Here is a 72089-nt window from a genome sequence, read left to right as displayed (position 1 = left end):
GCCACGCTGTACAATCTCTTCAGTACAATTTTACATAAATTGTGATTCCAGAATCTTTATTGCTAATCCTGGAGCCAGAAAGAGCTCAGACGGTCTTTTAAATTTTGTGATGAATTTGGCAAGGTTCTTAGCTAGTTAAAAAAGACAACCTTCTAGTTGTGATCTGAGCAGATTTCATATGGAACTCATGAAAAACAATAAACATATCCACAGTTTAAAGACACTCTCAGACAGAATATTCAAGCCATTCTAAAGTTCTGCTGCCATAAAATTCTTAAGCTTTCTGAAAGGACACTTCTGGTCTTTTATCTGTCCATGCAGAACCTTTGTCGGGACTTAAATAACAGTATTTTTTGCCAAATGAATATAAAATAGGCTGAAACCTGCAATGCACTTATCCTCCTCTTACTTAAAATGACACTTGTTATGTCAGGAGGCTACAGAATGCTTGTAATATTCATGTAATTATCTCTGTGGTATTAGCGGCAGTCCAGAGAAAAAGACAGAAAATGGTAAAATGCTCCTCTTCAGAATATTGGCAGTGTCTGTACAAATCTGGTCATCCAGATTATAGTCTAGTAGAGCTAATGCAGTTTACCCAAATATTTCCAAAATAGCTAGTAAGGCTCTGTTAAGACCTCCCCAGGCTTGTCTCTCTTCCAACCTTCCAACCAGTTCTAACTTTCAAGCTCAAGCTATTTTTAAAAGACTCTCAGTGGAATGTGATTTTCTTTTCATTACTTGGAAGGCCTCATTTACACGGCTTCCGTGCTACGGAATTGATAATTCTCCATGTTGATGAAGTGCAGAAGTACTTCTTACTGAGGAGATAATATTCTGTTGATAGATTTATGGTAACTGAAGAAAACCATACATTGTCCACTGCAAAGCCACCCACACAACTCCAGACACTTAATCCTTTCTTTAGAACAACAACAAAGGAAAGCCAGGTGACTTGATGTTTTTCTTGAGCAGCTCATCTACTTCTTAACCTTCCTAAGGTGAAATCCACCCTGGTAGAATGGGCTATACACAGGCCTATACGCTACTTAGTCCTGCTTAAGTCCCACTTGTGTTTGGGAACATAAGTGACTCTTAGTTGTTGCACGGGCCTTGTGCAGCCCATCAGAAATAAGCAATGATTAAGAATTATAGATGAAGATCTCTGCCCTAATTCAGGCAGAAATTCCCAGAGTAGACACTGAGGATTTTTTTCCCTTCCTGAAATTCATGGCTCCACGTTATGCCTGACCCAAGTATACCACATTATTTCAGGCTTTGGCCAAGCTCTTTCTTCTTTTCCTTCCTCACTTCCACATGGCTTACAAATCGTCCTCACTCTATATAAATGCAGCAGGGCAGTCACTGCTAGTAAAATTCATTTGACTAATTTCAACCTTGAAAGCTGCAAACCTACTTTGCAATTAATAAAATTGAAATTTTCTCACAGCTGATCTGAGTTGACCACATTGCTTAGCAGCACAGACTGAATAGCCAAGGTACAATATATCACCAGCAAATTTGCACACTGGTTTACCCACCACTTCACAGATCAAGTTTGGTGTGCTCCAGTAAAGGTATCAATTAGTTTATTTTGATCAGATTTAAGAAAGTGAAAATGACATAGGTGTTTTTCTGGGCTCGACCTAAGCATAAACAAAAATATTTCTGTCAAATAAAATAAATTTTAAGGACCACACCAAAATATATCACAGGGATAATGTCCAATGGAAACCCAGAGCACAAATACCCACTAGAGAAAGAAAAGAACCCTGAAAAAAATGCATTTGTTGAACACTTACTAGTTGAGCCCTGCTCCAGGAGTCAGGGCCAACTGCTTTTGGCACAATAGGCTAAAGCTAAAATCCGTGCTGTATTTAGTTACTACTGTTTTGTTTGTGGTTGTTTGGGGTTTTTTTACACATAAAAGAAATCATGTTACTCCTTTACCAACTTGCATATTTATAGTGAAATAGATTGAAGTATAGACTCATAGAGAAGCAGAGATGAAGACCGATACAATTTTTGTTTGTTTGCATTTCACTTGTTTTTCAAAACTTGCCTGGATTGTTTTGATGCTGCCTTGTACAACAGAGTGAGTTTAAGTTTTCCCAAGTAATTCTTAAGTTTTAGTGTAAAAGAGAAAGACAATGTCATTGCAGTAACCAAGACAGGAGAGGAAAAAAAATTATGCAAAATCTTGTCTCTGTATAGCTCAAGCTCTATAGAAGAACTTTTCAGTGGAGAATAATATTTCTTTTTTTGTAAATTTCATGTCAGCTAGAATGTTGAACTTTATTCCAGGAGTGACTAACTCAGTCTTTAAAGTTTATGTAAGCTTTTTTTTTTTGTTCTAAGGAAGGACTTGGAAACTCGCATGACTCTTGTCAGCTTCATGTTACAGCTAAACCAGAAGGGCACTACTATTGTCTCTGTAGTTTTCCGTATTTTTACTTTCATTCCCTGTAAGTATCAAACAGTTATATTGGCTTGGTGTGAGGCATGCAATCTTTTAAGTCAGCAGGAGTAACAATGGACAGTACTCTCATCTGGGCACTTCTGACTCCCTGACCCAAAAAGCCAGGTGCCCAGGAGGTAGCTCTCAGCATGAAACCAGAGCAAGATTTGAGTTCAGCGCCAGTGGGGTCTTCAGAGAAACACCACCTCTGTTTGGAAGTTTAAAGGCAGACAAAAAGGTGGTAGAAGGACAGAGAGATCTGCCACTTCAGGGAGGGACACATGGCTCCGCTGGTTTCAAGGAGAGCAGACAGGACCTGATGATTTTCATCTATCCTGTGGACTGAAATCTCATCGGTAGTTGCAAGGCATGGGGCATGCTTCTGAAGCACATCGGCTGCTTTATTTTCATCCAAAAAGCACCACATTCACACACTCCAGGGTGACTCTGCAGCAAGAACCACAACATACATAGAGGGAGTGATCAGGAGATTCCCATCAAAAGCACACTTCTGATCTCACCTAAAACACTAACACAGGTCAGTCTGAGTTCATTTCCTAGTGTTTTGACTTACACCTTGGAAAATTCAGCAGGTGCAGTTCCAGCAGCACTACATGCAGAAGGAAATAAAGTCAACTTCTTTAACAATTGCCCCTCTCTCCTTCACTCACTGAGGCTGTACAGGGAAGGTTAACAGAGGAACTAGGCATTATTCTACTCTTCCCTCTGTCAGAAAGTTGTGTAATAGAGAGAAAAATCTGTGTTATAAAATGGGCTGAGGATTAGTTCCAGCAGTAAACAGTTTCTCAAGGGATTTTCAGGAATTGATATGGTTATAAAACTATGTTCTCTACCAAGTTAACTTGTTCCTTAGCAAGTTCACCTATCTGACCAGATAGTTCCTTCAGTTCACCTTCACCACCCTCCTACTTTCAGCGGTCTCTGCCTTTGCTTTATCTAATGTCTTTTTTCCTTTCTTAACCACCACTGCTCTAGCTCACATTTGATATACTATCAAAGATACAACTTCAGCCAATACAAGAAAAAGTAACAGGTGGATAAAAACCGGAATAATAAAAAAATAAATAAATTCTGAAACAAGTGGTTTGTAAAGCATCATATGTCTTACGCATTTCTCCCCTTTCTTGAGTCTGCTTGTTTCCATTGCATGATCTTTCAAGAGAAGATTGTCTCTTGCCCTCTGCTTACAGAATGAGCCCTAATGATCACTGGAACCTCCAAGGAATACTGCATTGCAATCAACAAGCAAAACAATAATGGACAAAAAGAGAAGAATGTGTCTATCAGACAAAAGGATCTAGTTCTTCTATCACTATTGCATAAATGTAATCAGATTTGACCAAAATTTTTCATTTGAGTTTTCATTGCCAAGGAAGCTTTGGTAGATCATTTTGACCCAGACAAAACAATTACAGAATTGTCTGAACTATAAATATTCCTGTTTCTTTCATCAAACTTGGCTTGCATTTCTTTTTCTTCTACTTAAGCAATACTATTTCATTCTGAAAGGTTCAAAGGGGGTGAATTAAAAAATCAGTAAATAAAACAAATACAAAATAGATACATAACAGAACCCCACTATGGTTTATCTAACCCTCACTAGTCGTGAGAAAAGAGTTCTGGGGTCTCACAAGGGTTATGCCCTTTGGGTAGATTTTCAAAGATTATGAAGATTGAGACTATAGCCTTGACGTGAATTAATGGATAGCGTTGTGCAATCTGCTCGCAGTATGATGTGTTTGGAAGCTTATGAAGCAACTTGGGAGGTTAATGAGTACAAGTGCATACTACAGATTCTCCACATAATTTTAATCCCCTTGAGACAAGAAGATGATGCAAAAAAGCTCTTAGCGTGTCCTCATAAATGGTAGTAGAGAATTTTAAAGGAGGAGAACATACTGCTCCAGGGGCCCCCAGCAACCTAGACATGCCATTCTTCTCTACCCAGTACTGAAGTGTGGTTAAGTTACAAGAGGTATCTGCAGAGGGTAGCCATTTCTTCCCTTTCCAGCAAGTTTGTTAAAGCACTTATGCAGTGCTTGCTCCAGCTGTCAGATCCTCAGGGCATCTTTTTGCAAAAACTCTCAATCTAGACATCTATCCAAATCTTACTGTTCTTGGAAGCAAGTCTGGTTTCATGATCAAGCTCTCCAAGAGCTGACCTCTGTTCTAGTGCAGAAGAGAATACCTCAGGTTGAACACTCTGGAATCAGCAGGGTAATCTTTTTCTTTTTATAACCAAATGAGACCTAGGCTAAACAGTATGCTAAATCAGACCGAGGAACACTGGAAAACAGAAACATTTTCCTGTCTGCATAGTAGAGAAATTTCAGTACAGCTGAAACTGTGTTTGTGACCTCAAAAGTCACAAAAAATCTTTTGTTTGTACCACATCTGTTGCTGGTGTATTTTTAGATGCCTTTTCAGAATCTCGATTAACCCATGGAGAATGCTGAGTAAACTATACTAATTTCAACACTTACAGATCTCAGATATAGTCCAGTCTGAAAAAAAGCTGGATGAAATTCATCAGAACTAGAGATAGGTAATCTCTGAAATAAATATCCAAGCTGACAAATATAAGATGGAGACAACCAACTGAAGGAAGTGATGTGGGACTAACAGTTGGTAACCAGCTGAATCTGTCAGCACTGTTATACAGCTGCAAAGAAACCTCAAGCAAACCATGACTGCATATTAAAATAAGAGTCTGGCCTTCAAAATAAATGAAGTTGTTCTGCTTTCCACTGCACTGTGTAGACATTGCTTAACAGTGCTACGTAATTGTTAGGGCTCTGTATTTCAAGCAAGATGTGAACTAACTGGAGGCAGTTGAAAACTGATTAACTGCCTGGAAAACAGGAGTTAAAAGGAAAGATTAAACAAACAGATTGGCAGAAAACAGAAGAAGACGTAACGGTCCTAAATGGCTTGTACAAAGAGTTTATTAAAAAAAAGTCTTTTTCCCAACATCCACAGTGGATTGGAGAAGCAGAAACAGAAAAAGCTGTTATTTGTATAGCAAAGTATTGGATTCAGTAGTTTGAATGGGGACGTTAGGAAATAAGCATCACTGAACATTTTTAAGAACATATTAGGTAAATATCTACCAGACCTGATACAAACACAGTTAGTCCTGCCTTGAATGTGACAACATTTATTTTTCTACCTAAACACAGACTAGAAATGACAATTGAATTTTTTTTCCATTCACTCGATTATGATTAATGTGCCTATACAATAATAAGCAAATCTATATAATGTTTCTTTCTAATTGTAAATCCTTCTGTCCCTTTGTTTCTTTTACAATGTCCTAACTTTAATCCATATTGCCTTCATTTAAATAATATAAAATTACACTAATTGTTTATGAAATTTTGTAAAATAATATGGGCACTTCTATGTGTACATGTCATGTAAAGTTCATGAATGTGTGAAATACCTGAAAATTCATCTACTGATGTGAAAAAGAAAACCACGTGTGGTCATGCATCTATAACTTTTGCAAGCATGAGTAGTTGATTCCACTTTCCATTTAAACTGGTTCTGTTTGAAAAAATAAAAATTAGTGCCCTTTGCATTAGTGACTTTGGGCATCTAGTAAAAGATTTAAAACATTTCCTAATTACTCTTGTCCACTTATTTCTAAATACTATCAAAAAACTACACATAGCAGGTATTCAATGACACTTTTCCCTAACAGGTTTGTCCATTGTCTGATTCTTCAGTCCCTACAAGCCCAATCCCACCCCTATCTTCAGAGCTCTTTGGTTACATGATCTGAGGCCATGCTATTGTGCGGTTTTGGCTGGGATAGAGTTAAAACTCTGTCTTCATAGCAGCTAGTATGGGGCTGTGTTTTGGATTTCTGCTGGAAACAATGTTGATAAAGCAGGGATGTTTTAGTCAAGGCCTTTTCTGCTCCTCACACCCCCCCACCAGCGAGTAGGCTGGGGGTGCACAAGAAGTTGGGAGGGGACACAGCTGGGACAGCTGACCCCAACTGACCAAAGGGATATTCCATACCATATGGTGTCATGCTCAGCATATAAAGCTGGGGGAAGAAGAAGGAAGGGGGGACGTATGTAGTAATGGCATTTGTCTTCCCAAGTAACCGTTACGCGTGATGGAGCCCTGGTTTCCTGGAGATGGCTGAAGACCTGCCGGCCCATGGGAAGTGGTGAATGAACTCCTTGCTTTGCTCTGCTTTCCTGCGCGTCTTTTGCTTTACCTATTAAATTGCCTTTACCTCAGCCCATGAGTTTTCTCACTTTTACTCTTCCGATTGTCTCCCCTCTCCCACCTGGGGGGAGTAAGCGAGTGGTTGTGTGGTGCTTAGTTGCCAGTTGGGGTTAAACCACAACAACCAGTAAGAGCCGAGATGAGTGACGTGAAAATGGAAAACCAATTTTTTATGACTTTTTAAACAAAACACTGCTGTTTCTCCATGACAGAACTTCTTGGAAGAAAAAGATGAAGCCTCCACCAGACCGGCCTGCATCATTATCATAACTTGTCTGAAAAAGCCAAAGGTCATTTCTAGTGGGATGCCAGCAAAGCTGAAGCTTCATTTCAACACAGTCTGTCCCAGTTAATTCCCTAGTGAAGAAGCTGCAGAAATTCATGCAGTGGGATGACTGCTGTCCTGCTGGAAGGCAAAGCTTGGTATTGAAAGAGCACAGGGGGAAAAGCAGCTCTAGAGAACCAATACAACTTCTGGCTCTAATTCCTATGCGGGTTTATGCATCTGATTTTCTGATTTCTGATAAAGCGATCATGAACACATTTTTAACTGATCTCTAATGTTTGCAAAAACCTTACACACAGTCTTTGCAGCTCTGAACCACCTGGTTTGGCTGGCAGAACTGCTTTTGTTTCACTAAAAGACCACTTTATAACCTGGTATGAACCACAAAAATATCTAAAATATTACAGAAGAGTCAGCAATGCCAAGACTTCTAGACCAAAGAAGTTCAGAATAACAGTGGTGTGCATCTGAATAATAACAATTTGTAAGGGCCCTGTACAGCCTCCTGCGCTCCCTCCTTCCCTCCCTACCACGGGTTCAGCTGCAGGCAGTCAGGGCTGTTGCTCACAGCAGGAGCTGTGGCAAGAAAAGAGCTGGAAAACACCCTGGCCAGGGCTGGACCCCCTTTCCTTGGGGGCTGCCTCAGCCAAGGCTCCTGCCCTCAGCCTCGCTGGGTCTTCCTGCAGCCATGTCTGACCCCAATACCCCTCACCAGGCCCAAATCCTGACTCCCACCCACAGGCCCACATCCCAGCCTCGTCTTGGCCTGTCCTCATCCCCAGAGAGGTGCCCAGGGCTGGGGCTGCCACGGTGCCCTCGTCTGCGTGCTCTTGGCTGGGGGTGGGACGGGCCCTGGCTGCTGGGCCCTGCCCCAACAGAGCCCCATGGGGAGCCCCCAGCCCCCAGGGAGCCCCACATCTGTGAGCCCTGGCACTGAGCACAGCACCCAGGCCCTGCTCTCCTGCACGGCTCCCTGCACCACACAGGTGTGGGAGCGTGGGGTAAGACACTGCGCTGGGCAAAAGCTGGCAGGTGCGAGAGGGGCAGCGGCACTCTGCGGGGGGCCTGGGGTGCCGGGGAAAAGGCTGGAGTGCCAGAAAAATCCTAGAGGTGCTCAGAACAGCCGAACAGGGAGGTTTCTCAGGGGAGTCTTTTGTCAGTGTACAAGGATACTGGTACAAGATGGGTAGGTGTTGCCTGGAGGATGTTATTACAGGCAAGGGGATCATAAATAGCGGCGACAGTGAAGTGACTGCAGACTGACCATCTGAATCCTCCATACTAAATTTCAGCGCTTCTTTTTCCTGTCTAAATCCAGAGGCTTCTTCAATTCACCACACACAAAAATACCTACAAGCAATGCGAGTTTAATAAAGAAAAGGCACAGGGCAATTGTAGGTAATGTCTAGGTTTGCTGGTGATTGAAGGGAGAACCAGGCAGTCCCTTTCAGTAATTTGTTCCTTTTTACTGATGTCTCTGTTAAGTGACATGTAAATCTTGTTTGCTTAACTTTACAGTACCCCTTAAAATCACCACACTGTCAGAAAGAGAGAAGTCAAAGATTTGGACCACAAGCATTAGGATTGCAAGACAACCATGAGTTTTGTGGTATGAGACTTAGCTTTCAAACAGTCTCACTCTTCTGAATAAACCTAGCTCAACAGATTTTGAGGAGAGTAGCTTTAAAGAACACGTCCCTTTCATCAAGTTGCATAACAGCTTAGCTACCAGTAAAAATGAAAATAATATACTGCACACACTGGCATCGTTTATGGGATTTAGGACACTGAAAGTAAACCCATTATCAGAGTCCTACATCAGTAAAGATTTGTTGTGTATTAAAAAAAAAACCCAAAACAACCAATATCAACATACATCCAGAAAGAACAATCACCTTAAAGCATTCTTATCAGTAAATTTGCCTCATTATTTGTTTTACAAGCTTCAGGACCAGGATTTCTGAAGCTCTTTTTTAGTCTACTTTTAAAGGGAGAATATGGCCCATCCTTCCTGCAGGGCTCCCCAACTTTTCAAGACCTCATCACCTTACGCTTGTACATAATGGACATGTTTAAATGTGGCAATAGGTGGTCTAATGAAATATTACCACACCATTTCTTCAAGGACTCCTTTGGCTTCTTGTGGCAGTTATCCTTCTCAAAATCACAGTGTTTACTTTGGACTGCTTTGCTGGAATTGCTCCTTGGTGCCTGACTGATTCGATAAAAAGAAGGACAGACCACCAGTGCTCCTTGGCCCCGTTCAATAACAGAAATATTGCTCTGAGGGTTGGCAGGGTGGGCTCGCTCAAGGCACTGCTCCACGTTTCCTCTGAGGAGCAGCTCTTTGATGACATGTAGCCTGCTCAGAGGAGTCCTGTTGACATCACCAGAACTGGCTTCCCTTGCACACCAGTGGTAGGAGATGCAATTCAAGGAGACATGAGAGGCGCGAGAGGACAGGGTAAGGAATGGTATTCCGCAAGTCACAGATCAAATGCCTTGTTTCTCCGCCAGAGTCAGAAATGGATTTCTTCGAAGCCGAGCTAGGGAATTGAGGCTGTCGGCTCGAGAGCAGCTGAGATTCCAGCTGAGCTGCTATTGTTTGTTTAGTGACAACAATTGTTCTCAGCTAGGACCTTCAGAAAACACTATGGTTTTGGACAGGCAGGATGATGATGCTGCTGCTGGTGCGAAGTACCGAGTATCCTCTTCTCCCCACTCTGACTGCAGTGGAAGCTGAGAGCTCTCAGCACTTTGTTGGCAGTGATCATCATCTCATGATTAGGCCCGTGGACAATTAAGGCTTTTAGATATTCCCACACAGAAGTGATGAAGAGTTGCAAACATGAGGTTCTGATTCTCACTACTATTACGAAGTGTGACTGCTGAAACATTTATTTCCACTTCAAGTATTTGTCCATATGTGTACTCCACTATTGGCATGCATATATAGTATGGGGTTGAAATTTGAAATCTTTGGCCAGCAGTATCTGCTGGGGACATTCCTGCTTCTTGCATGTCCACCTGCTGCGATGCCAAAAGTGTAAAGGGCAGTTCAGGTATAATAGCACAGTTTCTTCTCAGCATTCATGTTCTCCCAGTATAATCATTTGTACTATAGTCAATGTATGCAGTAGTGTTAGCATAACAGTGCTAATTAGGTAGCTGTTCCCTGAAAGTTCTTTAATCAGATTTAGTTTGTAGTCATAAAGCAAATGATCTTCCTTCTTTGTAATAAGCTGTTCCACACTGAGCTTGCTGGATTGAAACACTGCCCATCTTATAAGACAGAATTACTCCTTACTTAAAGAAAGTACTTCTTTAGAAAGAAGGACCTCAGAAACTGCAAGAAGTATCTAAAGATGCTGTTTTCTTTTTTTTTATTATTTTCTTACACCCTTCCCTATTCAGTACAACTAACCCCATCTGAAACCCCACGGTTAAGACCAGAAGTTCCTCCAGAGGTCTGTGTTCTCAGGATTCATCCTCGCTCCTCCTGGTTCAGCAAGCTCCGCTTACCCTGATCATTTTTATCCTGAACAGAATATCACTCTCAAAGGGTGCATTTTTAGGACAGCAGTAACTGAAGATGCAATCTAGATGAAACAGATCTCTTTAATCACATTTGTTAAAGAAATCTAGTTGGTTTATTCAATCTTATACCAAAGGGACTCACAAACAAAAGCATGGACTTCAGGAAATGAAAGAGACAGTCAGCATATGTTGCCATGTCCTTACCTAATTACCCCTGTGGAGACTGGAATAACTTCTAACATTGCTTACAGAGCCCAGTGGCTTTGATAAGTTCAGTAATAGAAAGGGCATCAACACTGTGTACATTTGCATCATGAACCTATGTCCATGCTGGTCCGGAATGGAATTCACAGCACTGAGTAGGATCACAGTGGTAAAGGACATCCAGGTTTTGAAAGATACAGTCACTCCTGCTCTCAAATGGGCTGACCATTCCTCCAGTGCAGCTGCAACAGGGGACAACCTGATACAGACAAGTGGAAAAGCAACCAACTGTCCAAATAGAAAGCAGGTGGCACAAAATTTGGGCCGCACTGTACAGAAAAACACCTGTACATCAGAGGTGATCACAAACTAAACTTTTTAAAAAATAGAAACTTCATACCGGATGTTTATAAACTGGAGCATGGTTTTGCAAGACACAGGATGCAATCCTTCTGCTCTGCTCATAATCAGATTTGAGTCCCAGAATGTAAAAAATACAGTACACTTGAAAACAGTCCAGTGGAAAACAAGAAGAGTATTTTGGGCCCTATAATGTGTTACTCATGAGAAACGATTGATATTGGCTTGCCTGGGAGGAAGGGATTTAGAAAAAATATAGGTCTTCAAATATGTAAAATGTCGCCACAGAGTTTGGCAGTGTTTTCTATGTTCACTGTGGATAGGACAAGAAGTAATAGGCTCAAAGAACAGCTAGAAAAAATTTATGAATTAGAGAAATTCTTCTGTCTGTAACTGTAGTTAAGTAGAATATCGGGCAGTTGTGAAATCCCTATCCTGAAGAACAGACCAAGAAAATCATCTGTCAGGAGTGGGTTAGGTAGAGGTTGCCCTGCCTTGTGGAGGAAGCATGGATCTGGACCATGGATCTTTCCTATTCTATGGCACTGATATGATGTAGTATAAAAAGGACTGACGTCTATGCTTTAGAGAGATCTTTACATAAAAAATATTTGTTAAAAAAACCCACCATCCATTGTTTCATCTTCAGTTTTTATTCTACTATTCTAAATATCAATTTAAGCCAATCTTTCTTTGATCTTCTATTTCTCACAATTTACAACTCAAGATTTTTGTCCTTACATGTATAAACCTGTTCTGTCTAATTCCCCTCACCTTCCACCTTGCTCAGAGGCACTTTTTCTCCATGTGGTATGACCCCTATCACTTACCACACTGCCACCAGCACAGTCTTTTCCCTGCTTGACTTTTGTGCTTTCTGTGTGTTCCTCAACATCTGAGATCTCATCTTCAAAACCCTCCACCATGCTTCTGTCTTCTCCAGTATTAAATCTATTCTGCAAAATCAACTTATTTCATTATCCCGTCAGTGGCTAGCTTTCACAAACCATACCTCTGAATCACCTTTCCTTATAGTAGGAAAAATCCCAGACAATGTATTCGGAATCACAAAACATGAGTGGTACATCTGAGCAGTCCTTGAATAGTAGAGTCTTCAAATCTGGGGCATTATTTCAGTCCCAACTACATTTACAGTAAAAGATCAGACAGATGTATATAAAATAAGAAATTAGGAAATACGTTCAGCTTCTTCGTGCTTACTTCCTTATATAGAATGAGATGAATGAAGGGAAGAGTTATTGTGTGCTTTAGCAATTCATGTACCTGTGAGAAGGCAAGAAATTCAGTGAGGTCATTCAGAGTAAGTGCTAATCTGGGATAATAAAGCCTCTTATCCAATGAAATTATCTAAGGTTGAATGTGTTTGAATACTGGAATAGATACAGACACAGAGTTAAACAGGATAGTTTCCTTAGTTCTGAATTAAAATGCTTTGTTAACCAATGAACCAAAGTTTAGTTAATCAATATAGCTGAAGGTTCTGGGAAATATGCAAAAAACAGTTAATAATTGTGCAATTCTGTACATTTTTGGCTAGTTGGTAGGGGGGTATGTTTTCTTCAGGATGTCAAGAAGGAAGATATAATACCATGGTTTTCTAAGGGGCTATAAAGAGCAAAAATGGGATGAAAGACCGTATAAAGGTCTGCCAGGGAACTACCAGGCTGTTCAACTATTTCAAACCAGTTTCTATTGAAATGTAAACAATAGCAGATCCCCAAGTGGTAGGACTTTTTTTTTCCTAAATCTTTTCCAACCTTTTTCCCTCAATGCATAATTGTTACTTCTATCCGTATCACCGTAGGCAGCAATGTTTGTGTCTAATAACATGGAGGAAGATGATTAGTCTAAAAGATCTCACGTACTAGTGGACAAATTGAACTCATTCATCTTGCCTTTTCAAATCCTGCCTAAGACTTCACATCAGATGCTGATGAGAAAGAACAAAAAGTGACATTTGGGAAAACTGTGCTTTGTTCTCAGTTCCTCACCGACCTTCTGTGGAAATTTGGGGAAAACCCCTTACCTGTCTATTACAGCATTTTCCACCTGCCCTTCCCTCATGATTTCCACATGCGCTTGCACACGTTTATCTTTAGTCTTTCATCTTGACCATTTAACAGATTTTCCAGGACAACAAACTGCGTCTTAAACTGTGCTTGTGCAGTGCCTAGCAAGCAACCCTTGAAGTTTGGCTAGGGTTTTCAATACTAACATATAATAAAGAAATTACAACAGCGACTTGTTTTTGTTTGTTTTAAATTCCTGTGAATAGGCCACTCGTATGAGGGCTCTCCCAGTATCGCCAGTGACACAAGTAACTCCATGGACATTGGAACTAGTGACTGGCTTCCAATACATTTATGTCTTTTAGATGATTTTTCACTGGATTACATGAATGTCGCCTCATAAGTTTTACCCTTATTAGACATCAAAGAGGAAGATATTGGAGATCCTCTAATTATGAGAAAAGATTTCAGTCTTTCTGTGACTTACTGGTAAAAAGAGAACCCACATGGAAGAGAAATCTTAATCAATCCTATCTGTGCAAAAATCATATGTCTGTCAAATTCAGCTCTGTCAAGTCAATTAAAACTGTCCAATGAGCTTAAAAGTTCTGTTAGTGATTTACTATCAAATGATAGATGGACAGCATGATCATGCCAGCTTAATTTCTTTGAGAAACCAGGATTAGTAAAAAGCCTACTTCAGTTCCTAGTTAATTTTTCACTGTAAAGTTGGTCTAGTAGGTACAAATCATGTTCTGTATCCTTAATGGTTTACTTATTTTGGCTGGTTTTTTTTTTTTTTCTATTTTATATTTTTCTTATTTAGACTACAGTCAAGGGAAATATTTTTCAGTCAGAGGAATAAAGAGGTGGAAGCCCTTGAAAATAAGCATCATCACGGTGCTCTGCAGTCATCTGATTTTCTGACGGAGAGCAGGTGTCTTGGGACCAGTCAGGCAGTTCTGGTAATGGTTAAACCCAGTGCCAGCTCTAGACATCGGCTGATCTAAATAGGACTACACTGACTTCCTGAGTCTGTCTAATAGAGCAGTCAGGACTCTGTCTTCCCTCAGGATCTATGTAATTTGATATCCTGCATGTGGTACTAAATATAGGTTAAATATAAGATAACTGTACAGCCTCACACATATCACTGTTGCTTTTTTTTAAAGTCAGATTTAAGTTCACCACTGAAATCCCAACCTACTTACAGATTTTCTTGCTCAGTCTAATTTGCCGTTGAAGCTCTGCCATTAATGACGAAGCACTGAATCCGATGCTTCTAGCAGGCTATGTAAGAGCTCTAATTTTCCATCATCTTTTATGGAGTCACAGACTGGCTGAGGTGGGAAGGAACCTCTGGAAATTGTCTAGCCCAATACCCCTGCTCCAAGCAGGGCCAGCTGGAGCAGTTGCTCAGAACTGATTTTTGGTTTAGTGCTGATCCCAGCAAAGGTCTATATATCACAGCAGTGTTCCTAAATTTTTTAGGAGATGATTTATATCTATTCCAATATTGTTAATATCTCTAGAATTAGCAATGTCAAGTGAATGCAGCTGCTACGATCCAGATTCACAGCCATCTGGGTCCTTCTGTCTGGCCAGATTCTTCTTGTTTAAGCTCAGAAATAGGTCATTAATGGGTCATTCTATTTGAAGGCCTCAGTGCAGAGGTGTGAGTAAAGCAAAGGTGAACTTGGATGAAGTCAGTTGAGTGAACACAGGTAATGAATCCTTCTGAACCAGCATAGTAAGAAACAAAAACTTGCTCTATTTGCCTGGGTAAAATTAAGTCCACCTTGAAAAACCTTTATGGAATGATTTTTCTATACCCCACTAAGAGTGCATAAGAGAAATGTTCTCACTACAAGACCACACTAGAAAAATATAGAACATCTATAACGTTATAGTCACTTGTGAGTGGAGCACAACAGGAGAGATGCTTTCCTTCTGCATCCTAAAGAATTGTTTTCTAAGTGCACATCTCTTTTGGCTTGGATTTGAGATTTATTTGTCCTATTTCATACACCTACATTAGAATAACAACTTTGTTCTAGGAAAGCCTGTTTTTCTTCACTAACTGAAAAGGAAGTATAAAGAGTTAGGCCAGGTATAGATATCTACATCTCAGATGGTTAAATCCCATTTCTGGTTCGGGGTTTTTTTTTCCATTTATTTACCAGAATATCATCTGTCTCACACACCTGGAAACAGAACATTTCTTACAGCCATAGCTGCAAATGGGGCATTGTGATACACAGACCAAATGGCCACTCCTTTATGACCAGTATTTCTTTGGGAAATATGATTTAACAGTTGCCCTCAGCTCACCATTAACAATCTCAAATAATTTCTGTCTCCATCTTTAAGAAGCCTCGGTATTTCTTATGTATGGACATGGATCAGTGGCCTTCATTCTCTTCTGAAAGGATTAAGAAAACAAAAAAAAGGAAAAATCTCCCAAATAAAAAGTATGTAAGTGAAAAATGCCACCTCTGTAAGCTCACTTGGAGGAGCACAACTTCTGTATTTTATGCTTACATCTAATTCTTCAGCCTGCCTTTGCACAGGTGAAGAAAGAATTTGGCTCTCTGGTTTTATAATCTATTTAATAAAAAAAAAAATACACAGCAATGAAGAAAGACTAGCAGCTGCCTTCTGATGCATGCAGCACAGCAGTTCCCCAGGGGATCCTGCTAGGCATCTTAGGTGGTTCAGATACTGGCTGATGATCTCTGCAGACTAGATCCTACATTTCTGCAAGTACTGATTATGCTTTGAGCAGAGTATTTTTCTCCCCCTGCCCACCTCTTTTGTGTGGTTTGTCAGTCCCTATAAAATTTTGTGCAATTTTATTGCTGCTGCTTTCCCCACACTCATTCCTCTAAGCCACATCTGGTATGTTACATGTCTCCATCTGAGAGATTTCTGCTGGCTTTCCAATAGCTTCAGTTAAGTGCTATTGGCATAGGCACTTTAAAAAAGCGAAGGCCCCTTTGCAGCACAAATTATCGCAATATGTCTCCATCCGCTACTGAGCCAATACGTTTAGTACAGATATTTTTGCCCATGACTATTTTGAATCAGCAGCTATGTTTTTGTTAACAGGAAATGTGCAAGAGGTTCATTTTTCATTGTGATTTGCATGCAAACCCCTGTGCATATGAGCACTTACTTTGGATATGTCAATATGCAGGTTTGTCTACATGCAAGTGTACTTAGAAATGGATATAGGCACAAATGCTTTGTGACTGACCCAAGGTGAGAAAATTAATATCCTTGACCCAGTAATCAACAGAAAACCTATATTAATAGACTTTATTAACAGAGTTTCCCAAGGTTTTGTGCCTCACAGTTGAACCACACAAATTCAGATGCCCTCCGCCCTCCTCACCCCACAGTATCTTTGTCTCATCACAAGGGTAAAAATTTTCCTTGCCTCCCATGGCAGCACCTCTGGCACTCATGAGGCTCCCTACATCTTTCTGAAAAAGTAGAAAAACCCTCTTTGTCGATTAAACAATTCTCTTTATCGTATGCAAAATGTGTTTCATTCAGTATAAAAATAAGGATTTTTTTTTGCAATGTACTCCCTGAAGTTTTACCAATATCAAAGTGAAGTATCATCGATGGAAAAGAAAGAAAACAAACAAACCTTAGATAGATCAGGTGACAAATACATTTGGCTTTCACAGTTTCTTATTAGACAAGTTTAAAAAAAATCCCTTTGGCTTAAGACACCTCAGGAAATTAATATTTAATCTGAAGAAAATTTAGAAACCCCTAAAAGCCCCCATCAGGAGCTGCTATTTGGTGTTGTGGGACCTCACAAATAGCTGTACAGATTCCTCCCATCAGCCTTTTTGTCTTCATCCGTCTCCAGTTTCCTTTTCAGCACCCGCTGGTCTGTGATGCTGGGAGACTCTGCCTCCCACCACCTTGGCATTGCTGTGCACTTCTGAGAGCTGTGGCAGGTAAAAAAGTGAGGATTTTCTACCCTTCCTATAGGTTATCCCCAAGAGAAATGGAGCAACTTCTCATGTGATAGGGACATCACAGTGCAGAGCATAAACACGTGTCAAAGCCCCAGATGATGAGATACAAAAATATGGATATAGCAGGAAATTAAAATGCTGTGAGATTGTTTCCTTTTGAATTAATAACTCTTCCCATGTCTTCAGTTTTATTTTACATTTCTAATGCAAAACACTTGCAACATAAGAAGTGTCAGGCTTTTTGCTAAAAGATAATGTATGTCCCTCAAAATTATGAACATGTGTATGAAAAACTGTTAGTCCTAATAAGGCAAATTGACATTGGTTCATCCCTCATGGGCACATCTATGCAGAGTAAAGACTGAGCAATAGAAGAGGTAAAGATGTCTTAGATACTTAGATACTTAGATACTTACTTTACTTATTAATCACTTCAGAGTGAAACTTTTACAGTTTCTTGTAAAATCTTTCTTCTTGAGAAATACCAGTTCTGCATCTTGAATTATTTAGACATCACAGCCCAAAGGTTTTCCAAGCCACTTTTCAGTGTTAAAACTTTTCTAGAATATTACAGGAAAGAGCACAAAAATTTACATTGACAAAATCTTTTCCATATCCATCTGGGAGTGTTAACATTTTAAAATTCATATTAATATTTAATCAAAACTGGACAGAAAAGTAAACTTCCTATTTATAAGAAGGCCATATGTGCAAGTGGAACATTAATTTCATTTGAAGCTATAGAATTAATGCAGTAGTTTTCCAAGTAATCTTTTCTTTCTGAAATTACTGCAAAAAACTACAGTGGCTCCACTCCCAAAACTACTCTGTTTTGGGAATTGGGCAGGACCTAAATAGCTGATATGAAGTAATAGCTGATATGAAATAGGTTGTGATTTACCAACTGCATTGTTAAATCACAATATTTCATGCTCTGTTGGGAGAAACAATACAGGGAAGAAAGTATGTACGCAATTATGGAGTTAACAATGCGCACTTTTTGAGAAATAGCAGCCACCACATTATGAACTCATCCTGGACAGGAATGAAGAAGCACAAGCAATGATCCTTCACAGTGCTACAACACCACAATGCTTTGCACTAGAGTTTTTTCAAGAACTCTTTCAAAACATTATTTCTTCCTCTGGGACATACAGAAGCTTTATGGAACCCCAGTTCATCATAGAAGAAAAAAACAACACTGGGATGAATATTCCAGAAATAAGCAAGTAAAACTGTTTAGTTTTAGTCTATATGCATCATTAAGAAAAAAAAAAAAATCTTAAGCACAGCATTCAGGTGTTAAATACGGAACTAAACTGCAGACAGATGCATTGGCATGAGGATAGGGGAAAGTATTTTAAGTACAGGCAACACAGCAGCCATGGAGCTGATCTGCACATCTCACTGTTTGAAATAACTCTCTGTGGGCTTAGCACATTTTCCTGCCCTTCTCTGTAGGGGACTGTGCACAGGGATAGCTGCATGCAGGATTTCTTACCTTGGCTGTTTCTTTGGCTGTCGCAATGGGTCAAGTGGAATCATGCCACAGGTGCCAGCTCCTGCTTTCAGTAACTCAGCTGTACTATTTCTCTCATCAGAAGGCAGTCAATGCCCACTGGAGGAGAACAGTTCTTCCTCTCTGCAGAAGAGGGAAATGGTTCTGGCTAGAACTTTTCTTCCCAAGACAATTGATTTCAGTAAAAACTTAATCAGGCGTCAGCTCTTCCATGCAGTTAAGGATGATTGCTAATAACAAAAATCAACTTCTCATTTTTATTCACAAAAAGTTACCAAAGATGAAAACAGAACAAAAAATAACCCCGTAAGACCTGAAAGGATTTTACATGGAAGACCCTTCAGTCACTGCAGGAAAATGGATATTATCCACTCATTTTCAAATATAATATAGTAAATATTTCCGCCCCTTTTGAAAATATTCAAAAAATACTATTTGTCTTACTACTAAACTCAGATAATATATTAAATACCTGGGTCATTTGATAAAGTAGCCATTAGTTATGAAACATTTTTTCTGTACTCAAAACTGGAGATATATTTGAAAGTCTGGGCCTTCCAGTCTCAACCTGCCAAATACAACAAGTTAGCAGAAAGCTGTTCTTTTGATGTGCCTCTCCAGCATAGTGCCCCATGGTTGGATGAATAATCAGAATTTTCAGAAAGATACAGTTCCTATCTATAACCACGAATGGCTTAATTTCTTTCCATTTAAAAAATAATACTGATTTAAGGTCTATTTCAAGCTCTGGACACCAGTTTTCAATGAAGACATCATGTAAGATGATCCAAGAGTGTAATTTATTATATTTGACCATTTTAATATTGTTGAATAAACCAAGAAAACTATAAAGTCTTCAACTGAAAGCAAGGAATTAAATCCTATGGAAGCATTTGGTGCTATGTAAATAACTGTTCACTCTGTGTACAATAAAGGATGCTTCCCTCTCAAACAAGTGGGAGCTTTCTATTGATGTATTAATGAAAAAACTGAATGCAGGATAACTCTTTATTTCTGTCTTTTTTCTGCACTTAATTAAAAAGAAGAATTTCCAAGAAGAAAAAACCAAGAATGGGGTCTCTTGCCATTTTACTGCCTATGAATGCTCCATTTGTCTGAAAATTGTGCAAATCTTAACTTGAGCATTTAAAAATGTTCTGGTTTTCTCCCTGCTCCCGATCTCCTTTACAAACATTGGAACATCTCTCTTTAAATGGAGAAGTTCTGTTGCCTAGAGCAGTGATTGTCAATATCTTTGTAACTGAATTTCACTTGAGAAAGCTAGTGATCTTCCACATGTCACTGATTTCAACTCTAGACATTGTCCCCAGTTCTTCAGCATCAAGGCTGAGCTACTGCATGTAGTTAAACCCACCGGATTACATCCACAACCAGCTGGGTGGTCCTTTACTTCTGACTGCAAAATCCTAGAGCAGAGACTACAGCTGAATCTTCAGAAATCAGGACAGATTAATTTGCTTAGGCTCCATGCTCCAACTCTAAAGTACTCGGGTCTCACCAGTAACGAACATCTTAACAATTGGCAGCCACTGCTCCTAAATATCTGTTAAAGCAAGCTGAGATACTGTTTTTGTCATATCTTGAATCATTGTCTCTTTATGACAGGCAGATCCTTCCCTAAAATTTCTATTGGATGTTGTTGGTACTTTCAAGAAGGCAGCAGCAGCGACTCCAGGAAGAAAACTGGATTGAATGATCAATCAAAAGACTATCTGAGAGAAACCTGCTTCGCATGAAACTGAAAACTGTTGTTTTCGTTTTCTTCACATATACAAAAAGGCATTGGTCAAAAATTATCCATTGCAGCAGCTGATAGTGCCTGCAGCTTTCCACCGTCTCCCTTGTTTTCTTTCATGTCAGCATGATTTAAAGAGCGGAAATCAGCACACAAAGGGAGTGTCAAGACCATATCTCCTAAAAGTTACTGAATGACTATGTAATCTCAATGACTGAAACAATTTCTAAGTTACAAGTTACCTTATTACAGCTGTTGCTAAGGTTTGAAGTGTGATTTGCAATGCATGCCTCCAGCATCCAGAGACTGGTGCATTCAGCAGTGCTGAAAAGAGTCCAGAAATGTTAGCAGATGTCTGAAAAGAAATTCACTTGCTTCTAAAGGAAGAACACCAAACACGTTCACGTCTAGCTCTACAAATGTCAAGATGAACAGGTAATGATCAATGATCATTGACAGGATAAAAGGTTGTAAAAGATCTGTCCAACTCATTTGCCTGATTCCAGCTGTGGCCAGTAGTAGATGGCTAGGGAAAGCATTAAGAACAGGACAAGCACAGAATGACTTATCCTTTGCAAAATATGTAGATTTTTTAGTGTGTGTGTGCGCGCACATGCACACATATATGACATGTCTAGGCAGAGAGACTTGGAGAAGGCCATAACCATGGGTAGCATCCTATGCCTAAACAGAATTGCAAAATGACAGCTGATCTTTTCATCAAGCAGAGGAAATTCTTCTACCTTTGATGCAATGCATGAACCCATTACAGATACATGCACACAAGCAGTAAAAGCAAAGCAGAATTATTTTTTTTAACATGCATTTTTATTATGAAGTATGTATTATTCATTCCTTCCCAAAGTCTGTGAGAAATAAAGCCTGTCAATGAAATGAAACAGTAACAGACGTGAAATTGGTAAAAGGAAATTTATACTGTATATCATGTATAATCAACCTCCAGAACTCTCAATAGGTCAGGAAGTGGGATTAAAAACCTGAGATATTTATATGAATAACAAGAATATTTGAAGCTGTATTAGTACAAAGTAAGCCATGCAGGCACGAAGGCAGAAACCACCCATTAACTGCCTGGGGCTAGGAATGATGTTTCCCTTCTAGGCATGCTGATGTATGATTTTTAATGATAAAGATTTTACACCTTCCTCTGGTGCATTTGGTACTGGCAGCTTTCAAGAAGCAGGATAATGGATTAGATGGACCTTTGCCTTAATCAGTCCCAGGCTTCTTTTGCTTCAAAGTCCCCCTTCCTGATCTACAAGGGTGGTCTTCTCCACATTGGGAACAAGACTGTGCCAAGTTATTACATAGTTATTTATTTTTCAAATGGCTTTAGAGAGCAGATGTTTCCATGCGAGCTCTTCCTCTATGGAGGTTTGCAGCACAAGCCGAACCCTGAATCTCATCCAGATATCACTCAAGTCCATAGCAAAACTCCCACTGAGCTGACCAAGATAAGGATTTGGCCCACTGACTAGGGTCGTCTGTTCAGCTTCTGCCCCCATTGTGTAGCTAGCAAGGAGTAGACACAGATGTTAGCATTCGTGATGCTAGTATTTGGGCTGCCTGATGTGCGAAATCACAGGTATAATCCTTGGGTGGATTTTTTTCCTTCCTTTCTGGAAGAAACCATGGTAAATGTGTTACTCTTATAATGGAGAAATCCTTAAATGCTGTGAGTTCAGCTTAACTTTTCAGAATTCAGAGGCTTATCCAAAGTTTACCTGAAAAACCCATCTTTTAAAAGTGGTCAAGAAGTCTCATCAGAACTTAATTTGAGAGGGTTTTCAGGATTTCAGTATTTCCTGTTTTTTTGGCTGGCCCGGAACAGTAAGATCCATAAAACTTATCAAAAGGATTTTAAAGGGGAGGAAATTTATCTTTGACTTTTAGTAGATGGGAGCCTGATGCTCAGGGAAATGAAAAAAATTCTGCCTGGTATCATGCAGCAGTCAGTGGCAGAATCAGTGCCTGCTCTATTTTGCTTCCCCTTGTGAGAACAACAGACTCTCTGCAGGGATTTCTGGCCGCCTTCTTCCATACCTGTATCTCTGGGAACCAGAAGTGCAGAGGCTGCAAAATTTTTAAATATGTATTTTTCCCAAATTACCCAAATATTCCTGAATATCTTCAAAAGCCTATAGATAGAACAATGGACAGAGGTCAGGGGATGTCACTGCTTTATGTGAACCTGCTCATTCACAGCATAATATTTGCTTTTTTGGTCCTTCCCTCTCTACTTTTCTCAGAGACCCTATACTAGTACTGAAGTGCTGCTGTTATGATTTCACATGCTTCCAGTTGTTTTATTTCCCTGGGTCGATTTTGTGGGGTTTTGTTTGGTTGCCATAAAGGGATTTTTTTTTTCCTTTGAATCATCACTAAGTGTTCATGCTCAAAACTCTCTTGCAGATCCATACCAGAGATTTCAATGGGACTCTTGAGAATGTGGGTAACAAGATCTTGATCGCTCTATTACCTGAACAATGTCAATCGTTGACATCCTTGCAGCATAAATAGAAGAAAGCCACCTCTCTACAAGACTGAACATTTGTAATAGTTTAAAGGACTCATCAAAAGATTGTGCTGAAGAGTATATGGCTTTCTTGTGTGATTTCTGAGTACTTGCACTGGAACCAAAAGCCAAGAAAAGCAAATAGCTGGGATATTTGTAAGGCCAAGAAAAGTGAATAGTTGGGATATTTATAAGAGAACATGACTTGAGTTCACACCTCACAATTGGCGTTTTGGCATGCTGGGCATTCTTACTTTTCCTAATCCAATTCAAATTCCCCTCCCTGGGAGCAGTTCATACTCATGGCAAAGATCCCTCATGCTAAGAATTTTCTCTTGTATTTTATTCTCTTTGGTTAGTGACGATTCACTGTTTCCTGAAATTCGCCAACAGGAAGGCAATCCTTGCTCACACCAACGAATCCCAATGACTCAGATGGGATTCACAGCAGAAGCAGTTACAGAACTATTTGTGTATTTTGATTGGGTATTTGTTCAAATACATTGGCCAAGACACAATACAGAGAATGTGTGTACGAGTCCAGCAAAAAAAAAGAGAAGCAGGACCAAAATTTCTCAGTCACAGTGCCATAAATAAAACTTGGAATAGTTTGCCAGATAAGGACTTCACGAGGAATGATGTCTTGTCAGAGAGACTAGGAAACCTGCTGTTTACAGCCTCAGAAGACAGTGATTTGTAACCAAGCAACAGATTTGCTGGTTTGCTTGAAATGAGCTGGTTTATAGCAAGGCAAGAGGCTTATTTAACTGAGGGCTTTGGGGAATGGAATATTTTTTTCAAGAAACATTTTAACTATAAAAAAGGTAAGGAGAATTTTGTTTATAAAACCTTTTTACAGTTTATTTCCTATCATTAATTTCTTAAAAATATATATATATATATAAATGAGGATCTGACTAAATGATTCAGGACGTGAAATGATAAAGTTCCGTCCATGTAAACAAATAAATAATTATTTACAATCTTTGGCAAAACAAAATGAAATTTCATTGATCTCACTCTCTCACACACACTTGCAAGGAAAAAAATGAAAAAGAAATTAAAAAAACATCATAAATAATTTACATAGAATAGGAAAATTATGATACAGTCCAAATATTAACATCTTCATCCCCACACCGATGTCTCTCTCTGACAAAATAAAAAACCCTACACAGCCATTACAACCATTACATTTAATGAAGTCACCCTCCCTTCTGCTTGGGACTTGGGGATACAATTTGAAACACCAAAAGTAAGAAACTGAAACATTTAAAAACCTCATGAAGAGGATTTGGAAAAAAAAAAAAAGCAACAAAACAAAATTGAAACAAAAAAAGATTTGATAATATGAACACTATAAAATGTGCAATAAAGCCAGCAACTGTGGATTCCTTTCTAACGAATATAGCAACAAAATCTATTTCAAGGGAGAAAAAGTTGTTTCAACATTTAGCCCACTGTGCCCTGTAAGAAGGCAGAGGTACTGTATTATTCCATTAGTAAACCCATCTATGAATAAAATTACATCAGCGTGTGTTCTTTTTGTGAACAAAGCTCATACAACTTAAACAAAACAAAAAAAATGTTAAACATGTTTATACTATTGTATATCTGAGTAACTGTTGTATCTGTTTAGAATAAACACTGGTATCCCTTCAGCATTATTTAAGAAGTTCTATATACAGCAGACATAGGTAACAACACAAAATATTAAAAATAGGGTAACTGGATATATATTAAGGTCCCATTTATAAATTCCGTATTATTATTCATTTAACTTTAAAGCATACATGAATATACCCATGAAACTATACTTAAGTGTATACCATGCTCTGACAATATCTACATATTGTGGTATGCTTTTAAAAATAGCTTTAAAATATTTTTGAATGTATTACTGATGCATTATATGACATGCTTTAAAATAAATTATCAGAGAAGGTAGCTCAGTGTGATAATAATAATAAATACTACCAAATATTTATAAATGGAACCTTAAATTCATACGTTACCAAATTAACTAATTGTGCCGTTGCCACCTTTTCAAAAACCCACATCAGGATTCAGGATGTCAAAGTGCTTTTTGCAGCAGAGGTGGGAAAGTGGTTCAGGTTCATTTTGCTCCACATGCTTGTGGTATATTCTTTATTACAAGGGAATGCAAAATATGATGGAAACGGAACAACTGGAAATAATTTTTTGAAAGTCAGACAACAGTGATGATTGCTTTGGATGTTTAAATGAATCACTCTTCCCTTTCACATGTGAGTTTCTAGTTCAATTCTGTTTGGCCTGAATTAAGTCTCTACTAGACAATGCTTTAGGTTGCAAATTTGACATTTCTACCAACTGTAATTTTAATAGGTGTTATTAAAAGCATCCTCATCAGCTAAAGAACATCTTTTTGGATCAAGAAATGTTCATAATTGACCTTTACTTTATTATCCAAAGGCATTTGCTTTGTTATTATAGATACTGTTGGTGTGGCCCTCCATTACTTTGCTAAAATTTGACCCAGAGGCTTTGTGTTACTGAAGTCCAGCCCCGATCAGAGCAAGGAATTGTCAACCATACACCTAGAAAGTTACTCAAACACGGTTTTCCTCACTTAAAGACAATGACTGATAATCATCACCCCCCTCTTTTTCTCCATATATATATAAATACATTAAGTAATTACATTTTTATATGTAAACGTCATTCCTTAAAAAAGACAAATAAACAAACAAACATGTTTTGCTAAGTTTTCACTGTACAAAAGTGTTCTAATGTATCAATCTACTTTTGCTTCAGTGGTGGGTTGGACGCTCACATTTAGGTTTCATTACTCCTGGCTGTGAGAAGGCACTTCGGTAGAGGGATGGCTGAGGCACTCCTGGCAGCAGGGAAGTACCTGGTGAGTGGAGCACGAGGACAGAGGACAGGAGGTACACAAAAATAGAAACTGGGAGTACCAGGATGTACTGAGGTGTCTAGGTTGCATAGCATTTACAGTACTTTGCTGGTAATGCAGCAACCATTGCTCAAGCATCTGAAAGAAATGGGGAAAAAGATATTAATTGTGGTTGTTTTATTTGGTTAGGAAGTCAATCACACAAGAACAGAGGTCCATCATGATACAGTGTGAGGATGCAGCACAATGTTTCCTGTTCTGCATTTTCCTACAAATGTGAGGACATTATACAAAAATAGGTATCTGCCTATATACATAGAGACACACACATATGTGTATGTGCACCTATGTATCTAAATGTATATAAAAAATCATATGTAAGAAAACCTGGGAAAGCATTTTCTGTATTTCAAAACATTTTGGACAAGGCACTATACACAGACATGCTCATTAAAAATATCTGCTCCCTCCTTCATGCCTCTTGAAAGACGGGTGATCCAGAAGTAGCTCTCTGCCCACAGGACACGCTGAAATAGCCTACAAAGGAACGTGGATACACAGAGAGTATTCTAAGTGTGTATCTCACTCAGAAATTTCTATCTCATTTTTTCCGGGTGGGTAGTATTAAATATCTGGGTTCTGTTATTCAGACTGAGATTACTATAGGGGCAAAGGGCATTCACTGTATTTCAACAAATCAAGGTTTACTCCATGCTATGATATTACAGATTGCTTTCAGTAACTAGAGGTTACTTTTCATTTCCATATTTTGTGCTTGCTCCACAGGTTATCAAAGGCTTCAGCATTTTCCAGACATTTTCTGTAACTAACCTCTGCATTCATATTTGAGGTCAGAGAAATAGACCATCTCTTGAGAGAAGACAAAAAGACCTAATCGTCCACCAGCAAAGGTTGTATCATAGATTGGTCCAGAATCCACCATGACTTGTTTCCCTTCATACACTAAAACTCTGTAAAGAATAACATAATTTAAATTAGACAAGGAGGATAATGCAGTGTCCAGTGTTAAGGGCTGGTAACAGTTCCCAAGAACTGAAACAGAATTAATTTTAACAAGGCACCAGACAACCCAACTTCATTGTAAGGATTGCTTCTCGTCTCTATCTCGTGTCCACCTGGCTGGCAGCCATAACACATTAATCAGAAGCAGTGGAGCTGTTCCATAAGTAATTTTATATGCACCATCTGCAAAAGATTTCCCAATTCTTTATTTAGAACAGTCATGTCTCCTAGAATGAACTATGTCATGTACTAGCATTCATTGATAAGCCCCTGTCGCTGTGAACTCAGAGGTTAGCACAAGACCTTGCCACGTCACTTAGCAAAGTCATCTTTACAGCTGTGTGAACGGCTGATTTATTTATCTTTAGGTGCAAGGGCCAACATCAGAATTTGGAAGAACCATCCCTTTAGAGTCAAAGAAAACATTAATTTGAGACAGGCTAATTCTCAATTTCAGACATTTTAAGAGCTTAATGAAAGTTGGAAGGATTTGGATGCAAACAGCTAGACTAATAATAAATTGGAAAACAAGGAGAACTTGAGGGTTTTTTCTTTTGGATATTTTTTTTTTTGGTAGTATTTCAGGCATCCGCCCTGGAGCCAAAAGACCTCTAAAGACGTCTCTTCATTTTCCTTCTCTATCAGATAGACAAGTTCCTTGAACTTGGATTCTCCACTTCTCATGGGTGACCTTGAGATAGTCAAGGCTCTTAGGCTCTCAGTCTCTTAAAAAAGCCTTTGGCCCAAATAATAAGTGACTCCATAGTCTGTTAATTAGAGCAGTTTCTGAAGGAAGGGATTATGGTCCTGCTTCAATTGACAATACATTAGTTATACAAAGCAGGATGGCTTCACATGAGGATGAACTCACTTAAGCAACTTCCTGTAACTCGAGTGTTAGGTATAGTTTTCTACTTAGGCAGAAAGGCATGTCCAGCACTTGCTCTACTTTGAAGCGTTTTATTTTCTGAAAGGTGCCCAAAGACAAGTATGAAACTGCTCCCTGAAAACAGCATTTAATGGATGGTAAAAAGAACAGCAAAAAGAATGACAGGTTTTCATGTTCATGTAACCCTATTTAACGTAATTCTCAAAATTTCAAGACCCAAAACAATTGGGAAGAGTAAAATAAATTATTCATCCCGCCAAAAAAAATTATGTCGCTCTAATCATGTTAATACTAAACTGCTATTTCTGTAGAAATAAAATGGTTTCATTACTATATTAGTGAAATAATTGATTTTATTTATTTTTTTTCTATAAAAATACCCTAAAGAATGAAGGAATTTAATGCCCTGGACCATACAATTTGTAATGCTAGATGAATCTAATGGGATACCACTTGAAACATGCTTTGTCTGACACTAAATAGATTCTGCAAAGGAAGATACAGGTAACAGCAACATGAATGAAAAACTCAAGTTTCCTTTTGACCTGTATCAATCAATGCTTTGCACTGCAATACTTTGATGCATAAAGAAACTATTTTCATCCAAGAAACAGATAAATTAGTCTACCCAAATTTGTCTACCCTTTGTGTTTCACAGCCAAATGAAACTCCCCTGCTCATAAGCACAAACAAGACCTTAAGAGGTAAGGTCAGACTCTGCCCCATGAAAAACATCCTTTACAGTTACAGTAGTTAGTAGAAAATAAAATTGACCTGGACAGTTAATGCTCATTCTTTGGAACAGCAGATAAACAGCTGGGCTCTAAAGAAAGTCATATGCCATAGCTCCTTGTGTGCATTACAGCTGTGCTCATGGCTACTTCTGCAGTATCTCGTATAAACTACTATGGGAGACAGGATGTTGAAGTAGACAGGCCGTTGGCCTACTTCCTTGTGGCAATTCTGATGTTTCTAATTAATTTCATTCATTCAAATTCCAGAGGCTGGGGAGAAATCTCGTGTTCTAATCTTGCTTTGAGTTTTGCTCAGGAATTTTTGGTCCCTTTACAGAGGAGCTAGTGAGAAAGAATTTTGGTTTTTTCTTTAAGAATATTTAGCTGATGTAAATATTGAACCATTCAGACTACATTAAATACATCTGAACAGGGAAATAACTTATTCTAAAGATAACAAAATGTCCCCAAAATATTGGAACAAACTGTCACACAAGTATCAACATTATCAGAACTAACAAAGAAACTGATAACATAGCTCTTATATCAACAGAGACAAAAGTTTTGCTACTAGAAAATACGGAGATGCAGAAACATTTCTTACTTTATTAATCCTGTTTTAGGCCTATGAATCAAATGCCACCTGTAAGCTGTATAATCTTTCCAGCCAATGTTCTTGGGATCATGCCACAAAGTACGCACCTACAGTAGGAATACAAATGCCTTATTAGAAACAGACTGTGCTCCAGTAAGTGTATGTCCACTATAGCAACTGTACATGCAGACAAAGCTTATTTGCTGCAGAGCATGAAACTGAAAATAGTGCTTAACATTTGATGGTATGATCAGCAGACCTCTTTTACAGAGTGAGAGTAATGAAAATTTCTGTCTTAACTTATTGATCAGTTACTCATCTATAGTTTCATGGCTGGAATCACTGAAGACCATCACAGCATTGAACCTGACTCCCCTTAGGAAGTCCTGTCCCTGTTTGCACATACACACCCACGCTGCCAGAGTCAATGCTACTTTTTCTAACTGTATGAGTGGCTCCACCGAAGGAGAGGGACTGCAGCTTGCACAGATGTTACTGCCTGTGGCCTGCTCCTTGAAATCTCTCGCATTCAGTCAAGGTCTTGTTCCTGCAAGGAGCTCTGAAGTGCGAAATTCCTATCCACATGCGAAGCCCCACTAACTTAATTTCCAAGAGGCACAAGTTTCTTCCATGGCTGGGTCCTATTTGGAACAGCAGCAGTTTTTCTCTCTTTGTTTTCATTTCTCTTCTCTTTGGCTGTCACTGGTTAGTGATTTCTAAACAACGTATAATTCAAACAAGCTGGAATGCTGAAGAAGCAAATGCCAATACAGAGGTCACAAAGCATGTGTGGATAAGTGAGACCTCTCACTCCCTTTTCTTTGGACCACATCACATCTTCCCTTTTATACATGTAATTTTTTCCATTCATAATTTTTAATACGTGTAATGTTTTCTTTGAAACACAATGCAAATGTTATTATTGACACTAGTAATACAGGAATTGAAGAAAAGTTGATAAACGTCTGCAAAAATTGAGGTGTGAAAGGAAATTCTTTTCTAGACACCTCCCTTCTTTTTAAAATATTAGTCATGCATCGTTGGCCTGAAGTTTTAAATCTCTCACCTGTCCAGGGGTGTTTCCTGTGTGCCAGAGTGCATTTCTCAAGTGTTCACCAGTACCAGTTGTTGAATTAACTACTTTGAGTGACACACCAGAATAGCCATAAGCCCTGGTGGGTTTGTCCTCCCAGTAGGTCTGAGTGACCTGCTTCCACATCAGAACGTAAAACCGACTGCTGGACTGGTAGCCAAACACAAAGCCGGCATAGTCATCATCGCGGTCCGTGTTAACATAGAATGTCCCACTGAAGTCAACAGAGCTGAACTCATCATAGCCTGGGAGAGGACAAAAGAGACAAACCATCGAGTTACAATGCTGGATCTGGCCGCCCACAACCAAGAGTCCCAGCTCTTCCCTGAGTTTTGCCAGGAGTCATAAACTATCTTTTTCAGTTTCCTTACCTGTAGGAGAGGAGGTAATTACACTTGCCTACCTATCGCGTGGAGGCTTCTGGAGAGAAATAAGTTGTTTAGAAGGGGTGTTGAAGACAGCAGGCACTCTACTTATATCAAGTTCTTCAACTAGGTATTTTATGTTTGTTACAGTCAGTGATGAGATGAATGGTCAACAAAGGCAAACAGCATTGAGCTATTTTTAATTTGGGCATATACACTGTCCCCATGTGTCAGTCCAAAGCTTGCAGCACTGAAAAGGTGTGTTTATCTAGTCTTTTTTCTTTCCTTAACACGATATCACTCATTACTTTTCCAGAGACAATAGCTGACATCTGATACTCACCTACGGCTATTCCAGGATCAGAGTTGGCAGTCTGCACCAGTTCCTTGCCTTGGTGGCGAATAACCCAGTTGGGATCAATCTGAGCCGTTCCCTTGGGGTCCAGGGGGACCATCTGGAACTTTCTGAAATCGGTTTCACTGATGGCATTGTTTTCAGGGCATACATCATAAATATCTGGGACATTGTCATTGTCAAAGTCATCTTTGCAAATATCACCTCTGCCATCACCTATAAGCAATGTGAATAAGCAAATGCAATTGTTAGCAATTTATCCAGCCTTCCTAACAGCTCTCCAACCGATGGAAGAAATTTATGATGCATGTAAGTATGTTATTCTCTTGTTTCTCAAAGAATGCCCTAAATGACTCCAAAGAAAGCTTCATTCTCGCAAAGTCCATTGGAAATGTTGCTGGTAATGACTGGAAGAAGTCATCAACTTAGATCAGGGCCAAAATCGTTAATAAAACTGTCTTGTTAGTGGTTTATGACACTGACCAATTTGGCCCCAGTCTACACTGCTTTAGAATTGGGGTGGGAAAAGTTGGAAGTTTGCTATGTCGATGTAATTCACTAAATGCTTGTATTACATTTTCAGTTTGATTTGTCCCAGATGTGGATACAATGCCACATTTTAATATGTGCAGTGTAAATGAATTCAAACAATAGTGTTAAAATCTTAATCTTCCTGCACATTACTAAATCCTTATATACAATTGAAGATATTAAACTTTTTTTCAGACTCTTTTATCTGTGTCTCAAGATTCCTTCAGCAACAATCCATTTAAGGTGCTTCAGACTGAAGAAATGTCACATCCATGTCAAAAGAAAGTGGGGACAGTATTGCAGTAAAATATGCATACACGCTCAGTCACTCTTTCACTGGTGCATAGAACAATTTGTCTTATAAAAACTGTAGTGCTTCAGGAAAATGTAAGAAAAAAGAAAGAAGCACTGTATCCAACAGGACTAGCCTTGGAGGAATGGAAATATTAAGTTTTGTTATATGAATTGCAAGAAGTTTTTTAGAGAACCTAAAAATACATCCATACAGCTCAGCTACAGTTGTGCTGCTGCTCAACAATTTTACTATGCTCAATATTTTAAAAAAAAAAAATATTTCCTTTCTTAATTTACCCATAATATAGGTGGAAACCAGTAGATGTGACTTGCCTTGAATAGCAGGTGATGAATGGAGGTGTCTAAAACAAAATTATCTCATTCCCAATGCCACTGCTATTCAGTGGCATACAATAGTACAAACACTTGAAAATAAAGTAGAAAAACTTGGCTAGACAAGTATAGAAACAAATTCACAAATGGCTCTGACTTTTACAATAGAAACCACTGGATATTACGCTGGGTACGAATGTAAAACCAGAACTACCAGATAATTTCTTTCTATCCTCATATAGCTGAGAATCTGCTTTTTTAATTTAAGCATTTGTGACTGCTCTAAGAACATGGAATTTAACATAATGGGATATAGCAATGATCCAGCTCATTCATTATTGACCTACTATTAGATGCTTCACAAACAAATGGAAAGCTACATTACTATGCCTAACCAGCACAGCATTATCCAAGTATGAAGCTTTCAGAGAGAAAGCAGAATGAGTTTTAGGCAACAGCCAAAAAAAAAAGTAGTTAGAGAAAGCTGAAGCATCTAATATCTCAAAGACTTTCTGCAGTTCAGATTATGTGGTAAAAAGGTCCCATTTTCCACCCTGGCAACCAGCCATCGAGAACTCCAAATCCTGACCAGCTGTGTGCTCCTTCACCTGTTTGTCTTAGTACTTATTGGAGAAAAGAGAATGAATTTCCAATTTTATTCCTTTGCCAATATCAAAGAGGTAATTCTCAAGTCACAGGAGAATCTAATTATTCACTGAAAGTCCTGCTGACGTTCATTTGGTACTGAGCTACTGCTGACAACGTTGACTCCCTGTCAAGGAAAGTTAGAAAGCGTTTGTTTACCCAGCTATGTCCAACAGCTCTCTCTAGGGCCTCATCTTCATATGCTATAGCTCACATCTTCAAGAGCATAGGAGCATCTTTTGGCTTTATTTATCGCTTTTCCAAGATTTTTGTTGGACCTGACACTAATGACAGTGATGAGCTGGCTAAACTGTTTAAATTTACTGTTTTTGTGAATATTTACTCCATACAGAAATGTAGGCTCTCTTGCAAGATCCAGGTCACAGCTGACTATAACAAACTACCCCAATTTGAGGGCACCTTTATTCTGGAATATTTCTGAAATTAAAGGACTATTCCAGAGATTGGCAAGTACAGAGATGTTCCCATTACATAATTGGACTGAAGGGTTGAGTAATTTAAGAACTACTACTGACTACCAACCAGAAACCTCCTACTGCAAGCAGTTGTCTTACCAGAAAATCAGTCAGGGCTCAGGATTTTCTTTCTAAATGTAAATAAAATCTTATCGTGTACATACTAAATTCTGCTTTCAACTTCGCCAACATAACCACAGAATGACTCCAGCAAGCTTTATAACTCAGAACAGGAATTGCTCACCTGTATTTATTGCAAGGGCCATTACTTGTAGACATACTACGGTGGTTTTCAAAGGATCATATTACATTTATGATTCTGAAAATATTACCATTTCATTATTGAAATACTGCCAAACATAGAGAAGGACTGTTTGAGAGTGACCAGCAACATCTTACCACAGAACTGGAGAAAAGAACAATTACATATCCATTTCTTAAACTGTGACATGTACAACATCAAGACATATTTAAAGCTACCTATAAAGCAAATTTGAGAAAAGCTGCTCATAAATCTTTTTTTTTACAAAAATAACTAAAAACTAACAATAATTTTAGACTTAAAAAAACTGGAGAAATAGTCTGTTTTTCAAAATAAAACAGCACTAAACCATATTTTTTTCCATTTTAATTTTCAGAAGACAACTTATTTTAAAAGCAAAGCAGCTCATTTTTCATTTTTAAGTCATCTGAAATTCAAGCTATTTGAAGTATTTTCCCAAAGTTTCTTCACTTTCAATTTCCCAATTCAAAGTGAAAATCAGAAATATATAAAAAAATAATCTGGTGTGTTTTTTTTTTTAATTTCTTAAAGGTGTTCTTCTAGAAATAAGTATGTGCATCTTTGAGCACCTGTCAAAGAGGATTCCTAATGCTCAAACTCTGGACCAAACTGGCCAGTGCAGTTCCATTGAAGTCCACAGTGTCTCAAATATCAAAAGCAGCTCAGTTTGATCTGAAGTCTTTCTCTTCACCAAATACTAATACTCCAAGATCAGAACTGACGAAACAAAATTCATATTACATTGTTCTTACCATCAGAGTCCTCCTGCTCAGGGTTGTATCGGAGGCGACAATTGTCCCTGTCATCTGGGACACCATCATTGTCATCATCAGGATCACAGGCATCTCCTTTACCATCTTTATCATGGTCAGCCTGGTTAGCATTGGGGATGTAAGGGCAGTTATCTTGGTTGTTCTGGTGGCCATCTTCATCTATGTCCTCATTGTTGTCACACTGGTCACCAACGAGGTCATTATCTGCATCAGTCTACCAAAAAAAAAATAAAAAAAGAAGTAAATTTATTATTGTTACTAAACACAAAAGTATGGATATCCTGGTTCTTAACTTCTCAACATTTCTCTTCAAGGACTTCTCTGGAGACCAGCGATATCATGATGACAACTGTGCTTAAAGCAGTAACATAACTTCAGATTAGTATAGCTACTTATTCTGCCATCTGTGCATAAGATCTGGTTGCTAAGACATTTCCAGGGCAGGTTTTTGGCCATGATCTTCATTGCTCTCATTCTAGAGATCACAGGGGAGTTGCAGTCTGGGAAGTACATTTTCTGATTGCTTCTGTATGCTTGATATTACTTATCTGTGCGTGGACCAACAAACTCAGGCATACCAAATGCAGCCCTGAGGCTGTTCTCACTTGCCACAAGGGAAGAAAACAGCTCACCAAAGCCTTGAAGATGGATTAAAGGCATCATCACTCTACTTCCCTCTCATCTGATACAAAGAGATCTGACAACCCGAGATGTGAAAATAAGCAATACAGATTCACCTCTTCAGCTCTACAGCAAACAGGGACTGATAGCAATTCCTGTGTTCTTTTCCCTGCCCTTGTTCTGACATTACCATTAACGAAAGTGTCTCTAACATTTACCTGGTCTGGATTATGCATCAATGGACAATTATCACACTGATCACCAACTCCATCACCATCTGTATCACTCTGGTCTGTGTTATAGACGTAAGGACAATTATCTCGTTCATTAAAAATGTCTATGAGAAAAAAATACAACAAAAGATGGAACTCAGAACGATACAGCACCCAGCACAGACAGCCATAGACTGCAGGAGTCACCAGTAAAGAAGCAAGGCTCTTAAGGGGCTCACAGTCTTTCTGATTTCTACATTACTCCTACAACATGAAATAGTGAAAAGACTAATATTTGAAAAAATTATGGTATCAGTTCCACTTTTCTTGCTACGATAGACTTCTATATGTATTTTACTAAGGGATTTTGCTAGAGTATGTTTTAAGAATTTAGCCCTTTTTCATAGAATAACACATAAAGGGGTGGGGTATTTTTCTTTTTAAATAATTGGATCTGGATTTTCTTCCCAGACACTTTAAGGAATGGCATAGAATGCACAGCTATAACATGGTGGAATTTCTGAGGAGTTTTGTACAGAACAACTACATTAATGTTCGGATACCTCAGCACTAAATAATTTCATTTTACCAGAACATGTGCATCATTTATTGTACAGCATGAAAAATTTTCAAAAGAAACTGTTCCCCCTCAGGAAACTTTATTATACAACAAACAATCTCCTTCAAAATTATAATACGTTGAAAAAAACCCAAAAATAAGGTATGTTGACATAGCTGTCTGGAAAGGATACAAGTACCCTCTCCTACATTATATGGTCCCTCAATATTTACATAATCTTTCAGCCAATAACATATGATTACATTTTTCTTCAAATGCAAAACTCCCACGAGTACTACTAAGAACCTGATGATCAGAAGGATGAACGGACTTCAAAATGTTCAGAAGTTCAAGTCAGATATGCATCCAAAAGTTTAAAATGTTACTGAAAGAAATTGAAAATAGATTTCTTCAGCTTCTAGTACTTCTGGATTCTCATAAATTTGAAATGGTGCAAGGATATGATTTTTGAAAGACATTTAAGAGCTTTTCCTCCTCCTTAATTCAGATCAAATCTGGGTCATATAGGCATGTACTTGTAGAAGAAATAAACACCTTTAATAATATTTTAAAACACATAAAAAAATGTGTATTTGGATTACTGTGGCCTTTGCAGTACATTCACAGAGAAGCAGATTAATTTCCTACAGATATTGTCTTAACCACACGGATGTTGTGATGTTCTTTTCCCTCCCTTAAAAAGGAACAAAAAAGTCAACAGAATTGTTATATTAGACCCTGATTACTTTGGAACACAAATGAAGGAAAGAATTTTTTTAAGATTAGACTGATAAAAGACTTGCTGTGTTTATTCTTCAGTAATATCCATTGTGGTCATTTAGGGACTTTGTGGACAACTATACTACACAGGACAGATGAACCTCAGTCTTCTCTTTCTTCTGCATTTTTGAACAGCTAGACCCAATTTTATTCCATGTATAAAAGCAGGTAGCCCATCTTACTGGACATAAAGCAAAGTGTACTTGTGGAACAGCACTTAATTCTCAAAACTGAAAGCATACCATCTCCATCAATATCCACAGCACATGAGTCACCCTCCCCATTATTATCTGTGTCAATTTGAGCAGGGTTGTGCACATAGGGGCAATTATCACAGCGGTCACCAACTTCATCCTTGTCATAATCAAACTGACGAGGGTTGAACAGAAGAGGGCAATTGTCCTAGTAGGAAGAAATAGAAGATTTCAGAATATAAATCACAACTCATGAGAGCATACTATGAAGTGGTAGCTCTTCCTATTAATCTTGGACAGAGGCGAAAAATCAAAATATTAATCCATTATGTTTTCAGTGGACAAGTGGTACCTACACTGAAAATCTTGGTGGTAACAGGATGGCATCTGCACAGTCTGGCTCACTGTCTGGTTTTGTGGGTTTGTACAAGGCATACGAAATGTGTTCCATATCTCACTAGGAGAGCAACACACATTTTAAATTAGATCTGTACTCAGATATTTCAACAAAAGTGTATCACTGGTACATGCATTTTTTAAAAAAATCAGAATGTGTTGTAAAATCAGGCCAGCTTCAGCTGCATATTATATTTATTGGAAAAAACTAGAATTGTTACTCTGACTTTTTTGGAACAAACTGGTATCAATATTCTTACTTTTAAACCACATACCTTGATTTTTCAATTTAAACAAGGATTGACTATTTTGTGGGATATGTTATATTGCATATGATAACAAAATGTAAAAAGTTTCAAAAAGCAAGTTAAAATGAAATACTCTCATTGACCCAAAATATTTTTTCCCTGAGACCATTCCTTTTAGTGGAATTTTGAAAATTTCATTTCAGTTTAGTCCCTAATTTGAAAGTCTGCCAGAACAAGAATTCTTATGTTTCACACATCCCCAAATTAAAAGGGGACTTTTGCACAGGCATGAGGAAGTACTCAGTGTGGAAAGCAAAAAAGAATGAAACCAAACCAAAGCAGTGGGAGTGAGGACTACATCAGCATCATGGAATCTGAAGGGAGGTAATTTGGAAAAAATCTTTGAACTACTTTTTCTCTGCTAAAGTAAAACCCTTTCATAGGAAATGTTTTTTTTAGACCAACATTTTAAATTCCTCAGAAATACATTTTATATACTCAAGGACAAGACAGAGGCAAGTCAAAATTTTATACTGCTCATAAAACTGAAATTCTGTCTACAATTTTTCAAATATATGTACTAAATCATATTACTTTATCAAATGATTCTTTGGTTTTTGAAATATTCGAAGTAGAGGCTCTCTCAACAAAGTTCTAACCCAACGTTAACCATCTGAAGCTCTAGAGCATCTAGGCTCCCTCTGAAGAGAGCAAAGAGGAACAGTAAATTCCTAAAACCGATTCACTCATCCTAAACATATTCAGAAAAGGCAGGGTGAATCCCACTCTGGAGGTGCCTCTGTCCTTTTGCTGAATGTGCAGGGAGAACAGGTTTAGACTAACTGCTTAACTTTTAGGCTCTGCAGGTAAATGAATTTCAGTCTTGTGAGTAGATCTAAAGGAGGAAAGTATGAACCAGGCTAGGTACTTTCCTCCCGTCATTTCCCCTTGATGCTGGCTGTGTTTATAGTTACGATTCATCATAACTTGTTTCCAACATACCTCAAATATAGTGTCTACCAGCTTTTCAAATATAATGGCCCTATCATTCTGCCATTGCAAAATAAAAAATCCAATACCACCTTCCATTAAACTGTTTTCATGCACGGAACTGAACCCAGAACTAATACGGAGAACACAATTCAGCCCCAGGTTCCCCAGGCTGCTTTGCTCTGCACAGCACTACTCTCCTTTGACCCAACACAGCTTTACTCTGCACCAGACATCATTCAGGGAAGGCAGTGCAGAATAACTCAGCTGAAGCTCTGAACAATAAAGCTCTTATCTATTGTAAAGTTTTCCTTAAAACCAGATGTTTATGCCAAATGTACTGAAGACACAGCGCAGCATCTTACTTTGTCATCTTCGACACCATCATTGTCATCATCCTCATCACAGGCATCTCCTTTGCCATCTTTATCAAAGTCTTCTTGGCCAGAGTTAGGCAGAAGAGGGCAGTTATCCTGGCCAAAAGAAATAATCAATACATTATGTTTACATTATGTCAGAATGACTTGCCTGGGCAAAATAGGAGATATGGTACACCAGAGGCTATAAAACAAGATCAATCACAAATACTTTTTAAAGTGCCTGATTGTTTGCTGCCAAAGATAGTTCATTTGCTGCTTTCATATTGTAAAGTAAGTGAAATGCATCTGCAAATCATTCTATTTCCCAGCTCTCCTTCTGTCAAAGGGGTGTTTCCAGTAAGTTTTAGATGAAACTATCTAGCAGAGAACAAACACACCACATGCATACACATGCACTCTTACATCAACTTTTTATAGACAACTCATGAAGTATGTTTGAAGATTACATATAAAATGGCCAGGTTTGGTTGCCAGAAAAATAAAGATAGAAGCTAGGAGATGGTCTTCAGAAATAGTTGTTCATATGGAATGTTACTAGAATGAAGTAGTACACAGCAATGAAGGGGAACACTGTACGAAATGGGTTTGAAAAACGTGCCTTTATGCTGTTCTGCAAAACAGTACCTTTGTACTCCCATGCTCCCACGGCTTTGAAAATAAAAGGCAAATCTATCTCTTCATTTTGTATCACAGCTTTGTAAAGAATGATTATTTTAAATGATCAAGTCTTAGGTAAGATTCCTAGTCCTGTTTTGAATCTAGAAGGTTCTATTATTATAGATAATGTAAGAAAAAGAGAACTGGAAAATTTGTGATAAATATCAGAACCCCAATGGAACTCCAAATTTTTTATGGCACTTTTTTACAAAACAGCCTTGACTGTCCAACTCAGCACTGGTTACCAGTGATACAAAAAAAAATTTTTGAAACAATGAAATAAATTAGTCGAAGCTTGCTCAATCACTTTGCATGTTTGTATCTACATGTTTGTCTGTCTGTCTGGATTCTCTACATGTTTGAGCCAATTTCATACAAATCAAGTAGTAAGGTGGACACCTCATGGGTAGCAAGTTCCTATAAGCCTTGCAAAAACGGGTAGCGTGGTAGAGGCGCATGTACTCTAAAAGTCTTTTATCAGATATTAGAAAGAAGACTTATTAGACATTACACCTTCCACCTGGGAACTCAGCCTTGAGGCACAAGCCCACTGGAAGCTAGGCTTCTTTGGTTCACCTATTGAAAAAGTTGTGTGTTGGTATTATAATTCTTATGGAAAAAAATGCTACTGTCATGTGAATGAAAAAGAAATTTATGCTAAAAGATGCTAAGCTTTTATTTTTATTATTATTTACAACTAACTGCTTCATTCATATAGCTTTGCTTAGACAGTAAGTTAATTTTCAACCATTACCACCTCATGGAAAGAAACTTTGGTTTGCTTTTTTAAAAACAAATTACTCAACTAGGGTATTTCATAATGAATATAAGGACCTGAAAATACCTCTTAATTTTAAGGGGTTTTGTGGGTTTTTTCCCCTTGAATGAAGTACTTGTGTCTATTAGATCAACACATGTATTATAGAAACCATGAATCAACCTTTGAAAACAGATTTTTTCTGAATGGGTTCAGCATGTTGGGTTTTTAATGAAAACTAATCATTTGCATTACATCTTGAGTCAACATGTTGCAGATTCTGATGACAGGAATGGAAAAAGAATGTATAACTGCAATTGCTGAATTGTCTGGATCCACAATAAACAGACATCAACTACAGTGAGGAAGTTCAATGTTTGAAGTTCAAACTTCCATCAATGTCTGAAACTCTTCTGCTGATACAGGCCAGATCAGCAACTTCAACTGGATTACACCTGAGTGACTTCTTATTCTCTCAAACAGCCTGATTTCAAACTTTCCTAGTCTCTTGATCCATATTTGTTTTTTTTAACCACTGTAGTGGTCTAGAACTCAATCATTTTTGCATTTCTTTCCCCATTATTTAATCTGAAGTTATTGTGCTAGAACTTCATGACAGTTTAGAGGTAGATCACTTTAATATGGAGGAGAAACCAAAATGTTTCAGATTTGGGGGGAAAAAATCCAAAAACCTCAGGAGGGAAAGCATTGACCTTGTCACCACCGCTGATTTGGCAAAATACTGGAGCACATGCCCTAGTGAAAGCAAGTAGGTAATCCAGTGTTGTCAGTGGTCCCATGAGTAGGTGTTTAAAACTGAGCACTTGCTTATGCCTTCTGCTCAGGTAAAGCTTACTTCATCCCAGTTGCTTAATTTGCTGCTGCAAACAGTGTATGCCCCTTTATATTGTACCTGTCAATCAACCATCAGTTAGGTCACCACTCGGAACTGGGATCCAGGGAATTACCTGTCAGGGGGTGCCTTCATCCCTCAGCTACTTGGGCCATTGTTAAACTGGTGGACCTTGAACCACTTTCAGCCTGGTTTTGCACAACAGTGTAACTCCATCAGGATGAGACATCCAAGCATGCTCACTGTTTTTGATCAATTTCCACTGGAAGGGACCTCAGGCCATGGAGCCGAGGAGGACTTATAGTGTGCTTCAGATGAGCACAGAACCAGGTGCCAGGGAACATACTATAGTGGCACCCTCTGCTAAACCTACATACCACCATTTTTAGGCTCCCTGATGCTTATTTTCTCCTTGGTGTAGTAATGTTTCATTTTTCACTACCATGGCACAGCTGCAGCAGCAAGGGTGGAGAACAGTTCCCTGCCACATCTAAAGCCAATGGTAGAAGGCAGGTCATTCCCCTCAGGAGGGTAAGAGTTGGGACTCCACAGCTCTGAAGGGTAAGAGAAGCCGAATCTCCCATCCTCTCCCACTGAGCTTTTGAAATAAGAACTGCTCTGTCTAATTACTCATTCATTTCTCTCTTAGGTTCCTATTGCCAAAAATTATGTCAGGCTCCGAATCCAGTTTTCACAGGGAGTGTGACCTTCTTAACTCTTTAAAAGGAAGGGGTAGTTCAAGAAAGCACTTAGAACTGTAGACCTTACATGGCTGTCATTGCCTTGTTACAAGCGTTGCAGGTAGGATTTCATACCTGCACCCAGAGATTCTTGTTTAGTTCTCACTAGATGTGTGCTCCACACCCATGCTTTAGGCAGCTCCTGCTCGGTGTGCTAACTGTATTCACAAGCATCCCAACCTTTCCATGTACACTGAATAGGAAGAAATCCAAAGCAGAGGACTCTGGATTTCATTTTGAGAATCCCTTACTGGATCTAGTGTTAAGTGAATATACATTTCACAGCATCTCCTAGAAAATGAGGATGCTGTAACAGTCAAAGCTTAATGAAAGCAACCACCAGCTTGATGCTGAAAAGTATTATTCACAACTATTTAGGAAAAAAGAGAGAAAATTTGGTTATGGTGTGGCATTTTTGTTAACCTTTTTTACTTACCTTCACACAATGGTATGTTGCATTAGCAGCACAGACCAAGTTATTATTAGGCCAGCCATCCAAATCCGAGTCCTCACCACAGATGCGTCCATCACCAGCATAACCTGTCCTACATTCACATTTGTACATAGGATCACTGAAGTGGCCCAGATAGATGCACTCTGCAGACTTATGGCAGCTGTGTGTCTTGTCCTTGCACGGATTCTCAGGTTCACAGACCTGTAACAGATAGAGCGTACTCACTGAAACCTAATGATATTCGCAGCCAGCTGTGTGTGCCTCAACTTTGTCAAAATCAGGCCAGTTACCTAGATGCCTAAAGATAGGAACTTTGTTTTAATTGTGGTCAGTAAGTCATACTGTTCTGTCAGCTCACAACTCCAGACAATGTGTACAATGAAAATAATTAAAACAAACCACAGGAAAAATTGGACATTAATCAAAAAGAAATTAAAGTTATTAACATTTTCAGAACTCTATCTGCTTTCTTCCAGATGTCATTAATCCCCAGAAATTAACTGCAACAGAAAGTAGACTGTACTCACCTGTTGCCTGTAGTGTTCTGCCTGTCAGTATGCAAGGACTATCTTATTTTCTTAAATCAAAGAGACCTTATGACTTCTAATGTTCCCCTCAAGTAAGTTTTTGTTATCTCTTTCTTATCACTTCGCTTATTTTCATTGACAGTATCTGAGAATCTTACACAGATGTTTTACATTCAGACTTCACATGTTGAACTAACCACAGATTGATTCAACAGCAACAAAAAGAAGGCATCCCATGACATCTGTTTTAACATTTTTGTCTTGTCTATCAAACCATAGTCTTCAATATCACTTCCACTTCCTTCTGTCCTTCACCACTGATAGGTGTTGGCCCAGTGGAATTTAGGGAGTGAGAACTTCAGACATATGTCTGATGACACCAACATGAACAACATTATATTTATGGAGAGAATGATCCTGATTCTTCAGTTTCCAATCCCCACAGTAGGTATATACACCTGAGAAAAAGGAGTGCAAAGCAGGGGAATGCTTGCTCCTGGCATTTTACACTCATTTGGTGCAACAGTGCAGATACCTAGAGAAAATAAAACCCTTAAAAAACCAACCCCAAATTCAGTGTTTTGTTACTCAAACCAAAAATACCCTGGAACAGCAGTTATATATTTCAGGTTATCTTTGTTTGGTACTCAAGTTTATCACATGCTTTCATTCACAGGTATGTTCAGGTGAGAATTACTCAGATTCAAAGCCATCAAGTTCTCTTCAACACCACTTACTTGCTTCTCTGTCTTGGCAACTTCCAGCCCTACCCCATAGGGCTGACTTCCTTTATAGCGTGGAGGACATGGCAAGCAGTGGAAACCCGGATTTGTGTTCACACAGCGGTGGACCTGATTCACCTTAAAGCAAACATCTGACACAGCTATACACTGCAGGAAAAGAAAGAAAGAAGAAAACAGTTAGATGGCTGTGTACTTCCTAAATAATGAAAATTTCACAGGGAGTTCCTGATGTTAATGGAAACAAACTCAATACCTCATCAAGATCCTCACAGACGGTACCATTGCCAAGGTATCCTGCTGGGCATGGCCCACATGACCAAGACCCATCTGGGTAACTGTTGCATTCTGCTCCAGGAAAGCAAGGATTTGACAAACACCCATCTGGCAAAGACACATAAAAGTGAAAATTAAGTTAGGAGCATAAAAGACGTGTAACATTTCATTTAAGAAACAGGTATGCTCTGTTCATTAGCTTAAATCGCATCTGATACAACAGACTCTTACAAAACCCCTTAGAAGTAGGGTTATTAAATGCATTGAATATACTATTGATTTAATATGAAAATATTACAGATTTCTACATTCAGTTGAATACATTACAGCATACTGAAGCCCTTTTTGAGAAACGCATCCTTGTTTAGGAGAAGTCAGTATTAAGAATATGTATAAAATCCCACTGATCTAAACAGCACCCAAAATAGCTAAATATGCTTTCCTGAAACAAAGGTATAATTAGTAGATTTCTGTAGTGTCAATTCGTAATTATCCATTAAAGAAATAACAGCAATAATAATTATTCAGACTGAATAAAATATGACTAAATACCAACCAATTGGGCAATCCTTCTTATTGCACATATCATGTTGCTTGGTATCTCCCACACATGGCTTTCCTCCATACTGTGGCTCTGGACTGTTACAGAGGCGAGACCTCTCACGAATTCCTCCTCCACAGGTAACAGTGCAGGCAGACCATGGAGACCAAGGACCCCACTGGCCATTCACTAGGATATGCAGAAGAGAGAAGAACATCACAGGCAATATACTGGGGACAACATTCAGTGCCCAATGACAACAACCCTTTCTTCAGATCCCTGTCTGGAGAGAATTTCTCACTACGCATATAGGAAGAAACATGCTGGCAAAGCCTTACACTGAGACAGTAATATTTCTGGAACAAGCAAATAAAAAATACCCAACTGCTTTATAGGCAATTTTTGGCCAGTAATTAAAATAACATGCCATGCCCACTGGCATGGTGTATTTCCATTTAAGTTGATCAGAACAAGTATGGTGCCTTCAAAGCTCCCCGCTAAGCTTTCGTTTTGTACAGAAAGCAGGGTGTGACCACAGGATACAAACTTCTGCTGAGCCAAACCTGAGCTTTATGGCTTTTTTTATGGCAACAGTATGCTTAGCAAGGTTGCAGCTATTATTCTTGGTTTGTAATCCATTAATCAGTGTATCTTCAATAGCATTGCTTGACTCAGTATAAATAATTTATTTCAATGATTCTTCTGCACGTTTTATATTGGTACAACTCTACTGATCCTGTTGTCATCAATCCTGAATTTTCTTGAAATACAAACATCTTTGAACCAAACTCTGTGTTTGTTCTTGGTACTGCAAAAAAAAAAACCATAAGGGCAATGGTGTGTGTCCTTAAATAGCCTTTTTACTAACTTCACATGCACAGGTAGATCAAAAAATAGATGCAGTGTGCATAGCTGTTTAAGTACTATTGGGTTAGAAGCTTGACATCGCTTTCAAGCTCATAACCCATAAGTAGAAAGGAAAGGCTGAACAGAGGAGGGAATGAAGAAAGATATACAAAGGGAAAAAAGTGAGGAAAAATTACATTAAAGGAACATGAAAGTGAGTGGAATGAATGGTCTCTAAAAAGGTTAAAAAGTGTAGATGAGGAAGAAAGTATTATAATAACAATTAAATGTGTTGAATATGTGTAAAATATATATGCGTACTTTCACAGAAACCTGGCTATTGGTGGACTGTATGTCTATTCCTAACATGTACAGTATCAGCTTCCTTTTAGATAGAAAGTGTTTCTATTTTTGAGATGCAGAGATAAAACACTAAGTTATAAAATGAAAATTTCACAAACTTTTAATGTTTAAAGCCAAATCACAACTTGGGAGGTTTACAAAACCTCCGGCTGCATTGTTGTCTTCATTTTAAAAGCACCCTTGCATGTTATTTCACCCCTAAGCCACAAATTATGTTTTCCATCACAGAAAATCACTGTAATTTACATCTGAATAAAGAGGAGAAATTCAGCTGGAATATTATTGCGTCACCTTGGTTTCAAGACCACAGACATACCTGGACATGGAACCTTCTCACACTTCTCCGTTTCACGCCCATTTCCCACACAGTTTTTCCCACCCATCTGGGGGATAGGGGAATTGCAGAGGCGGATGCGGGTGATATTTCCTACTCCACAGGTTACTGAACAGGAAGACCAGGGAGACCAGTGACTCCAGCCACCATCTTGACGTACTGCCAGAGAAAAGACCAAAACTCAAGGAAATAGCCCACCTGCAGCAGTAATACAAACTTACTTGTGAAGTTAACCTTCTAATAAGCCTCTCACCACACATGATAAACGTCCCATCTCTTTCCTACCATTGTCACTTACAAAGCCCAGCAAGTCAGCTCAGACATTCAAATACAGCTTCCTTACGAATCTCAGTGACCAACATATGACTAACATGCATAGTATTTCAGTTAAAAGTAAACTTGTTCCAATGAAACAAATACTTGTTTGAAATGCACATTTGGACATCCAGCAGCTCCAGCAATAGTCTTAGGTACTACAGTAGCCTGGCTATAGCAGCTGCCTGCAATAGTATTAACTACAGTTCTGGAGACAGAGTATGATCCTTCTAAGTGCCTTAAATATAAAAGCAGTTTGATACTTTGCAAAAGTCTTCTACGATTACTCTATTCAACTCAAGTTTGCTGATGACACAAAACTGGGAGGAGTGGTGGACACACCAGAAGGCTGCGCTGCTATTCAGCGTGACCTGGACAGGGTGGAGAGTTGGGCAGAGAGGAACCTTAGAAATTCAACAAAGGCAAGTGTAGGGTACTGCCCCTGGGGCAGAATAACCCCATGCATCAGGACAGGTTAGGGGCTGACCTGCTGGAGAGCAGCTCTGTGGAAAGGGACCTGGGAGTCCTGGTGGACAACAGGATGACCATGAGCCTGCAATGTGCCCTGGTGGCCAAGAAGGCCAATGGCATCCTGGGGTGCATCAAGAAGAGTCTGGCAAGCAGGTGGAGGAAGGTTATCCCCCGCCTCTACTCTGCCCTGGTGAGGCCGCATCTGGAGTACTGTGTCCAGTTCTGGGCTCCCCGGTTCAAGAAGGACAGGGAGGGGGTACAGCAAAGGGCTACCAAGATGATTAGGGGACCGGAACATCTTTCTTATGAGGAAAGGCTGAGGGACTTGGGTCTTTTTAGTCTGGAGAAGAGAAGACTGAGGGGGGATCTTATCAATGCTTATAAATACTTCAGGGGTGGGTGCCAGGAGGATGGGGCCAGTCTTTTTTCAGTGGTGCCCAGTGACAGGACAAGAGGTAACGGGCACAAACTTGGTCATAGGAAGTTTGATCTAAACATGAGGAGGAACTTCTTTACTTTGAGGGTGGCAGAGCACTGGAACAAGCTGCCCAGAGAGGTTGTGGGGTCTCCTTCTCTGGAGATATTCAAAACTCACCTGGACACATTCCTGTGCAATCTGCTCTAGGTGAACCTGCTCTGTTGGGGGGGTTGGGCTAGATGATCTCCAGAGGCCCCTTCCAACCCCTGTCATTCTATATGATTCTGTGATTCGTAAAAACTACTAAGATAATGGAATAGGCCAATAAACGTGAATTAATTGCCCCATGTGTCATGATTATGAACTGAGTGTTGTCTCCAGACTTCAAACAAGAGACTGCAGTTCATAATGTTAATGAAAAGATCACCCACTATCTTTTTGTTTAACAGAGCTGAGCCCAGAATGCACATACCTATTAAATTATCAGGAAAAGAAGAAATATTCGAAAGGGGAGAGCTGACAAAGCATCTAATGATAGCTACTTTAACTATGCATATATGAGTGTTCAAATACATACTGTTCTGACTAGTGAGTGTTCATAGCAAATCCAGACTAAGCTTGTTTTTGCTCAGAGTAGTCCAAAGAAGCTTTAAAAAAAAGGAAGAAATCTCATTACTTACTGCGATGGTCACATTTCTTAAAACTGCACATCCTTGTCTGGATGTGCGGGCCTGTACAAGCACTCCTGGTGACATCACACGATCTTCCTCGCATCTGAGTCCCAGAGCCACAGGTAACTGAGCACTTTGTCCAGTCTGACCATGGTGACCAGCCTTCGTCACTGTCATCAGCTGCAGAGCAAAAGGTACAAAAAGGTACTTAGCATTGAAAGTCACTCTATTATCCTACTCAGAAGATTTTCCACTTCTCTTCATCTGTAGAACATATGCTTTGTCCTTTCTTTTTCTAATTTTGCTTTCCTAAGCTGCCACTGAAGTTAGGGAATCATGGTTTAATGTAATGAGAGGTTAGCAAAGATAAGAATCCTGGATATTCATGAACTGGCGTGCAGAATGTTTGTACAAGGCATTCACTGTTGGAGGAAGAAGAACGTCTTATCTCTAGAATGGACTGAGCCAAAAACTCGAGTTCCAACTGCCTTTGACTTCAGGATATAGGTCAGTATGATGAGATGTGGCCCCACCTCTGAACACAATGTAACGGTGATGATCAAGAACACATTTTAAGAATATGCCCTATGCTTGAATAGGCAAAAAACTCTGAGTATATTCCAATGCATTTTTATTTAGAACATCTAAGTAACTGTTTTCTTCTGTAACAGACCTGTCTAGTATAGAGTGAAATCTACTGAACCCACACTGAAGTCACTTAATTAGTGAAATTATTAAAACTATTGTCACTCCAAAGCCTAGTTCACAGCCTGCAATGCTGTCTTAAATGAACCTTGAAAATTTGTTCCACATAAGTAAAGCATTATACCAAAAGAGGGTATATGACAGCGAAGAAATAAAACAGAGTAACAGAATGACAATAACAGAGAGGAAAAATAACTCACACTCTTAATAAATATTGCATCAAACCACATGAAACACTTGATCTGGAACTTCACCATCCTCCACAAGGAGACAAGACATCCTAACACATGTTAGTCCATTTTAACCAGGCAGTATAGAAAAGAAATAATAGTGCGCAGTGCTATTGCAAACTAACAAAATTCAGAATGTCCAGCCTTGGAAAACATGACTAGGGAGGAGTATACATCTAACCTTTAGTGTCCAACTTAGCTAGGCAAGTTATCAGCTTACTTCTAAGCAGCAAATATAATCACTGAAGAAAGACCAACTCCTCCAGAAGGTATTATCAAGCAGCCAAGTTACTTCATATGATCCTTGTATACATGTATATTTTTTATTTGATCTTACCTGCCTCAACATCTTACTTGTTTTGACCTCTCCAGCACAGTAGTAGTAATTTTAAATATTTTCAAAGAGTATCTTTCTCTTTGGCTAAATACTCACCGTGAGAGCAGACTGGACAGCACTCGCCTTCAACAAAAGATGGATCGGCACAGGAGACTGCTGGGCAGGTGATTTGATGGCACACAATTTTAGAATCCTACAGGCAAAAAAATCAACTTAGCGACTTTTGCTCACGTACAGAGGCAAATAAAGATGGGCATCTGGGGGAAGTTTCATGTGCAGAAATTCTTTGATTTGTTCTAAATGTCATGGACATGGGGACTACTTTTTGTAAAAATCAGTAAGTCTAGGCCAAGCTCTGAGTAAGTGTGATCTGACCTGGAGCAAACCCACTATCCATTTTTGCAGAGAAGAAGAATGTTTCCAAAACCTTACCTGGCAGGTGCATTTAGTGCAACTATCTACAATCCAGCTTTCATTATCTGCAAAGACACGGCCATCCTGCCAACAAACTGACTGGTTCTTCAGTGTTTTGTTAGGCCCAATCAATTCCCACATAATTTGGTTCTCTTCAGACTAGAAGATGAAGCAAATGAAAAAAATTGTGTACTTTGTAAACAAACCACTTTAAATAAGACAAAACTAAGACGCTACTGGGTTTCATTCTTCCGTTAAAAAAAGTGTATTTTTTACATATTTATGTACATAAAGTAGAAGATCTCAGGTACTGCAATACTGCATAGCAATTCTTCAGCTAATAGTACAAACACAGTTACACAATACTAAAGGAAATCTGTTCTCAGCAGTTTCACTTTCTGCCAATACAGCTCTTCTTTAGATGGGAAGATTTTAGTCCTGAGACATATGGCATGGTAATAAACTTCCTTCAGAAAGGATTAACTTATGCAGAACAAGAAGAGGGGCAGACTTCAGTAACTTGTCACCATCTTACTTCAACTATGAAAATCCCATACAGTTACTTACAGTTTAGGTACTGTAAGTGTAGCCACTTGCTGATGTATTCATAAATGGTATAAGCATGGTCACAACGCTTCAACAGCATACAGGCAAGGTTGGGTTTGTTAGCTTTCGATTTCCAAACCTGCAGTACCTTTAAGAGGATTGATTTCCTCTGTGTATGAGTGCATGTGTGTGCGTTTTTAAACTCACTCTGTGAAAACCAAGCCTTCATTAAAGTGTTATACTCAAGAACTACCTAACTAGTCCCTCTGAAAATGTAGGTGATCTCTACATTATGTACATACACCAACAGGTATGCACATGTACATACAGAAACCTCTATTAACCGCCTGTGGTATAGAGTACTGCACAACAGACCTCTTTCGGTTCTTCAGACTTACAGGTACCTACCACTTTTTGGAGGTTATCAGCTAAGTTGTTCACCACGATGCGCAGGCCGGTAAGCTCCGTGAACATCGTTCCCAGCTCCTCACAGGAGCGGTCACAGAACTCAGCCTTCTTCTCTGGCTTCTCACCCACGTACTCGGTTGTGACAGCAGGGCTCAAGTGAAGGATTTCAGTGCTCTCATTGATGGTGTTGACTTCAGCTGGTAGCAAGAGAGGAAAAAAGAAGAGCTGCATTTACAAAGTTCTTCCACAGATTACAGATTCCTGCTGAAATCATACGTTGGCACCCATGGGTAGGATTTACACACATCTATTTTGGCACAGCTTCATGCTAGATTATACCCACAAATAAAAGACAGGGGTTAGATGTCAGCTGGTTCCAATTACAGGCTTTCCCTTTTCAAAATTAAGAGCCAAGCTGTGTCTCACACGGACCTCACTTTAAAACACTGTTGGCACTGCAACACATTAATTTAAGAAAGCATAAAAAAAGGACAGTATCAAAAAAGCAAACCCATTTTATCCACTCAGACCCATGAAAGCTTTCAGACTTTTTCATGACCTATCACATTTTCTCAATGCAGAGAAAAAGGCAAGAGAAAGAGTTTCCTTGTAGAAAGTCATTCTCCTTGTTCTGCCCATAAATTCCATGGTTACTTGGCTCAAATTCGGACCATTATGCAATTTATACCAGACTCTGGGCTGCTCCATGTTGCACTGCCTGGTGTTAAACTCAGAGGAGCTGTTACAATGATAGTTTAATTCTGAAGTGAAATGGAGGTCAAACTAAGATCAGGTTGAATATTTGATTTGTCACCACAAACACTCCTCCATCAGGCAGATGGTAGTTAAAACAGAACTTTGTGTGCATTATACAGGGAGAACTGGACATGTTCTAATATCAGTTTAAAAAGATGTCCCTGTCTATAGCAAATTCTTGAAAAGGAATATAACAGAAAGCATCAGCAGTAATTAATAAAAAAGAACACAGATAATTAAATAAAACAGTCTATGTTCTGTTAAGTTTTTAAATCTCCACCAGGCAAATATCTCATGGATTCCATGGAAGCTTTCTCTAAGGACTACATGGTACATTCAATTTTGGTATCAGCGACATAGAAATCCATACTGCCCTGTCGCTCAATAAAGACTTTTTTACCAGACTTAGTAACGTTGTAACAACTCAAAGTTGCTAAACAGAAAGGAGAAGCAAAGGACACAGCAATTTAAAAGAAAGAAATCAGCACAGGAATGTGAACCATAAAACATATGCTTCAGAACACCCCAATACCATCCAGTGTTCACAAGTCACAGAAGGTGGTAACGCTTTAAAAATTTTGAAAGCTTGATCTGATGCTTGATTATCCAATGTAAAATGTTATATTTAAAGGTACAAGCAATGAAAATGGGAGCAGGAGTATTCTTCATTCATTTAGAAGGCTAAAAATAAAACAAGGAACCAACCCATAAGATGACACTAAATAATTACTTCTCAACGATACTTAAAATGATTGGCTTGATGTGCTTTTCAATTAGCTATGAAGTATCTGCCGTTAGCCAAGGTCTACAATAAATTGTTAGCAGTATTCCAGAGTTGAAATAATTGTCCGGCTTCACTTACAGGGTGGAAGAAAACTGATATACCACATAGCAGATCAGAACTCTGTGTCATAACTGTTTACTTCAGCTGCTTTTTGATTCCCTGGAAAGAATGCAATTTTCCTACCACATTGAAAGACTAGGTTTCTCAGATTCCCTCATAGCACTTCTCAGGTCATTAATTTCATATTTTTCAAGCCAACATGGAGTGTGCCTTGACCGGAACATTCTGAGGACATTAATAAAGCTGCAATCTCAGCAGGAAACATAAACCAAAACTATGTTAGAAGAACTAAATCCACACTTCCTACTGATACTTGGCAGCAACTGAAAGAAGATGCCTGGGGATCACTGGGAAATCAGTTCTCTGCTGCTGGCTTCCTGCTAATTTCCTAAGGACCACACGATTATCTTCAAAACGAGAAACCAGAAGAGCAGAATGTGCATGCTTTCACATATGCAAATGTCATTCTATTGATCTAGCTGAAGAAGGGATTTTACTGATGTGCCTATTTGGGCATGTTTTTGTCATGTCTCCTATCAGCACTGTGTGTAAGTCCTGACTAAAGTATTTGCAACCACCATTCTACAGATATACATTCCTACCCTCAACCCAACAGCAATCCCAAGCTACCATTTCACCATACCTCATATTCTCATACTCAGATTAAAGATACCACAGGAAAACACAGTCCTGTCTCTGAAAAAGCAGCAGGCTTTATGTGTCCTCAGAGTTGAGGGCACTTCACTGGTAACATCTGCCATGTGGGACACTCACATGTAAATTTGGCATCGTAGTGTCTGTACCACAGCTCAACAGGTGGGCCATCAAAATGGGAAAATAATTATGTACCTTTTGGTCAGTAACATATCACCCATGGCTTTTCAGCTGTGGTAATTAAGCTGGATAGGCAATGCCAGAAAATCAGCCATGCATTAACAAGCCTCTCATTTTGATCGGAGTCATTTTGATGGCCTCAAGCCACAGTGTGCCATTAGCCCTCTTCTGCTGTTGCACAAGTAATTTCCATCTTGTAGTGTTCTCCTGGTGTTGCAAAGTAAAAGTAAAAATACTGTGAATTGAACTACTTGCTAATACTTCCCAGGAAAGATAAAATAAAAAAAAACAACTCTGTATAATTTATCGGACCTGAAAATTTGGTAGTTAACAGATTATGATAACACTTACATAAAAAAAATTATCTGTTCGTTATTAGCTGCAACAGCTGAAGGGTATAAGAATTCCTCCTAAGGTACGTATCAGCATGCAGAACTCAATTATTCCTTTAGGGTCCCATTGGTTTCCTCTTCAGAGTAGAAGTCAGTAGCCTCCCATTTTTACTTGATGACATTTCTAAACATTTGGCCAAACTATTTCCCTTTGTGGTGATCAACCAATAATAATGTAAAACATTTGAAGATGCCCTCTTTCGCTGGTTTTGTTGGTTCAATCTATCTACACCTAGGGACCTCATCCTCTTGAATGAGACTGTTCTGCCTCTGATCGCTGAATGCGCCCTCAAGGTTCTACTTCGACTTCTGGGAATTTTGTTTCCACTGGTAAATGAAGTAGGATAGCCAAAATGCATCCTTCCTGAAATCATCCTTCTCTTTTATTGAGATTACAAATAGACCTAAATACACATTCTATTTTCCCGCAACAGTTCTGCTCCTCAAGCATTTCCTTCCACTAACAAAGCTGAAAACCAGTAATAAGTAGTTCTGAGTAGTTTCTCAGTAGAAGAGTAGTTTCTGAGTACAGAAAACAGCTTCACTGGGGTAGATGACAACCAACAAATGAGGGCATATCTTCTTGCCTGTGCCATCTAAGGCCACTTCCACTCTAGCCCATGTGGCTCATTTCTAACTCATCATCACACTTGCGTCTGAGGCCCTGCAACAGGGCACACCTCTGGAACGTATGAAATAATCAACCAATATCCTTTACCAAGATTTAAAAACAGACTAGCAAGCTCATTTAAATTTTTTGTGCGTATACATATATACACACCCCTATATAGATATATACATACATCCATATACACACATATTTCTACATCTTATAGAGAGTTTTCATTACAAAATCTCAATACTGTGGCCCCCTTTGAAGATGTTAAGACCTGCTACTGCTTAATTTACTGATTTTGCATAAACAAGGAAAAAAGTTCGCTCTGTGTCATATGTTTTGGTGAAGTGACAGAAATAACGGCATTTCAGATGGTAGGAGTTTCAAATAAAACCCCAAAGTCCTGACTGCCTTGTGCACCTACCACGTTCCCCTGGTGGAATCAGCTGTCTCTGACTCTTGACTGAGCTCCTGCCAGTTACAAACACTGGAAAGTAAAATAGCTAGCACCTCCCATGAGCTGAAGTACAAAACCTTAGTGCATACTTATCAAATTTTCACAACTGTTTCATGATGAATCCAATACACTCCCACTCACAGAGGGCTCCCCTCCTGGTGAGGTCAGCATGAACTGGACTAGCAAGAACACATGGCAGCTTGTCACATACATGCCTTCCATACCTCGTTTGTTTTTTTCTTAATTTCCTTAGGTTGTTTTGATTAACAACTCTTTGGGATTCAAACCCAAAGCCTCTTTCAGTCAGCAAACTTATTGCCAAGGAATTCAGTGTTTTTAATACTTGCAGACTTGCTCACAGGCCCATTGAGAGTCAGGAGCAGAATTCAGAAGCAAGGTTCTCAGTCTTGTGCTCAAAGAATCATGGATAACTCATGGAAGAATGTAGATATTTTCATACATACACATTTTTCCTTCTATTTCTAGTAATTTCTTGCTTGACAGCTTTTCTCCCAACTTAAAAACAGAGGCTCAGAGTTATAAACCTAAGCAATAAGAACTAAAATAGTAGCCTGAAGAGTAGAAATAGTATCTCAATATAGCTAACAAATATATTCCTATTAACACCAAAAAGCAACTGAATTTTCTTTTTCTTTCTAAAATAAGATTCTTCTACCATTTCAGAGGGATCTGTTGTATGGTTTTAGGATAATATGTCACCATTGACATTTTTCATTTTCAGAGTCAACTGAACAGTAGTAATGAGGTAAAAAACCTTACTTGACTGGGTCCTCTGGCATCCTTTTTTACGCAGAACATCCTCTATTGAAGTATCAAAGATTAACTGAATATTTTGCAAAAGACCCTGTAATAATAATAATAAAAAAATTAAAAACCAGTCAGATCAGTTTAAGATTAACCAATAACTGGTCTGTCTCAAACCCATCTACTGACTGGATTTAGCCATAAGTAAATACATAAAAAACAATCTACAAGGCATTCAGCCTGACACACACTGAAAAAAAATCCTGTTGATAGTTTTGTTACATACAATTTCAATACTATAAGCAACAAAATCAGGTATGTGCTGAAATAGGTCATAAAACAGTTATTAATCAGCAATGAGCTCAAACCTCCACTTCCATAAAGCACATTTTAGATTGTGGTTCTATGAGACATTTGTCATAAGGTCAAAGCCAACTTTTGTAGTTCATGCCCCACTGCACTTCCATCCTTAGCCAGTCATTCCCATGCACCATACTTCGCTGTCTCCTCAATTGTGCTGGCACTACCCTGAGACAACACTATAAAATCAGACCCATACCTGTTTCACTTTAAAAAAAAAAAATCTGAAAAACGAAAAAAATTACTTTAAAAACAGATTATTTCAGTGACCCACTTCACAGTACAGCTCCAAAACCAGTTCTATGAGCACAACTGATGGGCTAGGAAGGGAGGCAGGAATGGAGAGGCTGTGGGCAAGAGCTTCTGGCTTTCCTGCCAAGACTGGTTACCCTATGGAACCACACTCCAGCATGTCACGCTCTGGCTGACAACTAGGTGGCACAACAGGAGGAGAAAGAAAGGGCTTTTCAAATTTTTGAAGCCATCAGTTCAAGTTTGATTTCAGCTGTGAGTGAAAAGAAGCCACCCTTAAAGCACTTGGGCCCGATCACGTCACTGTATGAGGTAGGAAGAAATTTTCATTTTACAGGAAAACCAGACAGCTTCCAATTGCTTCACTTTAAAACAAAAGAGAAACAATAAATGTTTTCCACAAAAAGAAAATCTCATTTACAGGACTGATCAAAACATTTTGTTCAATTTTTTTTTCAAATTTTTCTTTTTTTTTTTTGTAATTGAAACAAAAGTTTATTCAGAATGGCAAACCAAGATACTGTGTTAGGGAATGGACCAACACCACATGCTTCAGCTCCATTAAAAATTCTTTCTTTCCTCCATCTTTCTTTTTCAAATAAAACTTAACAAATATTGACAGGTTCCTGTGACTTGAACAGATATATTTCAACAGAAAAATAGGTCTTCAAGAAATTTCCAAAGAGTTCTACAAATCACGACAAAAATGCAACATGTTTAGAACTCTGAAATCTGGAAAGGAAAGCCCGTAAACTAGTTTTGTGCACTTTTCCTGGCCTTAGACTTTGCTTTACCAGTCCTTTGTTTTCAGGAACCCCCAAATTCACACAACACTGATCCAGCAATGAATAAAAACACACTCCGGAGAAATTCTGCTTGGGAACACCTATGACCCCACCAAATCCAAGAGGCATTGGGAGAACAAAACTACACCTATTGCATCTTCTCAAACTAGTTGCAGCTGTGTCCTTACCTCACCAGTGACCCGAGCTCCTCCAGGTTACCTACCCTGAAATGATTCTCCCGAATGGACCCTTTCGCCACATACATTCTGCTGTTTTCTGCTTTCAGCTGCTCATAGAAAGGCTCCTCCAGGATGAAGCTGTCAATAAGGTCACAGCCAACATAGAGGTTGTAGTTCTCCCCCGTTATTTGCACGGTGAGGTTCTTCCACTGCGAGTCGGCAAGGTCCACGTCTTCCAGGGAAATCACATTCTGGAAGCCATCCACCCAATAGATAAGGTCCAGGGTGTTGGCCCGGCCATTGGAAATTATCTCAAACTGCCTCTCACTGATGCCAGGACCCTCTAAAGCAAGGATAGTGCCTCTAGATTGCCTGTCCTGTCTCAGGGTGGCTGAAAGGATAAAGCCCTCATTTTGCCGTATGAGTTTGACAATCTTTCTTAATTTCTCTGGTTTACACGGTGGTATGTGGTCAAACCGAATGAAACGATATGCTGGGATAGTGGGGTCTGGACCCCGAAACAATTTTGCTCCAACTGTCTTTCGGTTTATGTTACTGATTTGAAGTAAATCAAAGGTAGTCTCCTCTTCCTTGTCACCATCTGAAAAAGTTAACAGTATGTGACAATGTGTCTACAAAAAGTGTCATAAGAAACACAACTCTGCACACTACACTTAGTAACTGCAATTCTGTGATAGACATGAAGATTAGCAAGATAAACCCAGTACTTTCCTACTTCCACAAACAGAACTAGTCCTACTAGCATGCAAGTGAATCATATTTTCCACCTGTCATTTTCATTTACGTGACAACTCTTGCCTTCTCTGTGTGTAGGTATAAATATGTTCGATTATATAATTAAACATATGGCTATATATTTTATAGCACTATATAATACACACTTGCATATATACACATGCTGTATGTTCATGTATACGGCTATGCATGGACGCATATAACAATGTAATCAATAAATATTTTGTATATATATGAATGTATAAGGAAGTTGAGCCAATTTCTATATTTTGACTGTCAGCTAATAAAAATCAAATAATGAGAAGCCACGTGGCCACATGAAAACAGGAAGCAAGAGATTTGCTTTTTAAAGATTCAAGCCAAGAAATCAGATGTAAATGAGGGCCTGGCACTGTGCCAATTTACATCCTACTTATATTTGGTCTGTAGAGGTCTACTTTTCTACCTCTATCTTTTTAAAATGTTCACCCCACTCAGTGATTCTGTTTATGTTACTTTTACCACACATTCCACTGCAGAGGAAAGTATAACAGCAATTATTTCTGAGTTTATATACATTTTGATCAACAATTTCTAAAGAAAACAAATTTTCGATATTTATTGGGGAATCTTCATTTAACAGTAGTAAGATATATCTACCTAAAACACCCCAGCAACTACTATTCCAGGCACTTCTAAAACAATCATGATTACTTTGCCCACTGTAGCTTGGGTAAGCCAATGTTTTACAACAACTTTTAGCTTTGGGAGTTACTCTATATTTAGATAAGAAGTGTCAGAACTTACCCTGAGCATTTGAGGAAACCCACAGGGTTATCAACACAGCAAGCCACAGCAGTCCACTCCTCTGCAGCATAACTCCTATGAATAAATCAAAAAGTAGTATTAGGGAAATAATATTTATCAACTATGAATATTTTAATTTAGTTCATGAAATGCCATAAAACAGAACTCTCATTATAAGCAACTATAAATATAAAATTAGACCTTCTATCTTGTCTAATTCTTGTAATAGCTATTCTGGGGTTATACTTGATGGCAGAGGTAAAACATGACATCAAGTAAAGGGAATAGGAATTCTTGACAGTAAAGCTCATTTTTCTGCAAATGTCCCTAATCATAAAAAGGGAAGACATACAGAAAATACATGCTATTATTTTCTCTACAATTTTTCAGCAGCAGGCATAGGGACCACATGACACTACATGAAATACAGCATATTAGTAACTGCATCTTTACTTTGGAGAACAATGTTTAGCTGAAATTCCTTGTAGGATAATGGGATCTCAGTAGATGCTGGTTCTGAGGACTAGGGGTACTTTTCAGTACCTTTTTCAGTGTCATCATACAAACTCCTCTCTCTTTCTTGTACATACACATATATATATATATATAACATTTACCCATTCTTACAATCCTCTGTATTCAAGAGCTAACTCTATAGCTGGACGAAGTGATTTTTAGCGTGATGCTATTTTTGCCCTGCAGCATTATGCAGTTATAAGCCACGTAATTGCATCTCCATATGTGAATGCACTCGCAATGAATGGAGCAGACTGCATTCACTGGAATGCGTAGACGTTCATTTCCCTGCATACAGCCACATCACTTCAACACTCCGCTAACTCCACACATTTTTGGAAGGACTCAGGGATGCCACCTTTCACTGTCAGTGTTTTCTTTTTTCCTTATTATCTGTCACCCCGAGGTATCACCGCTAACACCAATTACCGGCAAACCCGAGGAAGCCTCCTTCTCCTCCCAAACCCACCGCCTCCCCCATGGGACCCTGCCCGGAGGGCTCCAGCACAGCCCCCGCCGGCGCGGCGTGCACGGCTGCGGGCACGGCTGCCGGCAGCGCCCGGCGCAGCGGGCAGGTGCCGCACAGCGCCTCCGGCGAGCCCTCCCCGGGGCAGGTCCCTCCGTCTTTCACCCCGAGTACCCGCGGGGCCGCGGGGGACGGCAGCGCGGGGCGCCCACGGCGAGCTCCGGCCGGGCGGCGGGCGGCCGGAGCAGCCCCCGACGCCGCCGGGCGGCAGACGTCCGCCGGAGGGGGCTTCACGGTGGGGCATGGCGCCTTCCCGCCTTGCGCCTCACCTGGCATGGGGGGAGCCGGCGGCGCGCTGAGGCTCTGCCGGGGCGATGCCGGTGGGGAGTGGAGCGCGGTGCTCTGCCGCCGTCGCAAGTCCCTCCGCGGCCCCGCGCCCCGCGCCGCCGCCTTTATGGGCTGCGGGCCGGGCCCCGCTGTCAATCAGCGGCGCTGGGGCGCGCCCCCGGCTCTCCCCTCCGCGGCGGTGACATAACCCCCCCGCCGCCCCCTCCCCACCGGCCGGCCCGCGCTCGCCTACCTGCGAGGCCATCCCGGGCCCGGGCCCGCCCCTGCACCGCCCCGCGACCGCCCGACCGCCCTCCGCGGGCGGTGCAGGGGCGGTGCTGGAGGCGGGCCGGGCCGCCGGGGCCTCCCCCCAGGGGGCGGAGCGGCGCGGAGGGGCGGGGAGGGGCGGCCGGTAGCGCCCGTCGTGCCCTAACCTTGCCCGCGGTTTCGCGGGGCGACGAGCGCGGCCGGTCCGGCGCGGCAGAGCCCCCGGGAGGCGGCGCCAGGCCCCAGCAGCGGGGCTCCGTGCGCGGCCGGGACCCGTCGCCGGGGCCTCCCGAGCCCAGTCCCCGCGGGCAGGGAGCGGGGCACGGGCCCCTGCGGCCCGGCCCGGCCCGGCCGGGGGATTCGCGAAACCTCGCCGGCTGAGAGCTCCGTGCGCCTGCCGCCACTGCGGCAAAACTCAGCCTGCCGGAGGACCGAAACCTCTCGTTTTTATCCTTTTTATTTTCAAGCCTCAGTCACCTTCCCCCCCTCCGTTTGTAAAGTGCTTATTGGAGCAGCTTCTCCAGTGCGCCCCAGCGCCCCCGTCCCTCTTTCCTCCATGGGATGCAGCACCATAACCTTTGATCTCAGTGAAGGCACAACGGGCTTGCTTAGGCATGCTCCTGATGGAGGGAGCCTTGCCTCGGGCTAATGAAAGCAGCACACAAGAAATCTCACTCTTACGCTGCTGCTGGTCTCGCTGGGAGGACTGGAAAGTATCTCCAGTCCCAGCACTTGGACTAGTGAGTCACCCTGCTGAGGAGCAGCCAGCGTGGTTGAAGGCACCATGCTCCGTGTGGAGCAGGAGAATGGCACCCTGCGGTGGGTGCACAGAACCTGCCCTGACATGCGGAAAAGTTTCAGAAGTCAAACGAAAAGACCAGGATCCCCGCTGCTGAGGCCTGAACTGGGGTTGCAAAATATCTATGGAAGGATCCTGCAGCTGATGCGAAGAGGAAATTTGTCTGAGTTGCCTGCAGAATCCAAGAAATGGAGACCTGTCAAATGTATAGGTGGATAAACACCACAAATGTTTAAAAAAGAAAAAAAGAAAGATAAAGAAAAAACAGCATAGGAAGTCATCAACTTTGCTCACCACAATTTGAAATTCCGGTAGAAAAAGGTGTTGATGTTTCAGAACTCGAAAGACTTCAAAAGGCTTAATCTGTCGCTAGAGCAGAAAATGCCAACGCAAGCATCGCTGCCATGGAAGCTCCTTCCAACTTGGCTGGCCTTGGCCTTGCAGGGTAGCGGGAGCCAAGGAGCCTTCCCCTTTCTCACAGGGTCCAGGGGACTGAGCCAAGCTAGGAAGGAGAGGGCTTTTTTGTCTTCCTAAGACATTTGGTTTTCAGTTTTGTGAAACCTCAGGAATTTAAAAAAAATAGCTAATGAAGTTCACAAAACCTCAAATTCTATTGAGTTTACTCATTCCCCCCACTATATTAAGACTTAGTCTTTATATCTGTATATGTGGCTGTATGGTGTGTTTTCCACAAGACTTTGAACAGCACCGGCACACCTCTCCTCAGGAAGCTGCTCGTGGTTTACAGTTGGAGAAGAGAGGGCAGCAAAGAAGGTATCTTTGAGATAGTGCAGTTTACTATTGGTACATTCATATACAAACACTTTTTACACTGGAAATTTTTAAGTCAGTAAAAGGACAGTGCAAAGTAAAGAGACAAATTTTATCGTGATTGCTTTTAACCAGCTACCTCATAACAAACCTCTTCTTTCCATCTCTGTGAGCGTTACAGGAGCAAAAGATTGATAGTGCGTTGTTTCAAGCTGAGTGATTTATGTATAGGATGATGACCTTTGAGAAGACAGATTTGGCTCTGTTCTTTCCACAACTGTGAAAATGCTCACTGCTCACTTTCCCCTGGCCACCTTGGAAGAGGTAAACATCCTCTTCTTTCCAAGATTCCTGACAGAAAGGCTCACAGGAATGAATGTGCACTCTGCTTCCCCCAGCTAGCCAATGTACACACGCACACATTGGAATTATGTTCATGTTTCTCAATCTACCTGCTTTTTTAGTACAAGGTGAAAGTGAACAATGGTAATTAGAGAGATAATAAAGTCAGATTTACTGACTGATTTTATTTATTATTAGGAACGCTAGTGAGGTAAGAGTAGTTCTCGTACTAACGGTTTTCTGTGGTGTTTTACCTCTCATTGCGTTTTGCTTCAGACCGGTACATCAGGCATGAGCGCAGGTCCTTAACTTCTCATTTATTTATGCACCTCCCTTTGCCTCTTTCAGTCTACAGTTTGGGTTTTTGCTTTTTTCCCCTTCTGCACCAGCCTTAGGGGACTTCCATTTTGGACCATGTGAGCATTGTGCAAGGTAACATGCGTTACTGAAAATCACTGGGGAATGACAGGATTCTGGTATGGCTCTATCTTGGAAAGAACTGTGATTTGATGGATCTCCTCCAAATAATCCTTGGTTTTGCCTAGGAGTTTATCACTGACATTCTGACTTAGCTTAGCTTGAGGCGCTCTCCTACATTAGAAGAAATCCCACTAAAGTAGAATACACTATAAATACTAGAAATTTTTTTGGACTGCTTTTCTGATAAAATTGAAGCTACTGTGGCATGATGCCAGAAGACAAATTCCATGAGTTTTGCTGGGTGAAATCATGATCAACTTTTTTTTTCTTTTCCCACAATTGAAATGGATCTAATTGCACGAATATGATGAGGAGGTGATTCTGCCCCTCTACTCTGGTGACACCCCACCTGGAGTACTGCCTTCAGATCTGGAGTCCTCAGCACAGGAGAGACATGGACCTGTTGGAGCAGGTCCAGAGGAGGGCCACAAACATAATCAGAGGGATGGAACACCTCTGCTATGAGGACAGGCTGAGAGAGCTGGGGTTGTTCAGCCTGGAGAAGAGAAGGCTCCAGGGAGACCTTATTGTGGCCTTTCAGTACTTCAAGGGGGCTTACAAGAAAGCTGGAGAGGGACTTTTTACAAGGGCATGTAGTGATAGGACAAGGGGTAATGGCTTTAAACTGAAAGAGGGTAGATTTAGATTAGATATTAGGAAGAAATTTTTCCCTATGAGGGTGGTGAGGCACTGTTACAGGTTGCCCAGAAAAGTTGTGGATGCCCCAACTCTGGAAGTGTTCTAAGGCCAGGTTGGATGGGGCTTTGAGCAACCTGGTCTAGTGGAGGGTGTCCCTGCCCATGGCAGGGGGGTTGGAACTAGATGATCTTTAAGGTCCTTTCCAACCCAAACCATTCTATGATTCTATGATTCTATAGGAGTCCTTCAGGTCTTATCCTGCAGTCCTGGATATTCACTTGATACTGATAAACATTCTTTCTGAAACGCTGTCCCACAGGCATGAAGAAATTTTCAGTTTTTTCTTCCTGTGGAGAGGTTTGATTTTCATAATTCACTGTATCGGGGTTCCAAAATGGAAACAGATGACTTCAGATTAGCACGTGACTCGGCCGTTCAGTTTTTTGAATGAGCTTGTGGTGATAGGGAGAAATACCTGGGTGGTTCCGCAGACAAGATGTTGTAAGTACTCCAGCTAAATGCAGATTTTGAATACTGAAATAGATTACACAGGGGACAGTGAGTTCATCTTTGATGAGGGAGAAGGTTATTTTTGACAAAGCTTTATGTATGCTTTAGTTTAAGTTCTGGTGCATAAGTAGTCAATAAAAAATGGGCATCATAATCAGGTACTTAGTTTTCCGTTCTTTGATTCAGAAGGAGAAGTGTTTTATTTCCAACCTTCATTAAATAATTTCCAGGTATAAAATTTATCCAGATACAAATGCCAACACATTCTGTCAGAACAAATGGCCATGGGCTGTACAAGTACCAGCTGGTATACTTTTACAATAATCTCATCAAAGAGGGAAATCTTGCTACCATCCTTTTACAAACCTCGTCTTTACTCAGCAAAGTGCTTATACATAAAGGTTTGGTCCATGATGTCAGCAGGAGAACTTTGAGTTTAAAGCTAAGCACACGTTTAAGTGTTTTGCTAAATTGGTTCTTACATGATTTAACTGGTATCACAAAATAACTTATGGAAAGAGCCGTAAGTGGAGCCCTAGACATCTAACTCATGGTTGGAAGCTTTAATCTGGAAACTGTTTTTTCCCTGTCCTTACAGTACATATGACAAAACAAGTATTGCTCTACAGTTAAATGTGTCCTTAACCATTTTACAGAATTTTTGTATTCTTTCCCCACATGTGAGCTGCTAAACATATTAGGGCTGCCAAATATTTTCAGCCTCCAAAAAGGAACATTTCCCTACCAAGTGCAATGCAAATGAGCACTAAAAATGCGCAGTAAATCCCACGTTGTTGCTTTGGGTTCCAAAAACCCCCTTTTAACTAGATTCAGAACAGATTTATTACGCAAAGACATGCTTTCATTACAACTTTGCTACATAGTTACACATTCTATCACAAAGGTATTGATATTTTCACTTATAACAGGAAAAGAATACATGACTACAGCATTGACTCTCTAACAGCTAAGACTAACCTTATTATTCAGGCTGTAATATTATAATTTTTATTTTATTTGCAGTACTGTGCTTTCTGTATGTCAAATGGAATTTGGTCTGTTGTAATTACGTATGTTCAAAGACAGCCCAAATTTCAAAGTTTTTAGATTATTTGGATTCAATCCTTATTTAGAAGTGAAACATACTGAAGTTGATAGTAGTTTTAGCTGAGGGGCAAGTGAATACAACTAAAATGATAACTTCAGTGGTCCCGCTGGATTATAAAAGTTGTGCAGGGGACCAGATGCCATTCATTTCAGGAGGAGGTAGAGCCAAATTACCTTTGAAGGCTTGGGCCTAGCTTCTTTTCACTTATTGAGGTGAAGTAAAATACCAAATGCTTACTGACAGCTTAACAATTACGGCAAATGTTTGAATGATTTCAGTCTAAAAAGAATTTTTTATTGCTATGAGACCCACGTTTGTGTTTCACCAGGATCGTGTCGGGTCCTTGCCTTACCCACACAACTGCCCCATGAAGTGTGGGTTATTCCCACTGTTGCAAGCATTGACTCCCCATCCTGAGGGGACTTCACGTGCAAACACAGGATGGGAGCCCCTCTCCTGGGCAGACTTGCAGCCCCGTGCCTGAGGGTGCTGCCTCTGCCACGCTTCGTCCCTCCTCCCGGCAAGGGCCTGGGCATCTGCTCCCTTCCCCTTGCCCTCCATTTTTCTATAGGTACAGCAGGGTGGCTGGATGACAGCAAAGTATGGTCTCACCAGGTACAGTGCGTCCCTGAAACATGGAATTCACAGAGTCTGAAGAGATCAAGAGGCACAACTGGAAAGAGAAAGCAAATGGATGAAAGCCCCAACAGGGCAAGAAAAAAACATACTCAAAAGAATTGAAATTGATTGCAAAAAATTTGAAAGGCCACAGCGAACAGTCTGGGGGTTTGATATCTCTCCATATGTTCAAAACTCCCACATATGGAGTCATGGGTCCCACAGGATGAAGTGAAGAGATGAAAGAAAGCAATTCATGAAACTACTACAGCTGGCGGTGGGTCTCTAACTGGGAGAAAGAGCGTCATTCAGCTGTGGCCTGATAATGATTATAATGATTAAAGCTGAACAAATAATTCCCATATTTAGTTTTTTTTTTACTCTAATACTTGTTTTGCCTCTTTTTCCCCTCATAAGAACATCCACACACAGACCACAGCTTCCCTTAGCACATTAATTGCTTGGGTGTGCTCGTATAGCCGTTACTTGCGTTGTTGATGAATATTTAAGACCCAAATCATCTTGCTTAGCTGTGAATGGTCAGAGGAGTCAGATGGCAATATTTCAGTTCCCCAGTCAGCACACTATCACTTCCCGAACAAATACTTGGGCATATGTATTAAAACTGGGGCCTCTTACAGTACTCATGCTTAGAAGCATCCATTTTGCTTTGACATGGCTCTCAAAGCCATCATCCACATAGAATTAAATAATTTAAAAAACCCCTCTGAAATATTTCAAAGGTGAAGAAAACCGGTTTTGCTGTTATGTTTCTTGTTCCACTGTGACTGTCTTTGGTACTCTTGAAAAGCGAACAGGGAGAAATTTGCTCTGATGATAACCATGGACTACTCAATTTGATAGTCATGTAATGAAATGCTGGGGAAACTAGAGCAGTGGAAAAAATATCTATTACAGCATACACCAGAAACAAAACAATGTATCTCCACACACATTTGTTGCAGACTTGCCAGTTCTTGCAAGTTATTAACTTTATTTATTTATGTATTTATTTATTTATTTATTTTTAATTAGTTCTATGTTTCACTCTATTCAGGAACTGCAGTTTGTTCCCATACAAAACATACTCTTTCTATTTCTATCTATGTACTCTGGCAATAAAATTTATAAGCTAATCAACAGTGATATAATTCAATCTATGCATGGTTTACTTCTATTAATATTCTTGCTTGTTGACTTACCTTACAGCAATTAACTGCATTTCTCCCTAGGGATATTATTTTCTTAACATTGCTTCATTTTGCTTTCCATGAATGCTGACAATGATGTGCTGGAAATGGGGACACAGGAATGGACTGATATTCATCAAATGAAGAGGGATATTAATATTTATTATTGTCCTGAATTTATTTAGTTATTTATTTTATGTTTTCAGAAGATACACTTCTAGGAAAACACACAAGAACAAAGCTGGTTCTACTTCAAGAAAAGCTCTGCTGACCAGAAACTGTCCCATTTTTCTCTCAGCTAACCACATAATGCATCTTAAATTTGCATGGTAATTTGCATGATTCACAACATTAAGGAAAAGAGAAGAAGTAAAGTTGATGGTTGTGGCATTGTTGCAATCGGGTGAATGTTTTTGCAGAGGTTGGGATGAGCCCACATTCATGTCACTGGTGGTGGATGCCTACATGTTGGTGAGGTTTGCATGGTGTTCTATTAATGCATTTGTGTAAGCATAAATGTGTGGCTGTTCAAAGATGTGTCCCTCACTACAGTATCCCTGGAAGCTACATGTGTTATGCTAGAACAAAGATGCTGAAGTTCAGACCCAGCTTGGGTAAAAATGTGTACCTTTACTTCTATTTATTTTGGTTAATCATATACTACATGTTAATCCTGTCATCAGACACCCCTTGTTCAAACAGAGCAGAATGTCTTTCATTTGTCTTTTCATTTGGATTTAATATGTTTTTCTCAAAACTTAAAAAATGAACAAGCAATTCTTCTCTTAACTTGAATTGGGCTTACTGTTATTCCTCATTCTTCTGCCCCCAAATCCTTAACGAAGGTGACACTTAACAGACGCCAAAAAAATATAGAAAATCTGGATTCAAGTCTAGATATCCACTTACAGGTCTAATCCCTTGAGTATTTATCAAACTCCATCCAGAAACCATCTAGAAATCAGCTCAATAACAACCTTCAGACAACGTCATGTCCAAAGCAGCTTGCTAGCTACTTATCTGCCAGTCTGGATGGCTCTTCATTCAGAAGTCCAGCTCTTGTAGCACTCTTCGTTTCCTGCAGTTTAACTAATAATTCTCCATTTGCCACTGCGCTTACTTGCTAACAACTACAGAATTAGGTATTTTGCATTTTCCTTCTTTACAAGGTCTATCTTAGCATAAAAGGTACCATGAGCTTCCTTTGCTAAATCCATCTTGCTTTTTTCCAGTTTTTGTCCCTATCTTCACTTATTCTTTGTTTCAGTATTTACTCTAAATTCTTTGTGCATTGCTGAGATCTGATTTGCTCTCTCTTCTCCTTTATGAAATAAACTTATATTAATTGTCCCCATTTCCTGTGAGACTGTCCTAGATGACAGATTCACTCAAACTACTTGCTACTGAGTTTGGAACCTCCCGTGACAGTTCCTTTAGAGTCAGAGATTCCTTTAGAGTACAGAGATTATTTGATGATGTTAATTTTGAGCCTGTCTGAGACTGGGAATCTGGGCTTTTCTTCCACCTCAGAAGTTGTAATTCGTTTTCACTACCCTTTATTCCTTTTTCCTTTTTCTTTTATTTTCTTCTTTTTTCCTTTTCCTTTTTTTTTGCCTTGTGTTCAAAATCAATGTATATTTTTGAAATATGAACACCAGAAATGGATATGGCTTTCCAGTCAAATGAGTGATAAAAATATCTTCTCTGTTCTACTCAGTATTTGCCTATGTATGTGTGTCCAAGGTTTACGTGCTTTTTCATAATCCTTACATAGTACTGGATGCGTTGTTCAATTAATTACTGTATCATGACCCTTTACAAATCTTTATTAGAGTCACTACTTCCTATGTTCTCCCATCAAAATTAAAATATGTGTTCTTAAGGGAGACCACCTCAAATTTCTGTGTAATATGAAAACCTCACCATTTTAGTATATTGTTTCAGGTAGATACAGCTACTGAACATAGCTGCATTGAGACAAGCCCCTTGTAGGACCTCTCTGCATTACGAACTCTTCAGCCACCCACAGTGAAGATCTGTCACTTACAACTATTAAAACTACAACAGTTACTATACTCTATTTACAACTGCTTTGTATCTATGATGCAAAGATTGAAAAGATTCTAGGGAAAATAACTGTCAAACACTTAATATACATGACAGCAGAAGGGTTTAAATTTTGCTCAGGAAAACATTTCATTATTTTCTTGATCTTGTTCTCAAGGAAAATTAAATTTCTGTCCTTGAGCTAATGAAAAAATTCTAAAACATACAACATTGCTGAATTTATATGTTATAACCTGAAAGAAAATTAGGAAAAAACAAAACCCTTTTTCGTTAAAAATCTTCCTAGTGTTTGGCAAGATCTACTCCTTTCTACCATGTCTGTAATACTTCTTACTTCATGGAACTATTTATTTCATAGATTAGTCATTCCTGAGGGTGTTTTTATATTTTGAGGTGGAAGGTGCCCTGAAAATCTAAATCATTTTGATTATGCGCTGTTACGACTGTTACACTTATCAAGAGGAGGTGTCAATGGCTCTGTGTACACATAGATATTCTTGTCTCTGACTGAAATGGAACTCGCTGTATAAGTAAGGCTATGGGCTTGAATAAGAAATGCCCATATAGAAAATAAGAAGGGAACATATTTTCATACTAGCTTTCCTACTAAATTTCTTACTAAGTGTTCTCTTAATGCTAAGATAGAAAAAGTCAACCATATTTTTCTTCCAAAGTAAATAGTGTAACTTTGATAAATACTTTTGTTAAATTATACAAACATTCTCTTAGATTAGCTGTTGTTCAGCTTCTTCCTTTCTTTGGGCCCCAGAATTACTGTGGCAGATTTGATGTACTTAAGGATGGCAGAGGGAGGTACCCAACTACCACCCTGTGCATCCCAGCAGAATTGAAGACCTATTTACATAAAGCTGGCTATATATATTTATTATTTCAGACATCCAAAATCTTATTAAAATACCATTGGCTCCCACATTCAAAAGCAACTAGTAATTGGGCCTCTGTTTTTTAATCAGCTTGTCACACCTGCAGAGTGACTAGTTCCTAGAGAATAATTCTATGGAGATGTAATTCTATAATTCATTAGAAATAGTCTTCTATGTGGGGTTATTTTTCAATTTCTTTATAGAACTTGGGAGGGAAAGTAATATTCCTGCCACGGAATTTTGCATACTAAGTGAAAAATAAGATGGCTGTTTGGAGTAGCTCCTTTTAAAGGCTTTTCAACTTAGTTCAAAATTTCAGTTTTCCGTATAGCTTGCATAATATTACTGTGATAAGAAGACGTTAGTAGACAGTCTAGACCCCTGTTCAGGTCTGATCTTGAAGAAACATTCTTGATCAGCTGTAATGCATTTCTCTTTAGACAGAAAGTAGGCAGTAAGGTATATTCCCTGCGTCAACCTCTTTGACTAAGAACTTTCACAGAATCACAGAATCACAGAATCACTAAGGTTGGAAAAGACCTGTAAGATCATCAAGTTCAACCATTACAAAAAAAAAAAACAAACCAAAAAAACCCACACACCACACAACACCACACAAACAAAAAAAACCCACACCACACAGCACCATGCCCATCAAGCCACGTCCCACAATGCCACATCCACACGCTCCTTGAATACCTCCAGTGTGTTACCACTCTCTCAGTAAAGAAATTTTTCCTAATATTGAGTCTGAATCTCCCCTGGCGCAACTTGAGGCCATTTCCTCTAGTCCTGTCACAAGTCACTTGGGAGAAGAGACCAACACCCACCTCTCTGCAACCCCCTTGCAGGTAGTTGTAGAGAGCGATAAGGTCTCCCCTCAGCCTTCTCTTCTCCAGGCTGAACAACCCCAGCTCCCTCAGCCGCTCCTCATAAGACTTGTGCTCCAGACCCCTCACCAGCTTCGTCGCCTTTCTCTGGACGCAATCCAGCACCTCAATGTCCTTCTTGTAGTGAGGGGCCCAAAACTGAACACAGTATTCGAGGTGCGGCCTCACCAGCGCCGAGTACAGGGGCACGATCACCGCCCTACTCCTCCTGGCCACACTGTTTCTGATACAGGCCAGGATGCTGTTGGCCTTCTTGGCCACCTGGGCACACTGCTGGCTCATATTCAGCCGGCTGTTGACCAACACTCCCACGTCCTTTTCCACTGGGCAGCTTTCCAGCCACTCATCCCCAAACCTGTAGTGTTGCCTGGGGTTGTTGTGGCCAAAGTGCAGAACCCAATAAATTGTACCCATGTGAGTCTCCTTGAGGCCACAAACTTATGTGCAATGAGAAGCCTTTTTCGATATAATAAACAAAGTTTGCATTTTCAAATTCATTGAAAGGTTATTAGATAATTAAGTTGTTTATTTTTCGCACCATCACAGATAGTTAACTAAGACCTGATTCGTGTCTTTTATTAAATTCCTCAGTGCTCTCTTGTTATGATTTTCTCAGATTAATTTTCAGTATATGTAAATTAGTGGAATATTTGGAACATGAATAGTTGTGTGTACATTTTGTGTGCCAAAATTAGATTGAGGTTCTTTCTTTGTTGGAAATCAAGTTTTTAGTAATTAATAAAAACCTAACTGCCTGACCTTTGTTTAGAATTACTATTTCAGCCTCTTGCATTGTAAAGTAAAGCTAGACACTACCTATAAAGGAGTGGATTTCACTTTGCAAAGGGAAATGGTGCAATCTCTTTAGCTAACCTGGAGTGCCTTGTAGGGTTATATGGACTATGGAGTAAGATATTTTCAGCCAAATACTGCTTCCAGTCTCTTAAATCACCTTCTGAAGGGAGCTGATGAGTGGCACATAACCAGAGGATGAGGTTATTTGCACCACATGGCCTAAGTGGCTCTTACAGAGTTGCTTTTTGATGCTAAAGCATAAGCTTGCCTTTTCACCCTGTTTTCTCCTCAGGGGTGTGCATCAGCCCAGTGTGAACAGGATGTAAATTTGGGTTATGTGTGTCTCTCTTGTTGTGTGTCACTTAAAAGACTGCTATGAGGTGATCAGCAGACTGACAGCTTTAACACGTCACAGAGAAACAGTAACAGTTAAGTTTACAGGGGCTGTATTTCAAACAAGCTTGAAAGACATCTGGCTAATGATGTCAGTGGTGTAGCCACAGGTATACAAGCTGTTAATTGACCATTGCTACTACCTCAGTTAAGAGGGTGTCTGTCATCTTTCTTTTAAACATACAATAGTGACTTCTGCTCCTGGTAGGACACAGTCTGACTTTATAATGTAAATCTGCAGTGATTAGTTCTGCCAGGAAAATCAGTAACTTCCAACTGCCTTAGACATATGGCCTCCAACAGTCAGATCTATGGAAGAACGGCTGTCGTGCCGCAAAAGAAAATGATCTCAGATTATTGTTGGAAAAAAAGACAATGAAAGCTATTTACTGAGGTTTGGCCTGGTTAGAATGCTGATTTTCTTAGAAATTCAGTCCCAGATATAATTAAAACGTCATCAGACTTCTGCATCATAGAAGTCTGTGTAAGGTTGAACACACAGCCAAAAGGAAATATGTTTAAGAGCTTTCATAACACAAAGCCAGCTCAAGATCTTCTTTGATCTTTACTGGATTGCTTTATAGACAACCTATTTCACAACTGCATTTAGTCATCTGCCTTCATGATAAGAAGCAGATTTGGTGTATGCCTGTGCATTGTAAAAGTGGTAAGCAGGTCATGGTACAGGATCATGGAACAGTGTTGTCTTATGGACATTCCCTGTTAAGGTCCATTCTGCAACTTCATGACAACTTACCAAGATGTCAAAGAGCATCCTTTCCCAGGTAAACAAAAAAAAAAGGTGGGTTTTTTTTTCTTGTTTCCATGAGGAAAAGGAGAAGGTCCATAAGGAGAATTTTAAAACTAATGGGATTATGCTTGCTCAAGAAGAAAAAATGTCAAGAAGGAAAGTGAGATTTTGGAAAAAAAACCCAGTTGTGATGGGTCGAGAGCTGCCCTAACTATAAAAATATATTTTTTTCTCACTTAACTTGGAAGCTGGTTATACAACTCTTAGCTAGTCTTATCTGAC

The 72089-nt window shown here is 39.7% G+C and overlaps 1 protein-coding gene across 1 annotated transcript; it reads right to left on the bottom strand.

Moving 5' to 3' along the window:
• Positions 1–23800: 23800 nt before the first annotated feature.
• Positions 23801–58064, bottom strand: THBS2 (thrombospondin 2). The gene is made up of 21 exons (XM_059828278.1): positions 57995–58064; positions 56497–57053; positions 54892–54976; positions 50213–50409; positions 49277–49417; positions 48941–49037; positions 47582–47752; positions 45680–45856; positions 44170–44343; positions 43594–43721; positions 43335–43487; positions 42053–42271; positions 38595–38702; positions 36644–36803; positions 35069–35187; positions 34209–34443; positions 30883–31110; positions 30148–30419; positions 29091–29188; positions 26672–26811; positions 23801–25978 (listed from the first exon to the last, which is right to left on the bottom strand). Exons 1-21 carry the CDS (start codon positions 58062–58064, stop codon positions 25971–25973), a joined length of 3537 nt encoding a protein of 1178 aa, XP_059684261.1. The 3' UTR covers positions 23801–25970.
• Positions 58065–72089: the final 14025 nt, after the last annotated feature.

The sequence above is a fragment of the Gavia stellata genome, chromosome 2, assembly GCF_030936135.1.
Source record: "Gavia stellata isolate bGavSte3 chromosome 2, bGavSte3.hap2, whole genome shotgun sequence".
Classification (NCBI taxonomy): Eukaryota; Metazoa; Chordata; class Aves; order Gaviiformes; family Gaviidae; genus Gavia; species Gavia stellata.
This window is presented reverse-complemented; position numbering and strand designations above follow the sequence as displayed.

Bases quoted from the DNA above. Each gene is read 5' to 3' on its own strand.
- THBS2 (XM_059828278.1), bottom strand. From the start codon at position 58,064: ATGCTGCAGAGGAGTGGACTGCTGTGGCTTGCTGTGTTGATAACCCTG. The intron at 43,488-43,593 runs GTATTGAGTTTG...CTTTTCCTGCAG, and splicing joins TCTGTGAGGATCTTGATGAG to TGTATAGCTGTGTCAGATGT. The intron at 26,812-29,090 runs GTAAGAAATGTT...TATTCTTTACAG, and splicing joins CCTAAAACAGGATTAATAAA to AGTTTTAGTGTATGAAGGGA.